Source organism: Meles meles, chromosome 21 (genome assembly GCF_922984935.1).
Source record: "Meles meles chromosome 21, mMelMel3.1 paternal haplotype, whole genome shotgun sequence".
NCBI classification, from domain to species: Eukaryota; Metazoa; Chordata; class Mammalia; order Carnivora; family Mustelidae; genus Meles; species Meles meles.
Window position 1 is genome coordinate 12,397,619 of NC_060086.1, and position 69,215 is coordinate 12,466,833.

Here is a 69,215-nt window from a genome sequence, read left to right on the forward strand (position 1 = left end):
CCTCTTAAATAATCCACAGAAATATGACTGAACACCACAGAATGGATCCTGTTAGGGGCTAAATTTGTCCCTTCGAGTGCATTGGTTGAATTCCTAACCCCCGGAACCTCAAAATGGGACTGTGTCTCCTTTCAAAAGGTGATGGAATCAAAATGAGACCGTTGGGACGAGGAGGGCACTAATCCAACATGGCTGCTTTCCCTATGAGAAGAGGAAATTTGAATACAAAGAGACACCAAGGGATATGCATTCACTCAGGAAAGACTATGTGAGGACACACCGAGAAGGTCGCCAACTACAAGCTTCAGGAGAACCCAACCCAACCCTTGATCCCAGACTTCCCACCTCATTACATTTCTGTTGTTTAAGCTACCCAGTCTGTGGTATTTTATTTTCATACTCCTAGCAAACGAATGCACTGCTATAGTGAAATTTTATCAGAGCATGGCTGAAAGATTCTTTCATTCAGGATGTGTTGAGAGCTGGGTAAGTGGCCTTGGCCAAGGACAGCCAGAGAGGGCAGAAAGGGATTGACTGAGAAAACCCAGACGTAAGGTTAAATCTGATTGGTGTCCTTCCTCTGTGCCAAGTCCTCCTGACACATCCAGCCACTCTGGCCTGAGTAGAGAGAGTCCAAACTGGGCATCAATGTCTTGCAATCATGTCATGTCAAACTACCCAAAGCCTCTGGGTATACCTGCACGGTGTCCTCAGATGACGAAGGCGGGGGACAGGTGACTGCCTTCTGGAGGGTTGGAGATGATTGTCCATACCCATGATGGGAGAACTGAAGTTGACCGATGACATAATGGTATTTTAGGGCATTTTGATGACTGCCATGGGGCCAGGCTCTGGCTTTCATCAGCAACTTGGATAGCCTATTAATGAAAGTGATTAATGCTAGCTCCTGTAACAAACACCCTCCAATCTCGGTGGCTTAACACAATAAAATTTCATTTATCTCCTACATGACAGTCCAACATGGGTGGATGGCTCTCCTGGATTGGGCTGAGGGCTTCCTCTGGGAAAAGAGGCAGGGTTCTCGATCCTTCTGTCCGGCACTAACATTTTAGACACGTGGTCGCTTCTCCAGAGGTCACTGCAAAAGGGAAGGAGATCGCCAGAGGGTTGTGCAAGGATATTTTAAAGGCCTGGCCTAGAAGTGACCTGCATTTCTTCTGCTCACTTTCTTAATGCCTGGAAAGAACTTCGAAGGTGCCTGAGATGTACCGTTTTCCCCCATAGCCCAGGAAAAGGAGGTGCTGTGGCAAACACCTGATGTTGTCTCTACCACAGATAAGGACAGGAACCCTCCTATCCGGCCTGCAAATGTTGGGATGCTGGGGAAGACGGTGGGCAGAGACTCAGCCCCCACAGTCAGGGATGTTCGTTGTGACAGTCATTTCAGTCTAACAGGACAGGAAGACAGTTGGCTTAGCAATAAACAGGGCAAGAGTTGGGGGCTTTCTGGACCATGGGTCTGGTATGAATTAAGGAAGGGGCTTGCTGGGAGTAGTTTGAAGGAGAGGGTGGCAATGACGAGCAGCATTTGGGACAGTAAATCCCACTGTCATGCCATGGGAAGTGTTAGCAATACAACAACGGTGATGAGCGAAACAGCTGCCATGTCCAGATCCAGACAGGCCTGACTCTCTGCTCAGCTCTCCTCACAGGTCTTGGGCCTGAAGTTGCAAAGTCAGGCTGGTCTGTGAGCCCCGTGCTAGCGGGAGCCCCTCCCAGCACCCTGCTTCCACAACAGAAGGGAGATCAGCCTCTGGAGCATCTCATCTTTCTTATGCTCACTTCCCTTTTGTCCTGTTTTCCCTGTTTGGTCCTGTTTTCTACTCATATCAAAGTTATTTTATCTTGTTTTGTGTGTAAACCATCTCCAGTCCTGCGTGGAAGACAACAGGGAGATGTAAATTAATGGGGTGGAGAAAAGTTTGTGATGCTGAGAAGTCGGCTCTTCCCATTCCTTTTATCCACTGCTCTTCCCCCAGTCGTCAAGGTTCTTGGTGGGAGAAGAGAATGATGGAAGGGCAGGTTGGGGGGCGGGGATTGAGCCCTGAAAGAGCCACCTTTCTATATTTCAACCTCCTATGTAGGCTTCAGTCTGTCTTTTGGAAAGACAAATGTCCGAAAGTCAAACTAGTTTTCTGGTGCCAAGTTGGGGATTTGGGAAAGGAAAAAGATACTGTGAAAGCTTATGGTCTGTCCGGTATACCAGAGAGTGGAGCGCTTGCTCTGGGACTAAGAGCCTCTTGGACACCCGAAGAAGAGTCTGAGTGGTGGGCAAGGAGGGGAGACTCATGAGGGAAGCTTGGAGAAGCAGATTCATTGCTCCCCTGGAACCTGGTTCGCTGGAGCCAAGCTAAGTCCAGTTATGGGAAAATAGAAAAGGTTGCATTCAGCACAGTGTGCACACCTCTCAGCTGCACAAGCTCCCCCTAGGGGCCCCACCCCACTCTTGGGAGCACCATCAGAGTCAGGGGGTTAACGCTAGCTGCTGTAACAAACCATCTCCCTGTTTGCATGTGCGACAAACTGGGTATCCCAGACGCCTCTCCCTCGGGTCCCGTTGCTTCGGACTAATGTTCAGAACCGTTTCAGGGGTCCCCCCGCCCCAGCCTGCAGACTTTGTAAGCTGCTAATCCTGGTAATTCTGGAGCTCCTGGACGGTGATGCGCCATCTGTATCCAGAGGAGTTGCCCTGCTGGCTGGTTGACCCAGAGGAACCCCCAGAACCCGGTGGACTGGTTCACTGTTACTACTGATGGTAGGATGAGGGGTTCTCTGGGGGCATTTCACGGAGACTGTACCATGCTCATTCCAGGCCCCTCCTCGTGCCTCCCCTCTTCCAGCCTCCCCGAAGAGATTAATAAATACTTCTTCTATTCGGCTTCCATGGAAGCCCTCTTTCTTCGTTCCTCAAGTCGGGTTGACCACCCGGACTAGGCCGTCCTTGCCAGCTCCTCCTTTGCTTCTGGCCCATGATATTGGAGAGCCTCTGCCTTTCTCTCTTTACACCTTTTTGCTCACCCTAAGGAATTGCATCCGTTCTGGGTGACCTTGCGGCACTAGTGACTGAAGCTTCATGGCTAAAATTTCCTCCCCCTTTCTTTGAATATACATTTCCTTGAAGCTACACCAGGAGAAGGCTGCCAGGAAGGAATTTGATTAATAGATTTGCCTTTGCGTCTGGAAACAAAGGACATCCACCACACACTCTGGCTGGGTACTAAGCCCCTCTCGTTTTCTTGGTGGCACTTCTCGTTCATTCTGGGCTTCATCTAGTTTGGGGGATACTTTTGACAGATTCGTATCATTCCAGATACAATGACTTATTAGATGCCCACTTACTGAGTGCCTACCCAATATCCATGCCCCTTTCTAGTATTACCGGGTCTGCATCTGGAATTTTCCTCTCCCCTGAGCAGCAGCTCCTGATTTGGGAGAAACTGATCTCCCTAGAAGCTGTGGCAGGAGGGCCTCATTTAGCTCCTTAAATGGCGCAGTCCATTCCCTGGCCACATCCCTGGTTCGGGAGGGAGCCCATGACTCAAGTCAGGGAGAGTGAATTTCAGCACTCCACTGGGAATGCCAGGGTAAACTTCCCCCTTCTCCTCTCACTAGAAGTGAATGTAGAAGCATGAAGCCCCAGGGGTGGCTGGCAGCCATCCCACCACCAGGAGGAAAGCTGTTCTGGGGAATGAGGCTGACGCTTGGGTGACAGAGCGAGGAACACAAAGAACTTCTGTCTTTGATGATGCCATTGAGCTGCTGAATCAAACCATTTCTGAAGCCTGCCCCATCTCTGAACAGGACAGTGGCAGAGGCCAGGGAGTCTCCTTTGTCGTTTGATCCAGTCTGAGGTGGGCTTACTCTCACTCGCAACATAAAGAACTTCGATACCTCAAACCTCTGGTGTCAGAAACACTTCCCCTTTTGTTCCGTATGGATCCTATTTGCTAACCATAACACTAGTGGCCAGAATTGATCGAATGCGTTTTACATACCTATGTTATCTCATTTAATCTTCACGACAACCCTTTGAGGTAGATTCTGTTTGTGATGAGGAAATTGAGACTCGGAGAGGTTAAGTAACCGGCCTAAAACCACACAGCCAGAAGAGATGGATCCTGGACTGGAATTCAGGAAGGCTGATTCCTGAGCTCATACTCTTAACCCTTACACGACTTCCTATCCAATGTTCTCATTCTGGAATTTCCTCCTGGATTGACATTCATGTCTGTGCTGCCCAGAGTCCTGTCGGTCCCAATTTACTTGGTGTCCAGAGTGAGCCTAGGAACTAACTGATGCGGGCAGGCTGGATCCGAGGACCCAGAGCAGGGCCCGCAGGACAAACCAAGAGAGTCCTTGATTTCGTGTAGGATAGAAATCAAATGCAAGCCAGGAGGAAGTGAGAGCAGAGTTTATTGAAGATATAGAGAGCAGAAAGAAACAGAGTGTCTGGGACACTTGGAATGGAAAAGGAGTGAGTCTCATTTTTACTTGTGGCCTAGGATGACCTCGCCCGGTCACTCCATAGGGGTTATCTATGGGGCTGGGAGACTCCAGAGAAATAATGGACCCCTTGACCTTCATAAGAAGGACATACATTATCGGTATGATAAGCCGTGTGTGGGGCAGGAGTGCAGGTACTAGCAAGAGTAGAAGCAGGAGGGGCACCTGGGTGGTTCAGTGGGTTAAAGCCTCTGCCTTCCGCTCAGGTCATGATCTCAGGGTCCTGGGATCAAGCCCCACATCGGGTTTTCTGCTCAGTGGGGAGCCCGCTTCCCTTCCTCTCTCTGCCTGCCTCTCTGCCTACCTGTGATCTCTGTCTGTCAAATAAATAAATAAATAAAAATCTAAAAAAAAAAAAGAATAGAAGCAGGAAAAGGAGCAAAAAAGAGGTTTTCTTGTTTTCCTGTCTTATTACCACGAAGTGCCATTCATGTCTTCCTGCCGCTCTGAGACGGCATTCACAACATTGTCCCTGGTCCTTCTCCACCCTCTTTCTGTGTGACTTACAAATAAACCAAGTGGAGTACAAACTGAATACTTTATACGGAAGGCCCCCCCTCCATCAGTCCACCTGTAATTTCCGGCTTGTCTGCCTTTTCTCCAGGTTGACAGGTGGCTTCGCTTTTCTGAAAATGTCTCAGCGGTTGTCCTGAGACCGTTCAGCCCTGACTCAATGTCCAGGGCTGCATGCTCCTTTTGCCCAGCACTGCTAGCCGAGGGATGGCCAGATTCCAGTTGTGAGACTAATTCTTCGTCTCAACCAAGACAGAAAACTAGAACCTCTATTGAGAGGCATTCACATGGTGGCTGGAGATGGGGTCTCCAGATTTAGCACATGAAAATACAAGACACTCTGTTAAATTAGAATTTTAGAGAAACAAGAGATACTTTTTGAGGATAAGTATGCTTACACCCTTGTTTGAGGGAGACCACAGGTGATGGTGGACTGAACTATTGGTGACCAGAGTTACAGAGCATTTGGAGGAGGAGAGCTGAGCAGTGCACCAGGTCAAGACCAGCTCAGGAGTGATCAGGAAATGGAGGTTCTGACCTGACAATCGTGTTTGACCTGGTAGCTTTCAGGGGCAGCAATCAAGGCAGCAGAGGCCAAGTAGAAATTCCAAAGTTATTAACTACACTGTGCTCCCACCTGGCCAATGGTGCAACACATGGCCCCAGGTGCTGGCCAGAGGACTTTGTGTCTTGGCGATGTCCAGGATATTGATGTCTCATGGGTAACTTTCATCTTTTCTCTTGCATTCATGCAACACACTTTTATTGAGCATCTATTATGAGCCAGCCACTCAAAGAGTTGCTACTGAGAGAGCAGTAAGCAAATACAGACCCAACCCTTGGCTTCCAACAAAAATACCTGTGTTGTGTCCCTTTAAAAATTGTTCTTCTTTTTTCCTCCATTGTAAAACTCCTCCTGACCAATACTATGAAGTCCTGTATCCCATTTCCAAAGGATAGCCTCAGTCATTCCCTTGGGGAAGGGAGATCGTGGTATAAAAGGTGGTTGATCCTGTCAACCGATCTTGCAGCAGGTAAAAAACTGATAGCGCAGGTCCAGTTTCAGGGGCCGACAGGAGGGTTTAGGGACAGTCCAGGGAGAAATTCTTCGCCACGAGTTTCCCAGGCGATACCATCCTTCCTATCACATTTGAATTCCATATTTGATCTTAGGCTTAAGCAGTGTTTTCTTCTATGCTATTTATAAAATGGAAGTGTCAAGGTTCACGCTTGGGGGTTTTGAAGAACAGAGGGAAAGAGTAAAATGCCAGAAACACATGAGTTTCACGAACTGACAAACCACCGAGCAATTTATCCTGAGAAAGTAATTCAACTGAAAAAAAAAAAGCTATGAATATGTTAGTTGCAAAAGTATTTATAGTATTAAAAAGTAGGAAATCATACAAATTCCAAACAACAATATTGAGTTCGTTATATTGTATCCCTGGATAATGATTAAAACTGTCTGGATAGGGGGCGCCTGGGTGGCTCAGTGGGTTAAGCCTCTGCCTTCAGCTCAGGTCATGGTCCTGGGGTCCCGAGATTGAGCCCTGCATCAGGCTCTCTGCATGGCGGGGAGCCTGCTTCTCCCTCTCACTCTGCCTGCCTCTCTGCCTACATGTGATCTCTCTGTCAAATAAAAAAATTAAAAAAAAAACTGTCTGGGTAGAGGAAAAGCACTTATGATAAACTGAAAGGAGCAAAACACAAAAATTGTTTAGATGCTCTGATTGTATCTATGTAAATCATTTAAATGAAGATATAAAATTCATGTTTTTACGTTTATAGAAATGCACACAAATTAAGTAGACTTAAGAGAATAAAATTTAGCCTTTTCCTTGGCGGTTATTTATATATTTCTATAAAGTGTAAAAGGAGTTTAGAAAGAAAATATACGGTGGGGGAAGCTGAGTGACTGTATATTTCGGTCAGGATTAAGCCTAACATTTTAAGTTGCCAGTTACAAAAGATGTAACTCCACATGGTTTTAAAAAATAAAGGGGACTGGGATGCCTGAGTGACTCAGTCAGTTAAGCATCTGACTCTTCTGCTCAGGTCATGATCTCAGGGTCCTGGGAATGAGCCCTCAGGCTCTGTGTTAGGGGCAGTCAGCTTGGGATTCTCTCCTGCACCCTCCCTCTGCCCCACCCCTGCATGTGCATGTACACCCTCTCTCTCTCGAATAAATAAATATAATCTTGAAAAAAATAAAGGGGACTTTTGGCTCACCTAACTGTGAAGACCAGAGGTGGTATAAGCTTCAGGTACAGTTTGCTCAGGGATCTGACTTCATTTCTCTTTGCTTCTCTCCGGTGGGTCCTCTCCAGTGCATAGACTTCATCCTTGGACTGGCTTTTCTCCTAGTCCCAAGATAAGAGAAGTGAAGCTACAGGGTTCCTCTTTAATATCTTTATTCAATCTAGAGGAGAGGGGGGCACCATTAAACAGGAATCCTAGCTTCATTCTAACTGGGTCCCTCGCATTCTAGAGGCTGGCTTTATTTTGAAAAATTATTGTGGTGGGGTGCCTGGGTGGCTCAATCGTTAAGTATCTGCCTTTAGCTCAGGTCATAATCCCAGGGTCCTGGGATCAAGCCCCACATTGGGCTTCCTGCTCGGTGGGAAGCCTGCTTCTCCCTCTCCCACTCTCCCTGCTTGTGTTCCCTCTCTCCCCGTGTCTCTCTCTGTCAAATAAATAAATAAAATCTTAATAAAAGAAAAAATTATTGTGATAAAGGAGAGGATTATCCTGATTGGCTGATATCAATTAAGTCCCACCCCCTAGAGCTGGGGGTAGTTCAATCCTACCCTAATAGGGAGGTATGTGGCTTACATGTTGAGTCTTAGTATCCATTGAACCATGTATGTGCATAAGAGCGTCATGAGAAGCTGGGATGTGAGTTAGAAGGCAGTTGAGAATTTGATAAATACACTGTGCCTTGGCTACATACTTTAAGTGTTCCCCTTCCCTTCTGAAATGATCTCAGCCATCACAGGGAGAAATTCCAGGTGAATTAAAGATAAAAGTATAAGGCGACTAGAAGAAAATGCTGGAGAATATACTTGTGAATTGTGTGTGTGTACGTGTAATTTTAGAGTAAAAAATACCTTTTTATTTTTATTTATTTTTTTAAAGATTTTTATTTTATTTATTTGACAGACAGAGATCACAAGTAGGCAGAGAGGCAGGCAGAGAGAGGAGGAGGTAGCAGGCTCTCTGCTGAGCAGAGAGCCCAATGTGGGTCTCGATCCCAGGACCCTGAGATCATGACCTGAGCCGAAGGCAGAGGCTTTAACTCACTGAGCCACCCAGGCGCCCCAAAAATACCTTTTTAAATAAGATTTTTTTTAAAGCCACAAAAGAAAAGGCCGATAAATATATTTCAGAATTTAAAATCTCTGTATGACCAAGTCACCATGAGCCAAGCTAACAGATATGGGACACATAGAAGAAAATATCTGGAATTCCGGTCAGAGACAAAGGATTAATATTCAGAATATCAATCTTATTAATATTTCTTCCTTGTTGTAACAACAACCTACCAAGTGTTAGCTCAACACAGCCAGAGGCTATATTTCCCGGCTCCCCTTTGGCCACGTGACCAAGTTCCTGCAGGTGGAACTTGAGCAGGAAAAGCTAAGGACAGCCTACAAGGTCCCTTTTCAAGGGTCAACAGCCGTTCTTTCCTTTCCGTCTTTCCCCTTTATCAGGGACGCAAAGGTGGTGACCTTAGGGCAAGGACACCAACCTAGTGCTGTGGCTCCGAACTGTGCACGGAGGCCCCTGGGGAGCCACAGCAAAGTGAGGGGTGCCATGGGCTGTCTTAGCAGTTTGAAGAAATGAAGCTGCATCTGTGTGGTACGTGGCATGGCAGCTTGAGCTAGTTCACGTTTTCAACGTGAGAACACTAAATTCCTGATAGCGCATTTTTAAGATTTTATTTGTTTGACAGACAGAGATCACAAGTAGGCAGAGAGGCAGGCAGAGAGAGAGGGGGGAGCAGGTTCCCCGCTGAGCAGAGAGCCCGATGCGGGGCTCCGTCCCAGGACCCTGGGATCATGACCTGAGCCGAAAGCAGAGGCCTAACCCACTGAGCCACCCAGGCGCCCCCTGATAGCACATCTTTGAGAAGAGGGATTTCGGAAGCAATTGCCCCGGGAATATCTAGGTTGAGGAAGAAATGAGAATGGTGGTTTCCCATCTGATTTTAAAGTTTGGTAAATTGTGCGGGGGGGCTACGTTGTTAGGGCATAAATATTTATGACGTTGTTTAGAGCTCATTATGTAGTAGATGGGATTGTTATTCTTTTGGCCGAGGAGCTCTGTGAAAAAATTTCTAAGACACTCAAGGGTGCTGGTACAGAGAAGGTTTGGGAATTTGTGTATCGTGGTGGAGAACAAGACTGGAAGAATCTGGGTCCTCACGTGATCTCATGTGATCTCGTGGATGTCCTCGAACAGAAATGCCTACTGTTGCTGAACTGCCACCTACCTCTGGACTCTAGACGTCTTTCCTATCAAAGCCACTGTGTTTGGGAGTCTGTTTCGACAGCATACAGACAATGTCTCTGGCCTGCCTATATCCCCACAGCCCAACGTAGAGGAAACCTTCAGACGGTTCCTGTACGTGCTGATGATTTCCTGAGTTTCTGCCTGAGAGGGTTCTCTGCTTGGGGCTGGGCTGGCCTCTGTGTGGGCAGACAAGAAAGACTAGGGAGTTCCTGCCCCAGGAGTGGTTGGGTGAAGACCCCTGGTGCTTTGTCCCTCAGTGGAACAATTTTGAGGCATAGTCTATGGAGCCTCTTAGAGGAACCCAGGAGGGACTGTGCCCTAGATGCCCATCTCTACTCATCAACCTCTGCTTTCTTGGCTTTCTACTCTTCTCTCACTTTCCCAATCCCTCGCCATATTTCCTGGGACTATCTCCAAAAACAAGCTACTGATGCCAAATCCTTGTCTTGGAGTTTGCTTATTTTGGGGTGGGGGTTGGTTACCTAACTGAGAGAAGCACTAGCCCATACCCTAGCAAATACATAAAATATGTAAATAAGTACTGCAAAGCAACAAGAGAATGGTAAACAATTCAAATAAAAATGGCAAAGGATTGGGGCGCCTGGTGGCTCAGTGGGTTAAAGCCTCTGCCTTCGGCTCAGGTCATGATCCTAGGATCCTGGGATTGAGCCCCTCGTCAGGCTCTCTGCTTAGCAGGGAGCCTGCGTCTCTCTCTCTCTCTCTCTCTCTCTCTCTCTCTGCCTGCCTCTCTGCCTACTTGTTATCTCTGTCTGCCAAATAAATAAATAAATAAAAATCTTTAAAAAAAAAACCTTTAAAAAATGGCAAAGGATAATTGTAAGCAACTCACAATAGAGGAATGATAATTGGCCAATAAACACATAAGATGTCCACCAGGAACTGGCCAGTGGTAATTGTGATAGCCCAGCCCAGTAATTGAGAACACCAAATGATTCTTAGTCCAATGGTCTGAGTTTGAATCGTGGCTCTAATACTTTCTGGCTCTATGTCCCTAGGAAAAATATTTAACTTCTTTGTGCCTCTGTTTCCTCATCTATAAAAGTGGTATAATAGGTCATCTGGGTGGCTCAGTTGGTTAAGCGTCTGCCTTCAGCTCAGGTCATGATCTCGGGGTTCTGGGATTGACTCCCACAGTGGTCTTCCTGATCAGCCGGAAGCCTGCTTTTCCCTCTCCTACCCGCTTGTGCCCTCTGTCACTATCTCTGTCTCTCTCAAACAAATAAATACTTTTAAAAAGTGGTAATAATAATAATTCTCTCACTGAGTTCCTATAAAGATTAAATGATAAATAATTAAAAATATTTTAAGTGCTTAGAACAGTACCTGCAACACAGGTATCACTATGTAAATGTCTGTTAAGCAAATAAATAAAATGCCATTTCACCCATCAGAATGGTAAATATTAAAGGAACCAATCTATTAAATGTTGGAAAGGATTTGGAGCAACAGACTCTCTCAGACATTTGTGGCTGAAGAGCAATTTAATGGCATTTATTAAAATTAAAATGCCTATATGTTCTTGGGGCACTTGGGCGGCTCAGAGGGTTAAAGCCTCTGCCTTCGGCTCAGGTCATGATCTCAGGGTCCTGGGATTGAGCCCCACATCAGGCTCTCTGCTCAGCAGGGAGCCTGCTTCCTCCTCTCTCTCTGCTTCCCTCTCTGCCTACTTGTGATCTCTCTCTGTCAAACAAATAAATAAAATATTTTTTAAAATGCCTATATGTTCTTTGGCCCGGGAATTTTACTTCACTTGGCTGCCCTAGAAAATACACCTACTTGTGTGTAATGAACCTCTTTCAGGTATTTCCACCACAGCATTGTTTGCAATACAAACTGAAATGAACCTAAGTGCTGAGTAATAGGACAGTTAATCTGCAAACCAGTGGCCCTTGGGTTAAATTTGTCCTGCAGGAATGTTCTGCTTAGCCTGAACAGTGTTTTAAAGTCCTGGATTAGTTGCCAACATTACAAAAATTAGATTTACGTCACAACCCCCCTCCCCCAGATTTTCACATATTCTTAAAACACTGGAATTCAAAGGGTGCCTGGGTTGCTCAGTTGGTTGAGTGCTCCCACTCTTGGTTTCAGCTCAGGTCATGATCTCGGGGTCCTGGGATTGGCCCCACATCAGGCTCTGTCCTCAGCTCGAAGTGTGCTTGAGATTCTCTCTCTCTGCCTCTCTCACTCGCTCGCTCATTCTGTCTCTAAAATAAATAAATAAAATCTTAAAAAAAAAAAACCACTGGAATTCAAGTTAACAATCTTGAGGTCTGTGTAAATAGCTATTTCTGCTCACAAGATACACCTGCTTCACGTTGTCATTTTACTACCTGCTGAGTCCCTGTAGGCAGTGGAACGTGGGACCCTGGCAGATGAGTTAAGGCTCAGCTATATAATGAGAGGTCTATAATGAGGTAAATACAATATAGTAGGATAAATATGTGGAAAGATCACCAAGACTGACAAAAAAAAAAAAAAAAAGATGTAGGGCCATTATGATGCCATTTTTGCAAACAACAACGAATTACGTATTTGTATATATATACTAGAATGTAAAACTATAAAGTTCAGGAATTTTGTTTTATTGCTGTACTCTCTGTGCCGAGAATAATACTTGGCATATACTGGATACTCAATATATATTTGTTGAATAAATATTTCTGAATAAATGTATAAAAGAATTTGGGGAGGACACATACTAAATAAGTGATTAATTTTGTCAAGGGATTGGGATTTGGGGGTGGCGTTTGAGGAACCGCTTTGTATAGTCTGTTTTTGTGTTTGTTTTTTTTTTTAAGATTTTATTTATTTATTTGACAGACAGAGATCACAAGTAGGCAGAGAGGCAGGCAGAGAGAGAGAGAGAGAGGAAGAAACAGGCTCCCCGCCGAGCAGAGAGCCCGATGCGGGGCTAGATCCCAGGACCCTGGGATCATGACCTGAGCTGAAGGCAGAGGCTTTAACCCACTGAGCCACCCAGGTGCCCCTGTTTTTTTTTTTTTAACAAGCACATAGTGTTGTATTACTTGTGTACATTTTAAAAAATTAAAGACGACCCGGCACAAAAAGCCATAAGTGATCAAACCCAGATTCAAAGTTAAGTCTCCACTGAAACCATCCTGAGAAAAATGAATGGGGATAAAAATAAAGCTCTGCATTTATGAGCCAAAAAAAAGTAACCCAAAATACTTAACCACTGGCTCAGAATTAATCAGCAGGGTGATGAGTCAGCTGGAGACACTGATGTGATCCAGCCCACTCTGGGTGTGGGATGAGGTTCCATCCATAACCACAGTCTTCCCTGGTGGCCTCACGACTTCTGATTTGTAGCTTTTGTTTTTTTTCAATTGTGTCCACGAGTTCATGAAGGCTTTGCACACCATGTACCAGAAGGCGCCCAGCTTGTCAGTTTCTTAAAAAGGAAAAAGAAAAGGAATCAAGAAGCTGGGGTAGGTCGCAAAGACAGAAAAAGAGAAGAGCTTGAAAGCCAGTGTTTGGAGATCAGATGGTTCCCCTCAAAGGGAGGACAGGCCTGACAGATTTTCAGAGGCATCAAGAATAGACTGGTCTTCGCGGATGCAGAGGCGTTCGGAGCAAAGGGACACCCTACAGGGCGCCTCTCAGTGCTATGTTTGGAAGCAGCTCTTCTCACCCCAGGTTCAACTATCATTAAACAGCCTTCCTTCTTATCCTCCAGGTTTGGAGTCAAGCAATTGTTCACCGTTCCTGGGGACAGGATGTTCAGAGCTGTTCTGAGACATCAGGAGCAAAGACACTGGGACGGGTCGGACGGGGACGGGTCGGACGGATCCCTACGGTGCGGTTGGCAGAAAGCAAAGCAAGTCCTGCCCATCGCGAAGACTCGGTATAGGAGCCCCTAAGTGTGCCCGCCATGGGCCAGCCGGGGTCCCTTCCTGGCTGGGCTCAACCCAAGCCGCCAGGCGGCTCTGCCCGCTTCATAACACCTGCACTGGCTTAAGACAGCTTTTTTAAGATTTCCTGGCAATAATGCTCCAAAGTTCGATTTTCCAGCCCTCGGACCCGACCACCCCTTCTGAAAGGACCAGGGTGCGAAGCTACCAACACCATTCCCACCGCGATCGCCAGCCACGAGCCCCACCCCCAGGGGCTGCCCGTCCCCCCACATTTCCGCCGGAAGTCGACCTGGCTGCCAGCGTCGCGTGCTAACGTCACAGGCCCGCCGGAAGTTAAAAGAAGCGCCCTGAAGGCGCCGCTTCGGTGCGCCTGGCGGTTGGCTGATCCCGGCGGTAAGGCCGCCTCCGAGGGCTTTTTTTTTTTTTTTTTTGACACCCAGCTGATCCAGGGGCGTCTGTCTCCCTGTCTGATCCACCCTTCCACTTGTGTGTGAGTGTGTGTGTGTAAGTGTGTGTAGGCGTGTGGGTGTGTGGTCGCAGCCCCACACCTCCACCCCGCCGGGTGCTCAGGGCACCCATCATATCCCCCTCTGCACCTTCTGCACCCCGCCCCCCACCCAGGCTCCCGGCCCCCGGGGAAAGCTCCGGCCAGGCCCACCCGCCGGGACCCACGGATAGTGTAGCCTCGGATAAGCCTTTCTGTCCGGTGGCCAGCGTAGGCACCTCAGAGATTAGGAATAGGAACCGGGATCCAAGGCTCCTGGCTTAATCTTCCCAGTTAGCTTTTCCTCCCGAAGTCCTATAACCTCGTTCACCCCCGCGGGATCTCAGCATCCCCTGACGTTAAAATTATTTCCCACACTTTATACCGCCCCTGACTCCCACCCTGTTTTATTGTGTGGGTGTTTTATGGATGTCTCTGCAGCCAGATCCAGCCTTCTAGAAGAACCATGCCTTCTGCAGCTTTGGGTGCCAGGCACACGCCGCTGCACACGAGGAGATGCCGTTTGAATTCTCCGTGAATGTTGGGAGGAGGAATGCCCGAGCTGCCGGTAGAAAAGTATCCAAACGGGAAATATGTAGGTTGGGGACCCTGAATCACAGCGTGAGAATTGCTGCTCATTGTTTCCTCCGTCTTATCTCGGGAATAGTTTGTAATTTGGTTATCTCAGTTGGAAGTCCTGCCCGGAGTCGTATCTGCTAAGGCCAAAAGTAACCGTTTCCAGTCCATACAGGCCTGTGTGTTGACTCTGGTCCCCGTGGGGGACCCACGATTGTTGTGGGAGTGAGTCCCCGACTGTCTCTGGGGGATGCTTATTCCGGTAGCATTGTCAGCAGATTCTTTTGGGTACATTCCATGTCGATATCTACGCGGGTTTATGTTTAAGTAAATACAAAGATGATTCGTTGCTGGTGGGAGGGAAAGTGTAGGCATTTTGCACATTTTCCCCCATTTAATTTTGGAATTTGTAGGCAGAAGATGCCCTAAATAAATCACAGTGGTTTGATTAGGAAACTCTTGAAGGACAGTCTGGGCGGTCTCAGTGCAAAGCAGTGTGTGCATAAGGGCTGCTGAATTCTGTTTGGGGAGCTGTTTACAGAGTTGATTTCTGAGAATATGCACCTCGGAATATATCCCCCAGTAGTAGTCACACTCTTTCTGTTTCTGTGTAGCCCCAGGATGGACTTCTTGGTTCTCTTCTTGTTCTACGTGGCTTTGGTGCTGATCGGTGTTGTTACGATCTGCATCTGCTCAAAAACCCAGTACCTGAAAGGCCTGGCCAGAGGGGGAGCACAGGTAACAAAACGATAATGCTTGGAGACCGCTGGATTTTGACTACCACCAGTCTAAAAGGCTCGTCCGTTCCCTAATGGAACAAAAAGGGAGTTGCCATTTTTATTATTTGTTCACTTCTTTCATTTATGGTATGGGCGGTCTATTCAAAAGTCTTTTTTTGTGGTTGTTGGTGTTATTGTTGAAAGTAATCTTGGGATGTTGCTTTGAGAGGAGATAACATTCTCAAGGTTGGCTATTTTTCTTTGCATTTGATGCCTGTAATTGGGCCTGGATGTGAGCAGTGTCTGCCTAGAGGGGCCTGATGGGCGGAACTGGGGGCTGTATGACCAGGGAATGAGCATCAGGGTGCCAACCATCGTTCAGGGGTCAAAGGGAGCAGAGTTGGGGTCAGCAGCCTTTGGGAATGGGTTGACTTGGGACTGACCTGGGTTAATGCCTAGTGATTGCAAATGGACTCTGGAACTTAGGATTGAACCCAGGGTAGGAAAGGGAGTGGAGTTCACATTAACATTACCTAATCCAGCCCCTCTGCTCTCCTCCCTTTGCCAGAAGACTCTGACATGATGCTTTCTTTGGAGTTAGAGTGAGAAGGGAGGAGAGAAACTGGCATCAAAGGAAGACCAGCTGAGGGGAAACCCTTTATTTTATTCTCTCTCAAATCTCTTCTCTGCCCTTATGCAGAAACACAAATCCCCAGTATCACTAGCTCAAAGTGGAGCATCTGGTATGTTTGGGAGTGGGCATAACGCGAAATGACATTGAATCCTTCTTTTTTGTTTAGATAATTTCCTATATAATTCCAGAATGCCTTCAGAGAGCTATGCTAAAATTGCTTCATTACCTCTTCCATACACGGTATGAGTTTAAATACTATCTTCTTGTCCGGGTGGGTCAGTTGGTTAAGGGTCTGACTCTTGGTTTCAGCTCAGGTCCTGATCTCAGAGTCCTGAGAGTGAGCCCCGAGTTGGGCTTTTTGCTGGGCATGGGGCCTGCTTACGATTCTCTCTCTTCCCTCTCCTTCTGCCCCTCCCCTTGGTTGCTCTCTCTCTCAATAAAATCTTGAAAAAAATAATTAAAAAATAAATACTATCTTCTTTTCTGTTTTGATTATTAATTCTTGCTGTCCCCTAGCTTCAGGATGCTCCTTGTTGATTTCCATCCATAGTTTGGGGAAGGAGGCTGGGAAGGATCAAGAGTCCTGGGTTTAGGACCTCTGCTCCTTTTATTTCTGGAGTTTTCACAGAAATATTTAAGGAGTGGCAATATTACATGTATTTCTGTAAAAAGAGATATATCCTGATACCTCAATCCCCAATAAAGACAAAAGGGGTGCCTGGGTGGCTCAGGCAGTTGAGCCATCCAGCTCTTGATTTCAGTTCAGGTCATGACCTTGGGGTGGTGGGATTGAGCCCCACTTTGAGCTCCCAGCTCAGCATGGAGTCCGCTTGAGATTCTCTCTCTCCCTCGGCCCCTCCCCCTTCTGTCACATGCTCACGCTCTGTCTCTCTCTCTCTCTGAATAATTAAAATCCTAAAAAAAAAGTTAATAATAATAGATGACATCTATTGAGTACTGAGTATTGTGAGGCACTGTGGGAACTGTCTCACGTAATCTCTTGTGTGATTCGTGTTATTATCTCAAGCCCAAAGGAAGTGGTTGGGCCCAGGTTAACTTTAGTATGACATGATTTCTTCGTGGAGAAGGCCTTGTGAATCAGCCATGTGCTGCCTTTTTCCTTTCAGAAACCACACCTTCATTCTCCTGCACCTCATCTTGCAAGGGATGGTTTACAGTGAATACACCTGGGAAGTATTTGGCTACTGTCGAGAGCTAGAGTTCCCCTTGCATTACCTTCTTCTGCCCTACCTGCTGCTGATTGTAAACCTGGTGTTTTTCACGCTCAGCTGTGTGAGCAACCCTGGTAAGTTGAGGCCCTCGGCGTGGAGACTGGCGGCAACTCAGCTGTCCACCTACACGGTTACAGGCTAGTGATCCTTCTGGGGACTTGGTGAAAGATACTATATGCGGTGCCTTCATCATATTCTTGTGATTGTCTTCCAACTTTGTTTCTTCTTTGACCGGGTTATTTAGGATGGCCTAAAATTTTCTACATGCTCTTTTTAGTTTATTTATTTATTTAAAGATTTTATTTATTTATTTGACAGACAGAGATCACAAGTAGGCAGAGAGGGAGAAGGAAGCAGGCTCCCTGCAGAGCAGAGAGCTTGATGTGGGGCTCGATCCCAGGACCCTGAGATCATGACCCGAGCCGAAGGCAGAGGCTTTAAACCACGAAGCCACCCATGCGCCCCTAGTTTATTTTTTGATACTTTGTGTTCTATAGAGAGTTTGTTTCAAAAATTTTATTGGTATTTGCATCATGCCCGGTTATGTGTCATTTTTGTAAGTGATCGGTGTAGTTTTGAAAGAGTGTATATTTTCTAGTTCTTGGGTGTAGACAGCATGTGAGTTCATTAAGTTTGTTCATTATGTTCAAATCTTTTATGTTCATCCTAATTTTTTTGTTTGCAGTCACTGAGAGAGGTATGTTACCTCATTCTGATGAGAGATTTGAGGTTTCTCCTTGTCAGTTTTGGCTTTACTTATTTTGAAGCTATTATATATGTATGTATTTGTAGGTGTGTATAATAGTTATGTATATATTTGTATTATATGCATTCAGGGTTAGAATTGGTATTCCCTTTTCCTTGAATGTTTTTTCAAAATATAATGAGCCTCTTTGTCACTAGTAATGCTCTTTGCTCTCAATTTTCTTTTGTTTGATATTATACTTTTTTTAAGAGGGAGAGAGGGGTGGGGGACAAGTGGCAGAGGGAGAGGGAGAGAGAGAATCTTTTTTTTTTTTTTTAAGATTTTATTTAATTTATTTGACAGACAGAGATCACAAGTAGGCAGAGAGGCAGGCAGAGAGGGGTGGGGAAGCAAGCTCCCTGCTTGAGCAGGGAGCCCGATGTGGGGCTCGATCCCAGGACCCTGGGATCATGACCTGAGCTGAAGGCAGAGGCTTTAACCCACTGAGCCACCCAGGTTCCCCGAGAGACACTCTTAAGCAGGCTCCACGCCCAGTGCAGAGCCCAACACAAGGCTTGATTTCACAATCCTGAGATCATGACCTAAGTTGATATCAGGGGTCAGATGCTTAACCGACTAAGCCACCCAGGTGCCCATTACCCTTTTTTTTTTTTTTTTTTTTTGATATTTGTTGGGTATCTTTTTTACATGCCTTTACTTTTAAGCTTTTCTATCCTTGAAGCCCCACCTATCCATCAGCTGACAAATAGGTAAATGTGATGTGCCTCTTCAGCGGAACAGTGTTTGGCAATAGGAAGGAACGAAGGAGTGGTATGTGCTAGAACGTAGAGGAACCTTGAAAAACTATGCTAAGTGAAAGAAGGCAGATAGGAAAGACTACAAGTTGTATGATTCCATTTATAAGAAGATTCCAAACAAGGCAAATGCATGGAGACAGAAAATAGATTAGTGATTGCCAAGGGCTGGGATTCGAGAGGAGTGGAGGTGACTGCTAAGGGGTTTCTTTCTGAAGTGATAAAAATGTTCTAAAATTGACTGCAGTGATGGTTGTGTAACTCTGTGAATGTACTAGAAACTATTAAATTGTACACTTTAAGTGGGTGCATTGGGCTTATGAATTGTATCTCAGTAAAGGTGTTCATTTAGAATAGTAAATATACAAGTTTTAGTCATTCTTTGTCAAGACAGATTTTGTGAACGTTCAGCCCATCGGATCGCTCGAAACCAACGCTTGTCCTTACGTTTTTCAGGTACCATAACAAAAGCAAACGAGTTATCACTTCTTCAAGTTTATGAATTCGACGAAGTGATGTTCTCAAAGAATATGAAGTGCTCTACTTGCAACTTAAGGAAACCAGCGCGATCCAAGCACTGCAGTAAGTTTGGCTGTGGTTCGTTCCAGCCCTGTCCTTGCACAGCAGACACACAGGCCTTGTAGCAAGAAAATGTTACAGAAATCTAGAAGCAGGGCCCATTGTCTCCCAGACATGGAGCAGCCACTGCCGGTAGAGGCCAGATAGTGGTTTCTTACAGATGACTGGAGGTGAGCTCTTATTTTATTTTATTTTTAAATTTTATTTACTTATTTGAGAGAAAGAGAAAACACGAGTGGTGGGGGGCAGAGGAAGAGAACGAAGCAAACTCTGTGCTGAGCAGGGAGCCTGACACGGGGCTCAATCCCAGGACCCCAAGATCATGACCTGAGCCGAAGGCAGACATTTAGCCCAACCCGGGCTCCTCTGAAGATGAAGCTCGTAATGTTCTTGTGTAGTGGGCAACTCAGCCCTGGGCATAACAACCCTTCCTTTGCCACGTGGTAGGCCGTGTTACCCAACAGGAATTTCTGTGGGCTGTCATGTTTGCAGATGTCATTCGTGGCAGAACCTACTCTCCTGGGGAATAACCGAGATTCTACACAAGGGCTGTCCAACAAAAATACAATGCGAGCCACATGTGATTTAAATTTCCTAGTAGCCACATTACAAAAGTAAAATGAGGGACCATTAAATTTAATGATACATTTTATTTAACCTAACATACCTAAAATATCATTTTAATGTGTAGTCAATATAAAAAATCATTCATGGATAGTTTATATTCTCTTTTTCATACTTAGTCTTTGAAATCTGGTATATATTTTCCATTGACAGAACATGTCCACTGAGACACTAAACTTTCCTTGGAACTACTTGATCTATATTTAGATTTTATAAAATTTGTCGTAGGAAGAACAGATTCACATACCCAAGTTTTATTTCAGAAATTCTTAAACGTTTTTAAATAACTGAGTCAGTACCGAAAAATCATTTTCCTTTAATGCCCACATAATGGTTCATCTTTATGAGAAGAATTGATTTGACTTTAAAGCATCAGTTTTAAAACTATATCTGTTCAGGGGCGCCTGGGTGGCTCAGTAGGTTAAAGCCTCTGCCAGGGTCCTGGGATTGAGCCCCGCGTCGGGCTCTCTGCTCAGCAGGGAGCTTGCTCCCCCCCCCCCCCCGCCTGCCTCTCTGCCTACTTGTGATCTCTGTCTAATAAATAAATAAAATCTAAAAAATAAAAAATAAAAAATTATATCTGTTCAAGTAATTCTCATATTGAGAATTAAAGGAGCATTGCATAAATTGAAAAACTATCTTGAATTTATCAATATCAACAGAGTATGCTTTCAGATTTTTCTTGTAGCCACATTTCAAGTGCTTACTAACCCACCCGTGGCTCGTGGCCACTGTACTGATGCTGTGGTTCTGATAGCTCAATGATAGCAGCCGTCATTTCTTCCAGCTCATACTGCCAGGAGTTCGTAAACGTCTCCGTAGATGTGCTTGGTCTCATTGTTCCATCAAGGACTAACTTGGGCTTGTGGCTTTCCCCGTTCTGTGCAGGTGTGTGTAATAGGTGTGTGCACCGTTTTGACCATCACTGTGTTTGGATAAACAACTGTATCGGGGCCTGGAACGCCAGGTACTTCCTCCTCTACCTCTTGACATTGACGGCTTCAGCTGGCAGCATGGCCGTGGTGAGCACTGTGTTTCTGGTCCAGTTGGTGGTGCTGTCGGACTTGTATCTGGAGACTTACGTTGATGATCTGGGACACTTCCAGGTTGTTGACATTGTCTTTCTCATTCAGGTAATTAATATGCAGGTAATTATGTTGTAGGGTGTATGTTTCTGATTTTAGGTTTCAAAATTGGAAAAAGGACATTTTCCTAGTGAAAAGATGAAACTGTTCCTTTTGTAAAAATTAATATGTAACTTTTAAATTTTTAATTATTTATTTAAGATTTTATTTATTTGAGAGAAAGAGCGTGTGCACGGTCACATGCGTGAAAAAGGAGAGGGGCAGGGAGAGAGAATCTCAAGCAGACTCCCCGCTGAGCATGGAGCCTGACGCAGGGCTCAGTCTCACAACCTTGAGATCATGACCTGAGCTGAAATCAAGAGTCAGATGCTTAACCGACTGAACCAGCCAGGTGCCCCAGTATATAGTTTGTTTAGTTGCTGTATAATACACTTACCATAGAGTTCATTCTTTTTAAGTTTACTTATTTTTTTAGTAATCTCTACACTCCATGTGGGGCTTGAACTTATGACCCCAAGATCGAGAGTCACCTGCTCTTCCTACTGAGCCAACCAGGGGCCCCTAGCATTCATCCTTTTAAAGTGTACAGTCTAGTGGCTCAGAGTTGTGTATCCTCTACCATCATGCAATTTCAGACCATTTCATCACCCCAAAAATAAACTCTTAACCTATCAGCAGTCATTCCCCATGCCCCTCTTTCCTGGCAACTACTAATCTACCTTCTTTTTTTAGTGGATTTGCCTTTTCTGAGTATTTCAGATAAATGGAATTGTACAGGGTGTGGCCTTTTGAACTGGCTTCTTTTTTTTTAGCTTAATATGTTCAAGGTTCATCCGTGTTGTACCATGAATCAGTATTTCACTCCTTTTTGTGACTGAGTGATATTCCATTGTGTCAATGGACCACATTTTATTTGTTCATCACTTACAGACATTTGAGTGTTTTCACTTTTTATTTGTTTGACGAGTTTTTTTGTGGATGTAGGTTTCCACTGCTTTTGAGTCAGACTCAGGAGAATTGCTGGGTCATTTGGTCACGGTATTTGTAATCATTTGAGGAGCTGCCAGATTGTTTTCCAAAGCACCTTCACCATTTTACATTCCCACCATCCATGTATGAAGGTTCCAACTTAATACATCCTTGCCAGATACTTGTTACTATCTGTCTTTTTGATTAAAGTCATCCTAATAGATGTGAAGTGGTACCGTATTGTGGTCTGATTTGCATTTCCCTGGTGATTTAACAATGCCGACCATCTTTTTGTGTGCTGCTTGGCCATTTATATGTCTTCTTTGGAGAAGAAGATTTAGAGGATAAGCTCATTTTTTTGGATTGTCTTTTCTTCTTGTGTTGTAAGAATTTTTCATATAACCTGGACACTTGACCCTTCACAGGTGTAGAATTTGCAAATACTTTCTCCCATTCTGTGGGTTGTCTTTTCATTTTTTGGATAAGTTTCTTTGAAACACAAAATTTTCATATTTTGATTTTTTCTTTTGTTGCTTATGCTTTGGTGTCATTATGTAAGAATCCATTGTCTAATCCAAGGTCATGAAGATTTATACTTACATGTTCTTCTAAGTATTTATTTAGGTCTTTGATCCTTTTTGAGTCAGTTTTAGTATATGCTGTTGGGTTGGGCTCTAACTTGATACTTTTAGTATGTGAATACCCAGATGTCCTGCATCTTTTGTTGAAAAGACCCTTCTTTGCTCATTGAATTGTTTTGGCACCCTTGTCAAAAATTAATTTACAGTAATGTAGAGGTTTTTAAAAAACTCATTTGATGACTAAAAGATTTCTACTGAATTTATGGGAAGTAGCTTATGAGCAGTCACCATTTTAGGGAACTGCTTATTTCTTCTTGGGTGTTTTTTCCTTTGGTTTCAAAGAAAAGGAAATGCCATGAACAAGTGGAATATAGTCCATGAATGCAAGGTTGGTTCAATGTTAGGAAACTGACTAATATGTTATACAGCAAGGTTGGTTCAGTATTAGGAAATTATTTAATATTTTATACAGCATTATTAAATACAAAGAACAATGATAAGATTATTTCTCTAGATGCTGAAAAGTGTTTCACAGAATTCAACACCCATTCTAATTTAAAAGCATTCAGAAAATAGGACTGAAGGATACTGTGTTAATATGGTAAAACATACAGTTGGTTTTTTTTTTTAAGATTTTATTTATTTATTTGATAGAGACAGCGAGAGTGGGAACACAAGCTGAGAGAGTGAAGAGGGAGAAGCAGGCTTTTCCCTGAGCTGGGAGCCGGATGCGGGGCTCCATCCCAGGACCCTGGGATTATGACCTGAACTGAAAGCAGACGCTTAATGACTGAGCCACTCAGGCACCCCGGCAAAATACACAGTCTTAAAGCCAGTATTTTTTTAAAGTTTATTTTGAAATGATTACAGTTTTATAGGAGATTATAAAGAAACACACTGGAAGCCTATGTGCTCGTAAGCTCTTTCCCCCATGCCAGCATCCCTCAGCAACCACAGCTCAAGGCCAAAACCAAGCAATTGACATTGGCATAATCCCCATAGCCAATTCAGATTTTACCAGTTACATATGTGTTTATTTGTGGTTTTGTGTGTGTGTGTGTGCGTGCGTGTGTAACTTTATGCAGTTTGTCCCATGTGCAGCCATGTACAACCACCACTACAGTCAACACACTGTATTATCCGTCACCACACATTCCCTCATGTTAGCGCTCACAGCCACAGTTTCCTCCTCACATCCCTAATGCCTAGTACCACTACTCCCTTCTCCACCTCTGTTATTACGTTATTTTATGATTGTTACATAAATGGATCATACGGTATCTTTTTGAGGTTGGTTTCTTCGCTTAATGCAATTTCTTTGAGATCCACGTGAGTGGTTGCATGGATCTAGGGTTCCTTCCTTTTTACTGCTGTATAGTATTCCAAACTTTGTTTAACCGTTCACCCTCTGAAGGACCCTGCAAAAGGCTGCATTGAACATTCCCATTCACAAGCTCCTGCATAATGATCTGTCTTCAGTGTAATCGTTGGGTTGATGATAAGTCCATTTTTGGTCTATGAAAGGACCGCCATCCTCTTCTCCAGAGTGGTTGTACCATTGTACATCCTCACCAGTGATGGGGGAGGGACTGGTTTCTCTGGATCCTTGCTAGCACTTAATGTTACCACTATTTTTCATTTTAGCCATTCTGATAGGTTGTGTAGTGATAACCTTGTTGTTTCAACCTTGAGTAGTTTTTACTGTTAAAAATTTTTTTCAATTATGGGGCGCCTGGGTGGCTCATTTGGTTAAGTATCCAATTTTTTATTTCTTCTCAGGTTGTGATCTTGGGGTTGTGGGACCGAGCCCCATGTTGGGCTCATAAATTGAAGACATCATGTCGCTTTGTCCCTAAATACTTGAACATGCATTTTAATTTTTATTTATTTATTTACTTACTTCTTAAAAAAGATTTTATTTATTTATTTGACAGAGAGAAAGATGACAAGTAGGCAGAGAGGCAGGCAGAGAGAGAGAGGGAAGCAGACTCCCCACCAAGCAGAGAGCCCGACACGGGGCTCAATCCCAGTACCCTGGGATCATGACCTGAGCCGAAGGCAGAAGCTTTAACCCACTGAGCCACCCAGGCTCCCCTGAACATGCATTTTAAAAGAATGTCAACCTTCTCCTATATAACTATAATTATGTTACCTCACATAAGAAAATTAATAATAAATCTATGTAATAAACATAGGATATATAATAAATAGGTACTAAATCATCTAGTCCATATTGAAATATCCCCACTGTTTCTTTTTTTTTTCATTTTTTTTAAATGAATCTTTTATAGCTTTTTTACCTCCTTGAACCAGATTCCACCTCATCGTTAGGCATCTGAATGTTGTCTTGTTAGTCTGTCTAAAATAATGCCCCTGCTTTTTTTTCATGAAATTGACATTTAGTAGTTTAGTTGGTTATCTTTTAGAATGTCCCTTGTTCTAAATTTGCCTTTTTCCTACTTCTGTCAACAGATTTTCCTCTATTCCTTCATATTAATGTGAACTGGAAGTTAGTTCTAGAGCCCTGATTAGATTCAGGTTAAATATTTTTGGCAAGAATGCTTCCTAGATAGGGATGTGTATTTCATGTTACTTCCCATCAGGTGGGACATGGGACCCATGATACACAGCTCTCTCCATGGGTGAAGTGCATTTTCCCCTTTGCAGTGTATATAGTTTTGTCTTTGTACTTAGGACTTTCTGTAGGATAAATTCCAAAAAATATGTACTGGATCAGAGATTATTGACATTTATAAATCTTTTTTTTTTTTATAAAGATTTTATTTATTTATTAGTCAGAGAGAGAGCGAGCGAGCACAGGCAGACAGAGTGGCAGGCAGAGGCAGAGGGCGAAGCAGTCTCCCTGCCAAGCAAGGAGCCCGATGTGGGACTCGATCCCAGGACGCTGGGATCATGACCTGAGCCGAAAGCAGCCGCTTAACCAACTGAGCCACCCAGGCGTCCCGACATTTATTAAATCTTTTGACTTTAATATATATTTTTATCAGTGTTCATTTCGTTGAGTCAGAGCTGGCATTGAGGGTGCCCGGGGGCAGTAGGTGCTTCTAATTTGGTAGGAAACTACCGTGTATCCTTTTTAAAAATTCTATTTCTTTCATTACTTTTGATTACTTTTCTTTTTTGTCAGTTATTTGTAGATCTTTTATGAATTATGTCCTTTTAACTGTTTATCTATTTGATACTAGAATTACTTTTGATCTGAGATCATGCAATAATGACAGTTCATTTTTATATTTGTTTTCAATTTATGTATCCTTTTCTGTATAAAAAAACTTAGACCTCCTTTCTCATCAAATATATCTCTTTTCTTTATAACTTCAGTTAGAAAGTCTCCCCTGTCAAGAGATGCATCTACTTCTCTCTTACTCCTGACTTTCAAATATACTGAACTCTTAGGGTGCCTGGGTGGCTCAGTTAAGTGTCTGCCTACAGCTCAGGCCATGATCCCAGGGTCCTGGGATCGTGTCCCTCATCTGGCTCCCTGCTCAGCAGGAATTTGGCTTCTCTCTCACCCTCTGCCCACCCCCCAACTTGTTCTCTCTCTCTCTCAAGTAAATGAAATATTTTTTAAAATACTGACCTCTTTCAAAATTCATTTTCCTTATTTTAAAAAATACCATAAAAATTCAAGCAGTTCAGAAGTGTTTAAAAAAAAAAAGATGGAGAAGGTGGGGAATTGGGCATAGGTAGTTAAAGGTACAGAGTCATATTTGAAAGATGAGGAAGTTCTGGGGATACAATGTACAGCCTGGGAACTGTAGTTAACAATACTGTGTTGTATATTTGATGGTTGCTAAGAGAGTGGGTTTTAAAAGTTCTCATCACAAAAAAACATTGTAACCTTGTGTGGTGACAGATGTATTAACTAAGCCTGTTGTGATCATTTGTTGTATATCATGTTATGCACCTTAAACTTTCAGTGTCCTGTCAATTATAGGTCAGTAAAGCTGGGGAGAGAAGCATAAAATTTTAAACATCTTTAGAAAAAAATGAAAAGAAAACTGGGAGATCCGCCCCTCCCCTCCTAACAACTTCACGCCCCAGAGGCAACTACTTCTGTTGTTTTTTGGTTTTTTTTTTTTAAGATTTTATTTATTCATTTATTTGTCAGAGAGAGAGAAAGAGAAAGCACAAGCAGGCAGAGTGGCAGGCAGAGGCAGAGAGAGAAACAGGTTCCCCACTGAGCAAGGAGTCTGACACGGGACTCGATCCCAGGCCCCTGGGATCATGACCTGAGCCGAAAGCAACTGAGCCACCCAGGCATCCCTACTTCTGTAGTTTTGTGTGAACATTTCAGTCTTTTTTCCTGTGTGTGTTTATATAGTCATATGGAGTTTCATGGAGTCCTTTTTGTTTTTACACAAATTTGATCCCATTGTGAGCCTCGCCTCTTGTCTTTCACGTCCAGCAATCTTTTATCAATGTCTTTTCCAAATTGGAATGCAGAAATTGATCTCATTTTTATCAGCTTTTTATTCCAGATGAGGTTTGACTTCCTTGTGGATGGACTTTTAACGTGTTTCTTTTAGGAGGAGGGGCCATTAAAATCAGTGTAGTGAATACTCTTGTATGTGAATTTCCATGGTCGTGCTGTGTTGAGAGAGAAAGTGATCTCCTCTGTCCATCTGGACTTGATTTTGATGCATGAACTCAGGTCTGTAGTTAGGGCTTTGTTTTACAAACCGCTAGCTCGGAAGGCACTCCCTCCTGGGAGTATCCTTTCCCTTTTCCTTCAACGCACGCGTTTCATTTAACTCACCTGGAACTCTCCTACGTACTCAGGTTTCCTCCCGGACTGTTTTTCGGTGCTGCTTATGGTTCAGTTTTGTGTTTAGACGGTCAGATGTGTGTGCAGGTGGGTGAGCTGGGTGGGCAGCTCTCGAGTGTTTGCAGACTGGGCCATGGCTGGAGGGTGCAACCCTTTCTTCCGTCCCAGCCTGGCTGCCTAACGTGCTGTTTCTTCTTTGCCCCCAGTACCTGTTCGTGACCTTCCCGAGGATTGTCTTCATGCTGGGCTTTGTCATCATGCTGAGCCTCCTCCTGGGGGGCTACCTGTGCTTTGCTTTGTACCTGGCTGCCACCAACCAGACCACTAACGAGTGGTACAGAGGTGACCGGGCCTGGTGTCAGCATTGCCCCCACGCAGCCCGGCCCCCTTCAGTAGAGCCCCAGGTCTACCGGAACATTCACTCCCATGGGCTTTGGAGCAACCTCAGAGAGATCTTCCTACCTGCCACTGCACATTACGAGAGAAAGGAAAACTAAGAATGGGAAGTGTTACTGCCACTTAAATATAGTATAAATTTATTTATACATATAGGTACTTTCTAAGCGTTGGTGTGGTGTTTCTTGGTTTTGGGGGGGTATTTTTTTTCTGGTTTCTGCATGTTTATAGATGGGCTCTCGGGTTCAGGAAGGGAAGAGAAAACTGGTGTTTCCTGGATGCTTAATCCTTACAACTGCCGTGCTGATTCCCGTGGTAGAAATCCTCCCTGTTCATCCTCTGTTCCCTCAGCCTGTTGGAATGGAGTTTATCTCAAGTCCTGGTGCCAAGGGCATCAAAGAAGACTTCTCAGAGGTTCTGGCTAACCTTTGTCTCCCACTGTAGATTCGAGGCTTGTGAAGAAGGGGCCTTGACTGTGTCCCCTGATGTGCAGGAGAGTCTCAGTGAGGTGGGGTTGTACCAGCTGCACCCTCTTTGATGCCCTTTCCAGTTCTCCTAGGGGAAGGACTTAGCTTTTCATTTCCTTAGTCATGCCTAACACCCTCACCCAGGCCCTCCTTGTGGCCAGCATGGGCCTTTTACACAGGACCCAATCTTGGGTTTGTGGTCCCCCGGCTGCCCTGCCCTGGCTTCTTGTGGCCATGTTTAAGTTTTTTCTGCCCTATTTTTTAAATTACAAACTAACACCCCATCCCCCACGCTGTCACTGCCCCGTTAATTCAGTGTAGGGATGGATGCAGAAGAGAGAAAGTGTTGAGGATTTGGGGGAGGGGAGAGTTTTCAGGAGCAGGACACCTACGATTACCATGGCCAGATTCCCATGGCGAGCCGCACTGGAGGGGATTGGGGAATAGGGGGACTCGGGACAAGAACTCGGAGGCCCGGGGTCGTTGTCACTGCGGCCCCAAGAGTTCCAGACTAGACACACCCTTTGACAGGGCCCTGCACCACCACGTCTCTGTTACAGGTGGAAAAGCGCGGTGAAATCAATCAATGGACTTAGAGCGCCGCGCAAAGGAAGCCCGCGGAGCTTCGCGTCCGGCTCGCGGGCGGGTGGAGCGCCAAGCCCAGTGAGCGTTCAGTGGTGGGCCGCGGAGCACCGGGCCCCAGGTCCAGGGGCGGTCGCGGGGCCCGGGGGCGGGGCCTGTGGGGCGGAGCGCGCCTTCCTCCGCGCGGGCGGGCCGCGCCGCCAGGTGGCGCCCTCTTGAGAGCCAGCCCTCGCCGCCGCCTGCGCTTGGCCCCTGCGGGCCGCCGTCGCCGCGCTCCGCATTCCGCCGCCGTTCGGCTCCGCGGCGACGGGCTCCAGCCGCCCTCGGTGGCGCCGCACTCGCACAGCCGGGCACCCGCTGGCCGGCGGCGGCGGCGGCAATGGCCCCCTGAGCGGGCCGGAGCGGGAGCGGCGGGCGGACGGGCGCCGGGGTCGGCGGGCGGAGGCCGGGTCGCGGCCTCTTTGTCTCGGCGGCGGCGGCGGGCGCGCCCGCGGGGCCCGGGGCGGAAGTCCAGACGCGCTCCGGGCGCCCCGGGCCGCAGCGGCCGCACCATGAGCGACATCCGCCACTCGCTGCTGCGCCGCGACGCGCTGAGCGCCGCCAAGGAGGTGCTGTACCACCTGGACATCTACTTCAGCAGCCAGCTGCAGAGCGCGCCGCTGCCCATCGTGGACAAGGGCCCCGTGGAGCTGCTCGAGGAGTTCGTGTTCCAGGTGCCCAAGGAGCGCGGCGCGCAGCCCAAGGTGCGGCGGGCGGCCGCGAGAAGGAAACTCCCGCTCCTTTCCTGCCCCTCGCGGTGACAAGCCTTGGCCAACCACAGACCCTCTTCCCACCGGCGGCGCCGTTCTCGCCCCGGGCCGCGCTCCTTCGCAGCAGCCCCAGTCCACCTGCTCTGGCTTCCTGAGCATTGCTCGGCTGTGGGCCTGCTTGCCGGGCGTGCGACAGCCGGGTCTCGGCGGTGCTGCAGGAAGAGACGTTAAAGGCCCGTAACCGAGTCTCAGACCGCTGTAGGTCATCATCCCGAGGGCCCCAGGATGATGTCGAATTCTGTATACTGACATTTCCCGGGATTAACAGAGTTCTTCCCCCTGGGACCCAGGCTTTAGAGGGGAGAACAGTTCCCAGAGGGAAAATAGGATATTTCCTGTTTTCTTACCGTATGGATTAGTGCGCACGTTAAGGCTAAGTTTCTTACCGCTTCTCTTGGATTTGTTTTTGCAGAGGTTGAATTCACTTCAGGAGCTCCAACTTCTTGAAATCATGTGCAATTATTTCCAGGAGCAAACCAAGGACTCTGTCCGGCAGATTATTTTCTCGTCCCTTTTCAGCCCCCAAGGGAACAAGGCTGATGACAGCCGGATGAGCTTGTTGGGAAAACTGGTCTCCATGGCTGTGGCTGTGTGTCGGATCCCAGTGCTGGAGTGTGCAGCCTCCTGGCTCCAGGTACTACCCGAGAAATAGCCTTCTCCGGAGAGGCTGTGAAGAGGAGTTTAGTGCCCCTTAATTGGATTTTGGGAGAGGCCTTTTCTGTGTGTTATCTCCTTGATGTCACTGCTCTGTCTAATACTCCACACCTAAGGTTAGATACAGGTAGTACCCATTCCGAACAAAACTTGTTTGTAATGATAAATGAATTTAAGAGAAAAAAAATTCATCTCCAGAATAAGCAAAATATCATTTTCCTTGGTTGAAAATGATATGGTAGGATTTTGAAAACAGCTATGCGTAATGTGACCTCAAAGATTGGATTTTTTTTTTTTTTTAAGTAAGTTAAATTACACAGGTCAGTAAGCATGTGAATTGTTTCGCTTTGTTGCAGGGTGATGTTACAAAAATCCTGGCTCTAATAATGGGTATGGTGCATGAGGTTTTTAGAATGTTTTTATTTATTTATTTTTAAAAATTTATTTGACAGAGAGAGAGATCACAAGTAGGCAGAGAGGCAGGCAGAGAGAGGGGGGGGAAGCAGGCTCCCTGCTGAGCAGAGAGCCCGGCTCGGGGATCCATCCCAGGACCCTGAGATCATGACCTGAGCTGAAAGCAAAGGCTTTAACCCACTGAGCCAGCCAGGCGCCCCTAGAATGTTTTTAAATATCAAAGAATATCAATAGATTTTGTGTTAGACGGTATTTTGAAAGATTCATTTTGTTTTGCTTTTTTGTTACTCAGAGTCTTTCAAAAATTAATAATCCACGTAGAGTAATTACTCAGAATTGAGATTAACATGATTCTCAGCTAAGCCAACAGAATTTACCATGTTCAGTTTCACAAACCTGCTTCATTCTCAATTACTTGAAGCCTTTGGTGTTGGGTTTGTTTCTTCAATTTATGTAGATGTTTTCCTTGAAATCTGTGTATCCTCAAAATTTGGCTAGAAGAAAATATACTGTTCTCTGTGGTACCCAGGTAAGTCTCAGTGGACTCTGTACCTTAATTGTCACCAGGCTGATTTCTGGGCCATCTGAATTGATCATGTGTGTTGTATTTAATGTCACAGTTACCTCTGACCCTTCATCAATCCCCTAGTGAAGTCAGGCTTTGCTTTTGTCATTCATCATGCAATTTCTGATTTCTCTTTCCTGATGCTGTTGCGCTGGCAGATATCAGCGGCAGGAAAGGGTCCTAGTAGTTTGAGTCCAGATTTGCCACACTGGGGCAAGGGGCTGTAGCTTCCCATTGGGGAAGGCAGGATGGCTGGTTTGAGGTGGTGGGGGCAGAGTTCAGCCCGAGGGAACAATCTGGTTTGCTGTCTCCTTGTGGTCCTCCCCACCCTCCACCTCCCTGTAGGCCACATCAGGGCCCTGGACCTGGAACGTCCTGAGCAGCCGTGGAATGTGGCAGGAGCTATAGATTGGCCTCTGATGAGGGGATGAGGAAAAAAGCAGGGGAGGGTGCTGATAGAGGATTTGAGAAGTATCACAGACACCTGTAAGAGTAGGACTCGCTGCTCCAGAATCACAGGGGCGCTCACAGACTCTCCACAAACTCTTTAAAGTGGTAACAACTGCTCATTTTTGTCTTTGGAGTCTCACCTGGAGGGTCACGAAAGTTGTCATTTCCTCACCTGAAGTCGCAAGTTACCTTTCCTAAGTGAACTTCAGAGCAAGTCAGCAGGCCTTTCTCGTAAAGGGCAGGACGGTAAATGCTTTAAGTTCTGCGGATCATATAGTCCATCACGAGCCGTCCGCTCTGCCCGTGCCGTGTAGGGAGCAGCCTTACACAGTCAGCAAACAGCCAAGCGGTTGCATGTCTCAGTAGAAGTTGCTTTGCAAAAAACAGGTGGCAGGATGGATGGGGCCTGCAGCCTTGGGTTTGCCCAGACCCGGCTTCCAAGTGAGCTCTGAACATCTTTTTCCCCTGTTGGGAGCGGTGCCGCCAGCCCTGGTGGTCTCCTCCACGCGGACGTCGTTGTCGCCCGTGAGCTCACGACGCCTGTAGTTACGTGCACTGTGGCTTCTTTCCAGCGGACGCCTGTGGTCTACTGCGTGAGGTTAGCCAGGGCCCTCGTGGACGACTACTGCTGTCTGGTGCCGGGATCCGTGCAGACGCTGAAGCAGATACTCAGTGCCAGCCCTCGCTTCTGCTGCCAGCTCATTACCTCCGTCACCGCGCTCTATGACCTGTCATCAGGTAAACTCCACACAGGCCGCTGAGGTCGCTCCGGTGACTGCCCCTCTTCTTCCCACCGAACTCCCAGGCGGAAAGCCCAGTGGACGCGCTGGCCTTTTGGTTTTTCTCTGAAACGTGTGTTTTCTTTTAGGCTGAAAGGGAAAGGAAGGGACCTCCTGGACTTCTGGAATTTGCCAGCAGGGAGCTTTCCTTAGGGCCTCCCACTCGGCTGACTCAGGGACGGTCCGAGTGGCAGGCAGCCTGCGAATGCTGGCGTCTGATGTCTGGGGAAGACGTGGCTTTCTCCCCAGATGTGACTTGCTTTTTTCTTTTTTTATCCCTCCCTTTTTATTTTGGAAAGTAGCAACACTTCAGGGAGGTGGTGAGACTATTATAAGTTGTGAGACTCTCACCTAGATTTCAGCATTCAGCCCCTATTAACACTTGCCATGGGCTTTCTTGCCCTTCCTCTCTTCGTCTCCCCCTCTCACACACACTCCAGAGTATTTGGTTTTCCTGAACTTTCGAGAGTTTGTTATCAAAGTCACATACCAAGTACTTCAGCGTGTATCTCTCCCCTGAGAACAAGAGCATTCCCTTAGGTAACCATTATCATGGTACCTGAGCAATTAAATAGCCTGAGAAATTAAATATTGAGGGAATTCTATTATTTCTTATATAGCCTGTCTTCAACTTCCTTAATTGTCTCAATAATGTCTTTTAGAGCCTTTTCCCTCCCTTGCTTCGAAAGGTCAGGAGAGCTCAGGATCCCTTTAGGGATCACCCATTATATAGTTGTCCTGTCCCTTTCATCTTTTTAAGTCTTGAACAGATGAAGCATTAAAAAAAAAAAAAAAATCTCTTAGGACATCGATGGTTTTTGAAGAGCCCGGGCCTTTTGCTTTGCAGAGTATCTCTCAATTTAGATTGATCAGACTGTTTCCTTATGCAGGATTCAAGTTCAACATTTTTGGCAACAAGCCTGCCTAGGTGGTGATGTGTCCCGGGCGTATGGCACCAGGAGGCACGCATGTCGCTTCCATCGTGGTGATGTTTTTGAGGCTTTCTTGGGAAGATGCCAGGCGAAGTCCTCAGGGCAGCCAACAGATGGCATTTGACTTCAGCTGGGAGGAGCCTGTGTCCTCTGCCCCCCGTCCCTGTCCTGAGCATCAGAGCCCTCCGGTCAGATCACTTTATGCGGCTCTGAATAAAGAAAACCAGCACAGGTTGACCAGCTGTCTGAATTAGAGCAGGAGTCACAGGCCCACGCTCACTAGGCTCTGCTGCCTACTTGCCTCCCGCAGGGGTGGGTTCCAGGGAACATGGATTGACAAGGCTTTGCGGAACAGCGCACCCTTTCATTTCCGTGTGCCCATGTGAACCCCCACGGCCCATGCGGCCCCTGGGGACATTTCAGGCCTCACCTTGGTGAGCCCTTTTTCTGCAGAGTTGAACTCAAAGCCCGCCCTTCTGTTTCAGGTTCCTCCTCCTCTGCCCCCGGCTCTTGCCGCTCTGGGGGTTGACAGTGTCTTATCCTGGTCTGATAGCGAAAGCAGCCGCTGGGGAGCCCTCAGCAGCATTTGCATTTGCATTCAGTCCAGAGGCTCCGGGATCATATTTGATTGTCCTTTTATTTGTACCTTTTCCCTCCGTGCTGTTCAGTTTTTTAGTTCTCTTAGGAAGGTTTGCGTGGAGAGAGTGGGAACACTGAAGTGTGTATCACAGTCACAAGTACTTTCAAACCGTTTCTGTCCCAGCAACATGCCGCTGGGCTGGGAGGCAGGTGGTGTGAGCGGTGGGTGCCCTGCTGTTAGAGTGAGCTGTTCCCTGGTGCTCTCCTGCAAAGGCTTCCTCAGAGCTGCTCCTAGCTGTTTTCCTGTAGGAAAGGTTTCCTTAAATCCACTGTACTGCACCACGGTTTCTTTTCCAAGCCGTCGGTTATTCCACACCAGCAGGGAGCAGAATTGCCCTTAACGCTGGAGACAGATTAGACAGCACACAAAAGGCGGTCATGTTCAGAGCATACCGCCAGCGTTCTGGAATGGAGATGAGACGCGGTATTTTTCTCTTAAGCACCTTTGCCCGTCTGATGTGTCCGGGACTTTCATGACCACGTCATGGAGCTATGATTGACATACCAGAAGCTGTACATCTTTAACGTGTCTTGCTTGGTGAGTTAGGAGACGGGAAGGTCACCAGGCCCCTGGTGGTGGCTCTGGGGGCAGAGCCGGAGGCCGCTGTCAGGATGGTGACCGATGCTGCTCTTGGCCTCTGGGGACGGGAGAGCACTCCTGGGGACCCTGGGCCTTCAAAACCATAAGACGGAAGCAGCTCACCTCAGGAGACAGGACCTCCTCTTGCCTGAATGGTGCAGAGACTTAGGTCACCCGCTCCCTGGGCACCCAGACACACGCAGCTTCGGGCTCTTGGAGACGCCTCCGCTTAGATGGGGGGAGCTGGACGTGCGTATGAGACTGGCATTCCTCACGCACAAACCTCTCGGGGGGCTTGAGAGGCCAGACATGGGCTCCCCCACCGTTTATTTTGCCAAGTGAGAGCCCGTTGTCCTCACTTATAGCAGAAGGGCAGGGCGCAGTCCAACTCCCAGTCAGGAGGTCGGCACGATCTCAGGTGGGGAAGGGCCGTGTCTTTGGAGAAAGAGGAGCCTCTGCCCACACGTGTCTCCCTTGCCCTGCACTCCTCTCTCGTGCTTGTCTCCGGCCGCAGCATCCCGGAAGGGGCCCCGTCTCCCTCAGCTCTCCGTGAGCTGGGGGCCGCACAGCCCCAGAGACAGAAGGGCGGGGACCCAGTCCCGCGCTCACAGACACCTTCTGGGCGTTGTGTGCCAGGCCCAGGGTGGGCCGTGCAGCCGAGTGGTCGAGAGCCAGACCCTCTGGGGCCACTTGTGGGCCCACCACACACTTCTCGTGAGTCCTGGGAAAGTGACTCAATATCACTGTGCCTCCTGCCTCTGATAACAGGCGGTTGTTGGAGGATTGAGTTGATCCGTGGAAAAGATTTAGACCAGTGCCTGGCTCATAGTGAGCCCCAAACAAACGGCAACGCTTGCTTTGTAGAAAGGGCCACGTAGAGAAGGTCAGGCTCTGCTTAGACAAAGATTCCAGATCTGCGGCTGGGATGGCTCTTGGCCACCAGCTGAACATCAACCGCACTGTGAGTTGCTCTGTGAAGGCCACTGCAGCCGTCACTGGGCCACAGAGGCGACTCCAGCAGAGGGACAGACACTACTCTGGGAAGGGCTGAGCTGTGGTGGCAGTTTGGGACATAAAGAGTGTGGGAATTTATTTCAATTGTCCCAGGGGATGAACTTCAAAGCTTGGTGGAGTCCTAGAGAATTGTTTGTTTAACAAGTATGTTTTTGAGCCCTACTGTGGCCAGACAGTCGTGGCCGTGGGGAGAATCACCGACTAAGATGGGAGTCCCAGCCCTCACAGAAGGGATGTTTTCGGAAAGGGGACAGAAAATAGTTAAGCAGGGCACATAGTCTGAATGTCGGGGGCTGGGTACCATGCCGGCAGGGGGCCCATCTCCCCGGCCGCCACTTGCATTACCAGGGCTGCAAACCCATCTAACTTAAGGCATCTTTGTTGGCAGATGACCTCATCCCACCGTTGGACTTGCTTGAAATGATTGTCGGCTGGATTTTCGAGGACCCGAGGTTGATTCTCATCACTTTTTTAAATACCCCAATTGCGGCCAATCTCCCGATAGGATTTTTAGAGCTCACCCCGCTCACTGGGTTGATCCGCTGGTGCGTGAAGGCCCCCCTGGCTTACAAAAGGAAGAAGAAGCCCTCCCTGTCTAATGGCCACGTCCCGACCAAGGTTACGAAGGACTCGGGAGGGATGGACAGAGACTCCCACCTGTTGTACTCGAAACTCCACCTCAGCGTCCTGCAGGTCCTCATGATGCTGCCGGTGCACTTAACCGAGAAGAATCTCTACGGCCGCCTGGGGCTCATCCTGTTTGACCACATGGTCCCGCTGGTAGAGGAGATCAACAGGTTGGCAGATGAACTGAACCCCCTCAATGCCTCCCAGGAGATCGAGCTCTCTCTGGACCGACTGGCACAGGCCCTGCAGGTGGCCATGGCCTCCGGGGCGCTGCTGTGCACGAGAGGTGGGTGACTCCCTGGCCCCGGGCCCTCCCGAAGGAAAGCAGGGGTTCTGGGACGAGTAACTCTTCTCTGCTTTTTTTTTACAATCTCTTTCCTCTTAGCACAGGGGACTGGGGTGAAGTCGCAGAGCGGACCCAGGCAGAGCACTGGCCGTGACGTCTGTGCATCTCCCTGCTGCTTTGCCCAGGACTGGGGACTCCTCCAGAGTGAGGATGACCCGTCACCTTCTTTCCTCGTAGAGAAACTTATCTTTTTTTTAAGATTTTATTTATTCATTTGACAGAGACCACAAGTAGACAGAGAGGCAGGCAGACAGAGAGGAAGGGAATTAGGCTCCCTGCTGAGCAGAGAGCCTGACATGGGGCTCGATCCCAGGACCCTGAGATCATGACCTGAGCCAAAGGCAGAGGCTTTAACCCACTGAGTCACCCAGGCGCCCCTAGAGAACCTTATCTTTTCCTGCAGCCCATTTTTATTGAGGCATAAGTTACATACAGCACAGTGCCCAGGTTCAAGGGCAGGAAGCATCCCCAGCACCTGTGTCTGGGTCTGTGATGCTTCTGCACTTCCGTGCTGATAAACACCTGTGCTGGTTTAGTGACCGCGCGCTGGCTGACGTTGCCTCTGGCCCCAGGCAGTGGTCACTGTGGTGCGGTTCCCACTTAGTGCCTGGGGCGTCTGATCCGCTCTGCAAGAGCCCTGCGTCCGGGCCCTTTCCCAGCCACCTGACAAATGATCAATAGACCTGCCCCCCTTCTTGAGTCACGTATTGTGTCTGGGACCTAGTTGTCAAAGCAAGAATCAAAAGAAGAAAGAGCGCAGTTTCTAAGTGATGCTAGGAAGTTGTAGTTAAGACACAACTGCTCTCCAGCCAGCATCCTTAAGAAGAACTCAGTGAATGTTTCCCCTTGTTGTCTCCAGTCTGTTCCTTATTATGTGTCTCCTTGATTTCAGATGACCTGAGAACTTTGTGCTCCAGGCTGCCCCATAATAAGTAAGTGCTCTCGAAGGCGTTGACCTGGGGTGCGGTGGGGCCCTTGTCCTGGCCTCCTTGGGGAGAGTTGGGCTGCAGGGTCTTAAGCTTCTGTATGTCAGGAGCCCCCTCGGGACCTGACGGGGGATAGGAGAGCATGACCCACAGGAGAGAAAGCCCAAGTGGAGAGTACATCGAAGAGGTGTGGCCATCCTGTCCGGGGGTCCAGGGAAGAAACCAGAACCAGCTCAGAGTCATTGACCGCTCACTAAATTAACATATGTGGTTCGTGGTGACTTTGGACATTTGTGCACGCACACGGCGGGTGACAGTGTGGGTGGCGCAGCCCTGTGGAAAACACTCAGAACCACGGCCCTGGGGCACCGCATGTCGTTTTGGCTTTGTCGCTGGGGGGTAGCACTGAGTGGCTTCTGAGTGTGATTCTCACTGGTTTTCCGTGATGCTGGGGCAATTTCTTCACCTGTCTCTGAGCCTCCTTTTCCTCCCTGGTAAAGCTGGGGGGATAATGCGCCTGTGTCCGAGTCGTAGTGAAGACTAAATGAGGCACTGTTTGTCAGCTCCCAGCCTGTCTATAAATGGCACTTATTGTCACCATGTGGGAGAAGCAGTGCAAATAGTGGTGGAGAGCAGGGCTCTGGGGTCACACGGCTCCTGGGGAAAGGCCCAGGCCGGCGGCTTCCTCTCCGTGTGACCCTGGGCCAGCCTGGGCCTTCCACTGCCTTGCTTTGTCTGTAAAATCGAGAAAATAATCGTTCCTGTCTCCTGTCCCCCTGCCACCCCTGCCTGCTGCCCCGTAGGTTTTTGTGAGGATTAGCGTGAAAACACGGAAGGCCCTCCGAACAGCGTTCTTGTGTTCTGGCTGCGTGCTTGGTGTGTGGCTCGTATCTAAGAAGCAGCAGCTGCTGGTCCGCAGTTGTCATGGCGTAGGAATGTCCCTTCCTCTGATTAATTTCACGGACTCTAAGAAGCAAAAGCTGTTTGTGCAAATGCAGTATCATCAGTAGCAAAATACCAGAGGCAGCCCCCCCCCACCCCGGGGGAAGCATGGGGTTACTTAGTAAATTGGGAGTGATACATCTGAGGGACAGAAATTATGTATCCACTCCAGAGAGTAACTGGGGCGACTAAGTGAGGGAGAGTTTGTAGCTGAGCACACAGCTCTCTCCTGGTGCGCACAGGGACAGAAGACAACGGAGTGAAGTTGATAGGATGACTGACCAACATTCTCCTTTCTGCAGACGCTCATGTTGGCCTTATCAGCTGGGGCTCCAGGGCTGGTGGTCTCGGGCAGCGGACAGAGGGCAAGCCAGCCCGCCAGGCTCCTCTGCGGGGTGGTTGCTCACAGCTGCCCAGGGCCAGGAGTCTGGGCACGGATGGCAGGCTGACTGCAGGCATCACCCGGGGCCGGAGGAGTGGCCAGGAGCCGGCTCACGGGCTGACGGCGACAGTAGCCGCGGCCGAGGACTGTGCGCTCCTATGCGGTTGGGGATCTTGGTGCCAGGCCTTGCGGCTTTGGCAGGTGTCTGGGCCGAGGCAGAAACCAAGTGGGTAGAGTGTGTGGGTCCTGGAGGAACAGAACGGGCTGCTTGGCATAGTCTGTCAGCAGAATGGACAGCTTGCCCAGAGCGCCACCTGTCCCTCGGGAGCCCACAATGTTCCTTTCTTTTTCCCCTGGCATCTGAGGACATCGTTACCGAGTTGGCAATTTTCTGCTCCTCCTGCAGTAATCTCTCCGTACTGTTTCCCATCTCTGTGCACAGCTGTTGTCTAATGTGTAGCGTTTCAGGCCATTAGAGTAGTGAGAGGGTCTAAATCCTTTCTCGTCTTAGCATTGTGACCAGGGGTCCCCATTTGGAATCCCAAAAACGTCTTCACAGCCTGTGCTGGGCCCCATCCTGACCCGTGTCGCCCAAAACCCACCCTCCCAGCGGCAGCCTGGCAGTGACGCGGCGAAAGACAGGACACAGAGCCACTCGGAAAACTTCTTTGACTTCTGATGGTAGTCTCTTTTCCATTAATTGTCTTTCTGAATAGACTGGAAACTTCTTTTTTTTTTTTTTTTTTTTTAGATTTTATTTGTTTATTTGACGGAAAGAGAGAGTGAGAGAGGGAACACAGCAGGGGGAGAGGAAGAGGGAGAAGCAGGCTCCCTTCTAAGCAGGGAGCCCGACACGGGACCCCCCCCGCAAGACCTGAGATCATGATCTGAGCCAAAGACAAATGCTTAATGACTGAGCCACCCGGGCACACCTAGACTGGAAACTTCTTGAAACCCCTTTTATCTCTGGCAGGGTATGCAGATTCAGCCGAGCATACGACTTAAATTTTGCTTCTGTAATGCTCTTCTTAGATTTGTTTCTGTGTTTGCTTATTTGGAGTGACTTTCTCACTGTGAGTTAAAAAAAATATATATATGTGCTAACATAAGTGAAAAGGTGCTCCTGGGGCGCCTGGGTGGTTCGTTGGTTAAGCGTCTGCCTTCGGCTCGGGTCATGATCCCAGGGTCCTGGGATCGAGCCCTGCGTCAGGCTCCCTGTTCAGTCGGAAGCCTGCTTCTCCCTTTCCCTCTGCTGCTGCCCCTGCTTCTGTGCGCGCTCGCTCTCTGTCAAATAAATAAATAAAATCTTTTTAAAAAAATGTAGAAGTAAAGGGGCTCCAAAGAGCCTCAGGCCACTAGAAGGCACCAGCTTTCTTCCTGCCTTGGGTTTACTTTTGAGCCCTCCTGTGGGCTCTGAGCACCAGACTTTATCTTCAGGGGTAGGAAGGGTGAGGGTCAGTCTGCCGAAGACTTAACCCCCACTGTCAGAGCTCCAGGTAGGTGGCGGCCGGTGGCCAGGGCAAAGTGGCCTGGGGTTGCTCCTGGACCAAGCAGGGTCGTTGTGGCCTGGTGGGATGAGGAAGTCCTCAGGGTGAATGATGGGTGTGAACAGGACCGGCAGATTTGGTGATGTGGCAAGAGTGACTTAGATGCTGCAGAGACACAGAAGCCAGCCGGCCACGGCCCTGGGTTGTGGCTGGAATGCAAGCGTAGAGTCTGTCCATCTGTCCATCTGCAGGGGAGAAAGGGGAGAGGCGGGGCTGGGAAAGGAGGCCTCCATCCTGAAGAGGAGAGGGCCCAAGAAGTTTCTCCGATTAGGGCATGGTTGGGTGTTTGGGGTTGGCTGCAGGAAGTGGGCCCGCTACGGCCTGCGAAGCTCGTGGTGCTGGGAGACTTAGGAATCTTTGCTGATCTCGCTTGGAGGAAATGTGGGATTGGCGAGGAGGGGGCCAGGCTGAGGGAACTCTTCAGGGAGTTTTAGAAGGGACCAGTTTCGGAAACTGAAAGGGATTCCAGGAGGAGGGCGGAGGCCATGGATGTCCTGAGCCATGGAGAGCAGAGAACAGGCCAGAGGAGGCACGTGGCACCTAGGGCTTGGGGTGGTCATGGGTGGGAGTTGGCAAAGGAGTGACTGGGTCCTCCCGCGGAGACCCTGGGTGTGATGCGTAGGGCTGGAGAGTGACTGCAGAAGGCTCCCCCAGAAGTGAAGGAGCCAGTAAGCAGGAGGGTTGGGAGCTCTGCAGAGAGGGAGGGGAAGGGTGGCCCGTAAAGGTAGGTAAGGGCTGGGTCCAGGCCTGGGCCATCCCAAGGGCAGGGCCTACACCATGTTCATGTCTGAGCTTCGGAAAGGCCTGCGTTCATGTGTTGTGCCTGGAATTCATTTGGAACTCAGTCCTTACGAGTGACGTTGGGAGCCCTGTGGCCTGCCGTCCTGCTTGCTGTCCTGCCTTGGTCATAACCCTCTTAAGTGTAGGTGATTGGGGCTGAACCGGATGTGGGGGTCTCCAGGCCACAGATGCCCAGCCTGTGCCCAGAGCTTCCGTGGACTGCAGCCCTGTCCCTGCCCCACCTTGGGCACCTGCCCTGTGGTTTCCTCAGTTCCCACTTCGCAGGATCCTGGTTTTCCTACTGCCAGCCGTTCCTCTCTCCTCTGTCTCGGGCTGGCCACCTCCAGGTCACCTGCTCCTGCTCCAACCCCACTCCCTACCCCAGCCATAAGCCACCCCCATCTGTCCCGAGTTGACAGGTTCCCCCTCTGGAAACCTCCATGTTCTGTGCCTGTGTCTGGTGCATCTCCTGGTGCGTGTGTGAGGCCACACCATGCCCAGGCCCTCCCTCCCTTCCGGGGGCCGCTGCATCCGTAAGGGGACAGGTCAGCCCAACCGCCGTGTGCCTAACCCTTGTTCTTGTCTTCACAGCCTGCTCCAGCTGGTGATCTCGGGCCCGGTGCAGCAGGCGCCCCACACAGCGCTGCCCCCCGGCTTCTACCCTCACATCCACACGCCCCCGCTGGGCTACGGGGCCGTGCCGGCCCACCCCGCCGCCCACCCTGCCCTGCCCGCACACCCGGGGCACACATTCATGTCGGGCATGACCTTCCCGTTTAGGCCCATCCGCTAGGCCGGCCCCGGTGCCGCCAAGGGGCCGTGTGCCTTCCGCCCAGGCCAGAGCAAGCCTTCCAGAGAAAGGGGGAGCCACCCCCTCGAAGAGGACCCTTTCGGGCAGCCGGTGGGCCCTCGTCCCCAGCAAGACTGTCTTGGTGCGGACGTTACGTGGCATTGCAGTCCAGGGGGCCTTCTGCCGGGTCACATTCAAGTCCGGATGGGATGTGTGGAAGGAAGGACGGACAGCGCGCCCCCAGCCGTGCGGGCGTCCTGCTGAGACGCCGATTCTTGGAGCCGGTGTCCATGGGTCGTTTCAGACGCGCGGGGAGCCCGTGCTGCCCCAAGCACGGCTGTGGTGAGCAGCATTTGCAGGTCCCGCTGGTGTCTCTGCGTGTGAGTGGGACGGGTCCCTGGGAGCTCCGTGAGCTCGAAGCTGGGCCCCGGCGCGGGCTGGGCAGGGAACCGGGCAGGGGGCCCCAGCCCAGGAGCTCCTCTGTTTTATTGAGGTCTAAATTTTCCTTTCATATGTTCAAATAAATTTTTTCTAAACAGTTTTATAGACTTCATGGACTATTTTTACAACATAGTCGGCGTGAGCGGCGGTGGCTTCCTTGTGGGTCTGCAGCGATGGGGTAAGAGGTTTGAATATAATTTGAGGCACCTGTTACCAGAAGCACTGCCAACCTCGTCCCCTCCAACCTCGTCCCTGCCGCCCTGCCGGCCCCCAGGGGCCTGTCTGCTTCCCTCTGTGCAATGGAAGCTTTCTGCTTTGAGTTCTCATGTACTAGTCCTGGGAAGGCACAATGCCTGTCGTGATGACATGGGACCCTCTCGGGCTGGAAGTGAGGCAGGAGAGACACTTACAGCCAACAGTGAGCAATGAAGGGCTGACATGAACTTGGGGGGATGAAAGTGAGGCTTGTGGTTTGTCTACCCTTCTGTTCCTTACCAAACGCCATGACCCAGGAGACCAGACCAAACCAGCCTGCCCAATAAATTCCTGTGTCTGTTTCCTTTTTTTTTAGGTCTGGGGTGCAGGGCATCCCTCGAGACAGGGAGCACGAGCTGATGCAGCTGCCGTGTAGGGGCCGTCCTTGCTTGGAAAGGGTCCCAACCACGCCTGCTTTCTCAGCCACGTAAGACTGGCTTCTTTGGGCGCCTGCAGTGCTCAGCCGGGTTCCCAGAGCTGCAGCAGGTGGGGAGGAACGCGCCGGCAAGCCAGCCGCTCAGGAATCTGGTTTTCAGCTGCTTCTGAGAGCCAGGAACTCGAAAGGAAATTGCCCTTACTTTGACTTTGATTTCATTATTCTTGGTTGATTGTGTTCCCTGTTGGTGTGTTTATCTGCTGAGGTCCGTTCAGGAACTGAAGTAAAAAAGTAAAAGTAAATATCGGCTTCCAGGTCTTGGTGGGACACACCCATTAGGCCGAGGAGATGAGCACATGGCTGGTGTGCGCTGTTCAGCTGCTCCGGTTCCGGGTGTTTCTGGAAACCATGGAAAAGAAGCCCTCGTGTTGCTGGGTCGTTAGGGAAGGCCTGTGAGCATGGCTCCGTCCCAGAAGGAGGCGTCCACCAAATTTCCAGGGCCTAGTTAGGGCTTAGTTCATCTTAGACCCAAGGTGGTTTTTGCCTTGAATGACTGGGGGAACAGGAAAAGGGAGGGGCAGGCTGGGGAGGGGAGGGGAGGAGGAGGAGGAAGGAAAAATGGAGGAAATAGAGCTCCTGGAGCCCTCCACTTTCTCTGGTGGTGTGTCTAGTAGTGCATAAGTAAGTAAGTCAACTTTTTAAAAAGGTGGGTGTATGTGGACCGGTACACCTTTACCAATTTTTGCCTTTCCACCTATTAAAATAAGAAGTATTTCCTATTTACTAATTAAGTGCCAGGCTCTTCCTAATGAGTATTTTATACACATAAAAAATTTGTATAGGGGCGCCTGGGTGGCTCAGTGGGTTAAAGCCTCTGCCTTCGGCTCATGTCATGATCCCAGGGTCCCGGGATCAAGCCCTGAATCGGGGTCTCTGCTTAGCAGGGAGCCTGCTTCCTCCTCTCTCTCTGCCTGCCTCTCTGCCTACTTGTGATCTCTGTCAAATAAATAAGATCTTTAAAAAAAAAAAACCTTAAAAAATTTGTATATGAGGAAAACATGTGCAGAGTATAAAATGAAGTATACCCATATAGAATGTATCAAAAATGCAAATTAATCAAAAGACATCCCAGTAGGGGTGCCTGGGTGGCTCAGTCGTTAAGCATCTGCCTTCGGATTGGGTCATGATCCCAGGGTCCCAGATTCAACCCCCCCGCATCAGGTTCCCAGCTCAGCAGGAGGCCTGCTTCTCCCACTCCCGCTCTCCCTGCTTGTGTTCCCTCTCTTGCTGTGTCTCTGTCAAATAAATAAAATCTTAAAAAAAAAAAAAGGACATCCCAATAAAAAAATGAGTGAAGGACATGAACAGATACTTCACAGAAAACCCAAACTACCAAAAAAAAAAAAAAAATTCTAAAACCGGTAACCAGGGAAATACAAATTTAAAAAATATACAAATTAAAAAAAGATGCCATGATTTCCATTTATCCACCAGATTGGCAAAACAGTAACTAATGGTCTGAAGAAACAATGATCGCACTGTTTACGTACATAACTGGCTAAACCACTCTGGAGAAATGAAGAAATAAAATGGCCTTATGGCCCAGCAAACCCAGATCCCAAAAAGAGTGTTCACGGATGTTGATGGCAGTATTGTTTTTTAAGTAACAGTTCTATGAAGAGAAAACTCCCTTACCCAATTCACTCATTTCAAGAGCACGCTTTGGTGGTTGCAGAATATTTAGAGCCGCGCAAACCAACATCACCACTCTCTGTTCTAGAACATTTCATCATCCCCCCAAAGAAATCCTGTGCCCACTAGCACCCTCCCCCTCGCAGCAGCCCCTGCCAACCCATCTACTTTCCATCTTTCTGGACTTGCCTGTTCTGAATGTCTCGTGTAAATGGAATCCTACAGACGTGGTCTTCTGTGACTTGCTTCTTTCACTTAGCATCGTGCTGGGGGTCATCCTTGTAGTGCGAATCACCACTTCATTATCTTTTATGGCCACTAATACCCCATTGTGTGGATGTATCCCATTTTTTTTGTCCGTATGTTGGTTGATGGACACTTGGATGCTTTGGCTCATATGAATGTTTCTGCTATGAACATTTGTGTATAAGGTTTTGTGTGGGTGTAGGTTATCAGTGTTCTCAGATACACACACTCCTATGGAAATGCTGCCTCTGCCTACCTCTCTGCCTACTTGTGATCTTTCTCTCCCTGTCTCTCTCTCTCTGACAAATAAATAAAAAAAAAAAAAAGAAAAAAAAAAAAGAACCATTCTGAGTCATAATGAAAGATGACAAGACTTGAATTAGCTCCTGACGGCTAGAAGAGAAACCCATCTTTGGCAGTTCTACTGGCCAGCACTGCACACATTCTACTTTTTTTTACAAGGACAATGTATTCTCGTTACTTGTCTAATTAAAAGCTAATTTTTAAAAACGTGCATGGTAGAACATCTGTCTCTGCTTTAACTAAAAATGCTGGAAAAAAATACAGAAATATCTTTTTAAAAAATAATTTATTTGACACAGAGAGAGATCACAAGTAGGCAGAGAGGCAGGCAGAGAGAGAGGGGGAAGCAGGCCCCCCACTGAGCAGAGAGCTTGATGTGGGGCTCAATCCCAGGACCCTGAGATCATGACCCAAGCTGAAGGCAGAGACTTAACCCCCTGAGTCACCCAAGCACCCCCAGAAATATCTTGCAGTATGGAAGAGCCAACAGGTTGTAAAGAACTTCCAGGCCAAATGCTAGGGGGGCCGCAACCAAGAGGCGGCTAAGGTGCACTGAGCCCCTTTGCCCTGAGGGTCTCAGGGGTTAAGGGCTGAAGGTAAGCCTCTCTCTGTTTTGCTATGTCAAGGGCTAACATACACCCTCAGTAAACACAGAAGACTCCAGAGAAGGCGGCTCTTGCCCCAAGCAGAACACGGGAGGGAGGGAGGAGGTGGCAGGGAATGGAAGGAAAGTCCTGTTCTAAGAAGTGAAGGACAGGGACCAGGACTCACTCTTGTTGACAGCATGAGGAAACCTCCCTCTATGACCTCAATTCTTGGGGATCCCTAGACTTGGCGTCCTCTCAGGTACCCAGCAGAGCAAATGCATATCCTCCGGAGGAAAGGTGCTTATCCTAGGCTTCAAGGAGCCTGCAAACCGACTGTTCAAGGACAGTGACCAGCATACAGTGAAAAATGAGCCAGGCGCCACGGGTGGGCACCAACAGCTACAACCCGCAGCGGAAACAGGCTCAGAAAGTCAGGAATGTCAGGGTCAGACTCCACACCAATCATGCTTACTCTGTTTAAAGGAATAGAAGACAAGTGTGGAACTACAGGGAGAAAGAAAGCATGAATGTGACCTAGCAGATTTGGAAAAAAGCCAGATGGAACTTCTAGAAATGAAAAGTGGAATCACCTACTTAATTCAGTTAGCATGGAGTGCGTGGGGATGCAGAGGGGCACAAACCCCTTGAAAAGAAATGTGGCAATATTTAGCAAAATTGCATATGAATTTGCCCTTCCCCTAGGAATCTGCTACTTGCAGGGCTGTGCCCTGAAGATCAATGGCAGAAATACAAAATAATATCCATGCAAAACCTTTCCCTGCAGCATTCTTTTTTTTTTTTTTTTAAGATTTTATTCATTTATTTGACAGATCACAAGCAGGCAGAGAGGCAGGCTACCCACTGAGCAGAGAGCCCGACATGGGGCACATCCTAGGACCCTAGGATCATGACCTGAGCTGAAGGCAGAGGCTTAACCCACTGAGCCACCCAGGCACTCCTCCCTGCAGCATTTTGTGTGATACCAAAGACAACATCTCCCATGAACCTCTCAACAGACGTATTATCCGCATGGTAGAGTGCAAAGCTACCGCTAAGAAAAAAGGTCTATTCTGTGAGGGTGTGACGGCTAGGATTGACTGCTAATTAAAAGGGAAAAAATCAAGGCCCAGAGAAGTGTTAACTGTGTGCTACTTCTGCATAACAAAAGTGGGGAGCCATAAATAAAAATGCAGGAAGGATAAAGGGGAAACTAGTAAAATAGTGTCTTGGGGGAACTGCTGTACCGATTATACCTACAGCATGTACCTGACTTTGGGGCCGTGTCAGTGTTTAACCTAATTAACTCAGAAACATAAAAGCGAACTAAAGCAAAGGAAATTCACTTGGTCTCTGAATTGCTAGCATAGCCATACAGAAAAAATGTCCAGTTGCTTTAAAATACAGCCTTTCGGGGCGCCTGTGTGGCTCAGTTGGTTAAGGGGCTCCCTTTGGCTCAGGTTATGATTCCAGGGTCCTGGGATCGAGCCCCGCATCAGGCTCCCTGCTTAGCAGAGAGCCTGCTTCTCTCTTTCCCTCTGCCTGCCGCTCTGCTTACTTGTGCTCTCTCTCTCTCTCTCTCTGTCAAATAAATAAATAAAATCTTTTTAAAAAATAATAAAATAAAATACAGGCTTTCCATTATACCTGTACCTTCCTCGACTTAGGAAACGATGTTCAACACCAGCCAGAATGTTTTAAAATGGAAATGAAAGCAGTGAAGTCATTTTGTCTATCACATTGGCAGTCGTTTAAAAAAAAAAAAAAATCTGTTGTTGACAAGTGCATGGGGCAGAATTACTGGCCGTCTCTCATCAGCCAGCCACCTCCTTCTTGTGATCAAGACCCTTGTTTGGGTACCATTTTGGATCTATTGAGTTAAAATATACTACCAGAATTAATTTTACCTGTAACTGTTTACTATTTACTGTTCTAAATGTAGCTACTGAGATTTGTTAAATTCTGCTTATGGCTTGGATCATATTTCTGTTAGCCCTGGTAGAGACTGCACCCGAAAACCAACCTATAAATATTTGTTGAATGAGTATGATGTTTAAAATGTTGGCAACAGGCAGCATTTACTTTGTAATCAGACGAACCAAAGCTTGGAAATGTTTAATACAGTTGCAAATAGTTGCCTAGTGATCTCAATCATGCCTCAGTGCCTGGGATTTTGCATTAACGGCAGAGGGCTGGGAATTATTTCCATGGAGGGGTCAAGAGCCTGGGCTTTGAAATTCCACAGATCAGGATCTGACCCCAGCTCTGTTCCTTTGTTACCTTGGCCAAGTTAATTCAACCCTCTGAGCCCTGCTTTCTTCAGGCACAAAATGGGGTTAAACACATTTCTGTCCATACGTGTAGCTTGACTAAGGTGTCGGGAGGAAGAACGTTCTGTCTCTGTGCTCCTCAGTCTTGTACTACCACGAAGATTCAAACACTTCCTGTCTACCTGCGCGGAGAGGAGGTTCCTAGCCATCTACCAGATCCGTTCTCGCTCTACCATAATGAGAGGGTAGCTGAACCCATCACTAGATGCCTTTCCCTAACCTCCCTGGTACCTCATCTCCCAACCTTGGGCAGTGTGGGCTGAACAGCTGCACTACTCAGAATTTCCCTAGGAATTTAGTTACATTGGCCAAGAAAAGGCAGCTCTCCTAATATCTCCTGTGGGGAGCGTAGCTGACTCACAGCCCCAGCAGCTGCCTCTGTCAAGGATACCGGCGTGGGTCCACGCTTGCAGGACAGAGAATGCCTCTAATTTGAGTCTTGGACTCCCCGTGGCACCCCATGGTCTTGGAATCTGTTCTTTTAACAAGTGCCCCAGGTAATGCCTATAACCAAGTCATTTTAAGAAAGACTTGGTTCAGTAATCATCATAACTGCCCAATACACCACAAATAATGGAGGAGAAAAAAATGGTCTGCGACTTGCAAACAAAGAAACTAGCCTCAAGCCTTCCTTTTAGACAGAGGCCCTAGGGGAAAGCCCCAGGCCTCCACACAACAGGCACTTGGTGTCACCAGAGACTTGGTTTTGCAGGTAGGGATAAGACCAGCAGACCTAATCGGACATCATTTTATTGATGTATGTGCTTGGCGGTGGACAGGGTCCCCTTGGTCGGCTGGTTCTGCTCACTGGGGGCACCTGTCCAGTACCTTCGAGATTCACCGAGGCACCCTCATCTCCTAATTGTTGCATTAATTTTTTTTTATTGAGGTCAGATCCACAGAACATAAAATTTGTTGTTTTAAAGTGTACACAGTTCAGTGGTTTTTAGAATACTCACCACGTTATGCTACCATCACAGTTATCCAATTCGAGAACATTTCTATTGCCCCAGAAAGAAACCCTGTACCTCACCTTCTCCCCTTCCGGTCCCTTGACAACCACCAGTCTACTGCCTGTAGACAGACGTGCCTGCCGTATGTTATTTCATATACATGAAATCGCTTAATACGCGGTCTTTTGTGGCTGCTTTCTTTCACTTAGTATTGTGTTTTTCAAGGGTCATCCATCAGAACTTCATTTATGTTTATGGCTGAGTAATATTCCGTTGTGTGGATAGACTGTATTTTGTGTATCTGTTCATCATTTGATGGACATTTAGGTGGTTTCTACTTTTTTGGCTTTTATGACTAGTGCCGCTATGAACGCTTGTGTATGTGTGTTTGTTGGAACACCTCTTTTCAATTCTTTTTTTTTTTTAAGATTTTATTTCTTTATTTGACAGAGAGAGAGTGAGCAAGCACAAGCAGGGAGAGTGGCAGGAAGAGGGAGAGGGAGAAGCAGGCTCTGCAGGGAGCCTGATGCTGGGCTCAATCCCAGGACCCTGGCATCATGACCTGAGCCAAAGGCAGACACCCAGCTGACTGAGCCACCCAGGCTCCCCTTGTTTTCAATTCTTATAGGTAGACACCTAGGAGTGAAATTGCCAGGTCATAAGGTGACTCTATGTTTTCCTTTCTTTCTTTTTTTTTTATTAAAGGATTTTATTTATTTATTTGACAGAGAGAAATCACAAGTAGGCAGAGAGGCAGGCAGAGAGAGAGAGGAGGAAGCAGGCTCCCCGCCGAGCAGAGAGCCCGATGCGGGACTCGATCCCAGGACCCTGAGATCATGACCTGAGCCGAAGGCAGAGGCTTAACCCACTGAGCCACCCAGGCGCCCCATCTATGTTTTTCTAAGGAGCTGCCATCTAGGAATAAATTAGCTAAGAAAGTGGAAGACTGGTACACCGAACACTACAAAGTTGTTGAAAGAAATGAGAGAAGATCTAAATAAGTAGGAAAATGTGCCATGACTTAATATTGTTAAGATAGCAATCCTCTCCAAATTGATTTACAGATTCAATGCAGTACCATCAAATTTCTAACTGCCTTTTTAAAATAGAAGTGAACCAGCTGATCCTAAAATTTACATGGTATTAAAAGGGAGCTGAGATACTCAAAACAGTCTTGAAAATCAACAACAACAACACTAGAATATTTACAGTTCCTAACTTTAAAACTTACTACAAAGCTACAGAAATTTTTAAAAAGCACAGTAGTGGTAAAGAAACAGACATATAGGGGAACCTGTGTGGCTCAGTGGGTTAAAGCCTCTGCCTTCGTCTCAGGTCATGATCCCAGGGTCCTGGGATCGAGCAGGGAGCCTGCTTCTGCCTGTCTCTCTGCCTCCTTGTGATCTCTGTCTGTCAAATAGATAAATAAAATCTTAAAAAAAAAAAGAAAGAAAGAAAGAAACAGACATATAGACCAATGGAACAGAATAGGAATTCAGAAATAAAACCACATATCTGTGGTCAATCATTTTTCAGCAAGGGTATCAAGACCATTCCCCTGGAAAAGAGCAGACTTTTCAACCAATGGTGCTGAGACAACTGGATCTCAACATGCAGAAGAATGAACTTGGACCCCTATCTCACACCATATATAAATATTAAATTATCTCAAAATACAGTGAAGACCTAAATGTGGGTATTGGGGCACACCTTCAACACTCAGGCAGGCAGCTAACTACTCTGCCTTAGCTTTGACTTCGTGCTCGCCTACAGATGGGGCGGGGGTGGGGTGGGGTGAGAGCTTAGAGACTTTTTCAGGTCTTTCCTGAGCATATGCATGGCACCAGGCATGCCCATGGTCTTCTCGATTTCTAGAAATACGTCAGAGCTTCTCAAAGACCTTCTTCTTCCAAAGAATCTCATTCTCCAGCTTCTTTTTTCCCAATCTCTTTCCTCCTCCGCTTTTTAGTTAGTCTGTCATTCGTCCCAACTACTATCCATTGCCTCCAGCAACCACTAAACATTTTTCTAGAAATATTTTTGATAAATGTCCCTCAGTAACAGCTTCAGTAGTGGCAAAGTTGCAAGGGAAGAGAAAACAAACCTTTTGAGTGAGTCTTCTGAGAAGCCATCAGACGGATCAGTAAGAACACTTCTTTGCAAATTAAGACTGTTTTGCTCTCCCTTTGATACTAGTACCAGGAATTCAGCTCTTCTTTTCTTCTTTCTTTTTTTTTAAGTTTTATTTTTATTGAAGTAATTGAGTAATTCTCTTCATTTTCTTTCATCTTAGAATAGCTTTCTATCACCTTCTCCCTGAAAGATATTTTTGCTGAACATAGAATCCTGGTATGATATTTCTTCTATTTGAGCACTTTTAAAAATGTCGTTCTATTGTTGGGGTGCCTGCCTGGCTCAGTCAGTAGAGCATGCAACTCTTGACCTTAGAGTTGTAAATTCAAGCCCCATGTTGGGTGTAGGGATTAGTTAGAAATAAAATCTTTAAACAAAATATTGTACCACTGTCTTCTGGCCTCCATAATTTCTGATGAGAAATTCAGTTATTTGAATTGTTATCCTTCTGTTTATAACATGAAGTTTTTCTCTGGATGCTCTCAAGACTTCTTTCCCTTATCTTTGGTTTTCCTCAGTTTGACTGTGATGTGTTTGGGGGTTTAGTTGTTTTGTTTTGTTTTAATCTTATCCTTTTGGGGGTTTTCTGACATTCTTGAATCTGTAAGCTTAAGACTTTATCCAAATTTAGGATGTCTTTATTTCTTCCAGTCATTCTTTCTTTCTTTTTTTTTTTTTTAAGATTTTTATTTATTTATTTGACAGAGAGAGAGAGAGACACAGCAAGAAAGGGAACACGAGCAGGGGGAGTGGGAGAGGGAGAAGCAGGCTTCCCACTGAGCAGGGAACCCACATGGGGCTTGATCACAGGACCCTGGGATCATGACCTGAGCTGAAGGCAGACTGAGCCACCCAGGTGCCCCTGAAGTCTTTTTTTATTCCGTTTATATTTATCTGCTGAAAACAAGTTCCATTCATTTCAGCATGTTTCCCTTTACGTCATGGAGGATAGTTATGATCCTTGCCTCAGAGTCTGATAATTTCAACATCTAGGTCATCTCTGGGTTGGTATAGGTTGATTGTCTCTTCCCTCCTGAATTTGCCATGTTTTCCTGGTTCTTGGTATGTTGAGTAATTTTGGATTATATGCTATACATTTGCAATACTGCTATGGTTTTTTGTTTTGGAGACTCTGGGTCCTGTTACATTCTCTGGAGAATGTTGGAATGTTGCTTTTTTTGTTTGTCCAAAGCAGGTGATCAGCCTGGTTAAGACCACAGATTCTCCTTCTGTGTTCAGCAGTTCCCATATCAGGCCAGTTTTCAAAGACTTTGCTACATAGCTGATGAGTGTGACCCATGGATGCCCTGTGGCAATGTGTATTAGTCAATACATAGAAGTAGGGAACCCACTCTCAAGCTTCCTTCTCTTTAGAATTTCCTCCACACCCCCTGACTCCCAGGTCCTCTTTTCCAGATTCCTCCGACCAGGAAGACGAGATTCTCCAGGAATGTCCGCCCTCCCACCCCCCAACCCCTGCCATAGGCACAGTTCTGTGTGACTAGGCTTCCTCTGGGGTGAAGTAATGAGTGAAAAGATGGAAACAAATGACGGGATCCATCATTCTTCACACAATAGGGACCCTTTATCCTCATTCCTCCGTCCAGAAGTATGGGTCATCTCTCAAGATGTTAGGTGCCCATGCCCCCTTCCACCCCGACCATGACAATGAGGTTCCACAAACGGCCCTGGGCTCAGGGTAGGACTGGGGAGAAAAAGAAGAAAAATGTGGAAATTCTCCACCCACTCTCCTGCTCACGGGAGGCCACTGTCCTGGTTTTCTGGCCCTAAACTCTAGTTTCTCTTGAAGGTTTTACAATCTCCTGCTGCTAATCAACTCTCTTAATTAGCCCTCAGCCCAAGGCCAGTAGATAAAGGAGATAAACAAACAGGAAACCACCTCTGCCATACTGGTTTCTCTTTGTCTTTTGACTTTCCCAGTCTGCCCGCTAGTATTTACTTTTCATAGCCTTTAGGTCACTGCTTTTTGGTTTTTTCCAGTTTTCAGTTGTAATCAGCAGAGGAAGGAGATGCATCCCCTTTTATCTTCTGAGAAACCTTTCCCACACAGGCCATTTGCTCCTTCCTCAGGCCTGGGGATTACCTGAATCTAATTCCAGATCCTTACACACCAGGCTGAGGGGTTTTCTGGCATGCGATCTCAGAGAGCCGAGGTTGATTGTTGATCAGTTTCATTCCGGGGGACATAACTGCATTGGTGTAGCCAGTGGGTTCCGCAGGCCAAAGCGTTCTTGAGCTCCCAGTAGCCTTGATGACCCAGCTTGGTGGCCATTGATTAACCGCTGAGTCCTGAGTCCCGTCTCTAGTGGCCTTGACCTATGGCCTGTGCGGGGAACCCCAGGCTGGGGATGGTCCGGCAAGAGCCCATAGTGGATGCCAGGATGCACTCTTCAGATCCTCCTTCCTGCTTCAGGGTTGAAGAATGGGTCTCCCTGAGTGGCCAAGTGCGCCGTTGCCCGACAGGCCTTGCCCGACAGGCCGTATCTGCGCCATCTTCAGACTTGCGTTTGCTAAAGAGCAACACCTTGCCCCAGGTCACATCTCCTCCCCAGAGGAGCCTGTGTCTAATGACCGATGCAGGTTTACAAAGTCCTGGCTCTCATGCCCCCAGTATGTGACAACTCTGAAAACTGTCTTGGCTTCAGAGGTCCCCACTGGGTTGTCTGGGGCCTTCGCGGAGACCACACCACAGTCGAGTCTCCTTGGCTTGGTCCTGCCACCTCCTCTCCCCCCATCCAGGTCCCAGCCCTCTGTACTGAGGCTCTAGCAGGCTAATCTCCAACCCAGAGTCAGCCTCCTAGCCAACCAAACCCGCAACACAGCCTTTCTCTGCCACCAGGCCTACCTAGGTTGTGTGCTCTGTCCTTGGTGCCGAAGGCAAGGCTCAGGTCCAGGCTCGGGGTGACAGGCCACACACGGCAGCCCGCACGGAGGCTTGGCTCAAGCTGCTGTTTTCCAGACCCGGAAAGGTCGGCTTCCACATATGAGGTATTTTCTTTTTGGGCTGCCCGCTGATTCGAGCATCAGACCAATGCTTGAGACCTGATTTCCACGCCACCCACACAACACCTAACGGACGAAGCATGGCAACTTTGCTTCTGGAAATTGAGTGCTGCCTTCCGGCCTCGGCCCGTAGAAGGTCCTCCCATCCCTGCTCAGGCTAGGAAGTTCATTTACAGGGCCTGGAGGCATGCCCAGCTGATAAAGAACTTTGCTAATGATCCTGGTGTTTCCATCCCTGGCCCATTTCTCAAATGTCCTCTGAGCCCCTTTGGGAGAGGTAGTAGAGGGGACAACTGGGGTAGGGGCAGAATGTGTTCTGGCCCCAAAGTCTCTATTCCATCCTCAATCCAGGCCAAGGGCAGAGGCCCTAGGCACAGAGCTTGCTTTGGTTCAGGTTGGCATTGGCTCCCCTGGAAACTGCTGCACATTGGCCTTGGGGCAAGCGGGCCCAAAAATACAGACTCCCATCCGCGTTCAATCCTCCCACTCAGCCTGACTCAAGAAGCCGCCACATGGTGCTCCTTGTGGCTGAGTTTCCTCGTGGTTCCTTCCACTCCTACAATCCCCACCCCCCCCCAAGTTACTAAAGTTGTAGCCCCTCAGGACACTGTTTGGAAATAGGGTCATTGAAGATGTCACTGGTTAAAATGAGGTCATTAGGGTGGGCCAGAAGCCAAAGGGACAGTGTCCTTTCAAAGAGGGAGAATTGGGACACAGGCGCACACACACACACACACACACACACACACACACACGGAGAACACCTGCAACGATGAAGGCAGAGAACGGGGTGAAGCTTCTAGACGCCCAGGAATGCCACAGATGGATGGCCACATCGGAAGCTGGGAGGGAGACCAGGAACAGACCCTCCCTCACAGCCTCAGAAGGACTCAACCCGTGCAACACCCTGATCGCAGACTGCTGGGCTCCAGAACTTTCTGATACTCATTTCCACGCTGTCGGCCCAGTGTGTGGCACGTTGTCACGGCAACCCCAGGAAACTCAAATGGAGTCCAAGTGGGGCTCCGTCACATGTAAGAATAAAAACTTTTTATTTTTTTAAGATTTTATTGATTTATTTGAGAGAGAGAGAAAGAGAGTGAGCACAAGCAGGGAGGTTACTGACGGAGAAGGAGAGGGAGAAGCGGATTCCCCTGCTGAGCAGGGAGCCCAATGCGGGGCTCAATCCCAGTACCTTGGGATCATGACCTGAGCCGAAGGCGGACGGATGCTCAAACGACTGAGCCACCCAGGCGCCCCGAAAGAAACCTTTTGAGACATGAGGGCTCCCCAGATTTTCCTTGCCATGTACTCTCTCTCAGGAAGCCTGCTAAAGAATGTGCTCCCCGGAACGAAGGTCAGGATGATCAACGCTGGCGGCACAGCCTTCCCATCCCTCTCTTAGCTCAGAAATGTCTGCATCTCCAACAGTGGGTGGCAGGAGGCTTTGCTTTCGTCACCAAATGTGCCAGCTCTCTGCCCGTTGCCTCTTGACTCAACCCCCATCCTTCCTTATGCTCCACTGCGGGAGGCTGGAAGATGGGAAATGACATTTCCCCGGGCTCCCTTGGCAGCTGGCCTCTGGGTGGATTCTGCTAACGGGAAGCACCACGGAGGGATCGGACGTCAGGACAGCAGCGGAGACCTTTCTTGTTCCTGTCACTGGCTGGAGAGTCTGGGCTGGTCACTTCTTTCTCACATAGCCCAGTTCCCACAGTGCCTACCCCAACCTCGTTGATACGGCAATTGTGTCTGTCTGTAATATCATTTCTCCTTCTTGCCCCTCACCCCTCTTGCCCTAGAGGTCCTAACCTCTAGGTAGTTCCTCCGTCCCCTGTGTCATGTTCCAGCCCTTTTAACACGTTTGTGACCACTGTCCTGTATTAAATGTTCTGCTTAATTACTTACAAGTTCTGGTGTTTTCCTGACTGGACGGATAGCTCAGGCTGAGTGACGTTCCAGTGTCCTGTGGTTACACAATCTGGGCCACATCGCCTCCAAGGCCACAGGGCAGGGGAGATATGAGGCAGAGGTGGCCCACCAGCTCCTGAGTGCTTTGGCTTAGACATAGCCCAGGTCACTTCCTTTCATAGTCCCCTGGCCAAATTATTCATTTAACCGCAGCTGAACTCTATGTAAGACTCGGAAATATAGGAGAAGACTTGGAATATTTGGTGAATGCTAAGTGTCTGTAGGAGGACTTCCGAAGGAGGGAGATGCAGTGTGAGGAAACAGATGAACACAGGAGAGAGAGCAGGAGACACCGAGTCCCAGACTGACAGAGAGCACTCCAGGGGGCAAACTGCCCAATTTGGGTCCAAAGGAAGGAGGCTCCAGGAGGGATGTCTGGAAACAAAATGAAACAAAGAGATTTTCTGACGTGTTTGCCCAGGTGGAAATTTGGGTTTATGGGCATTTAGAGAGTCAAAGGAGAATGCAGGAAGATGTTTCAGGAGATTCTAAGACTGAATCAATGCAAATCTTAAAAAGAAAAAAAGAGAGAGAGTTAGAGAATGAGGAGAGATTAATTCTAGGAAGAACTAAGTGTTGTACAAGAAAGGAACTAATACAAATCCTTATACTGGGCTCAGCAGGGAAGAATATTTACAGAGATGTATTCATGAGAATGGTACAGGTGGACATCCCCCCCGACTGTGCTAGAACTGTGGAGAGGGCGGTCCCGTCGGAGACTTCTGCAGCTGACCACCAAAGTTGGTTCAGATGCCACAAGGTAAGGGCATCACGCCCAGCAAGACTGCCCCAGCGGCAAGTCTGGGAGTCCCCAGGCTGACTGGCTACAAAATCAGGGGTTCCTTTGACCTACTCAGGTCGGGTCATTAACTAGATCAACTCACAGAATTTAAGTTGAGTACCGTCTTACTGCAAAGGATACACAGCAGGACCAGCCATGTTCCCTGAAGAGATCCAAGGTCTAGGAAGAGTCTTGAATGTAGAATTTCCATGCGTTCTTTCTGGAAAATGAGTGTCTGTTGCCAACCAGGACGCTCAGCTGAATCTTGGTGCCCATAGTTTTCACTGGACAGCTGTCCATTTTTTCATTGCATAGGAATGATGGGTTGACTCATTGGCCATGTGACTGACCTCAATCTCTAGCCCCAGAAGTTGGGTTGATATCGCCTGGCTCAGAGCCCCAACCCTGTAATCATGTGGCTGGTCTTTCTAGTACCACTAGCCCCCCATCCTGAAGCTAATCCAGCCAGCTCGCCCCCTGAGTAACAAAGATGTTCCTATCCCTGGAGAAAGTCCAAGGGTGTAGAAGCTCCATCCCAGAAAACTGGATAAAGATCAGACAGATTATTGTAGGCGGGAAGAAGATATGCATATGTGTGGCTTAAAGGGTTGAATCTGCAACTCCCAGGCTGGGATGTCCATAGATACTACGTAAGATGGAAAGAACAAATAATAGCATTATAAGCATATTATTTAAAAATGGCAAAAAAAAAAGAAAAGAAAAAATGGGAGAGGACTCGGAAGCAAGGAGAGATTTTTGTTGTTGCTAAAGCCTCCTGAAACAATTAGACTTATTCAATTCAGTATGTGTATTGCCTGGACAAAAAAATTAAAGGGAAAGTGTTGCCTGGGTGGCTCAGTCAGTTGAGCGTCTGACTCTTGATTTCAGCTCGGGTGACCATCTTAAGGTTGTGAGATTGAGTCCCAAGTCGGGCTCAACACTGGGCGTGGAGCCTGCTTGGAATTCTCTCTCTCCCTCTGCCCCTCCCCACCCCCTCTGCTCACTCTCATTCTCTCTTTCTTTTTTTAAAGATTTTATTTGACAGAGAGAGAGAGAGAGAGAGAGATTACAAGCAAGCAGAGAGGCAGGCAGAGAGAGAGGAGGAAGCAGGCTCCCCGCCAAGCAGGGAGCCCGATGTGGGGCTCGATTCCAGGACCCTGGGATCATGACCTGAGCCGAAGGCAGAGGCTTTAACCCACTGAGCCACCCAGGTGTCCCAACTCTTTCTTTAAAAAAAAAAAAAAAGATTAAAGGAAGAAAGAGTTAGAAAAGGGGTAGCTGTTGTTTGTGGGGTGCTCAGTCTGGGTCACGGACGGGAGAAATACTCTTCAGGATAAAACAGTTGATTTGGGAAGACACCTTATATAAGTTTTGATGATGTAGAGATGAGCAGCGAGCCCGGAGTCAGAGAGGAGGGAGAAGGCGAGGAAGGGGGAACCAAGGGTGGTCCCTGTCATCGACCACCAGACAGCTGTCCAAAGCTGCCTAGAGGTAGAATAGCATGAGCGAGTCAATGATGCAGAGGTCCCTGGTGACATTAGGGGGAGCGGTCTGGGTGGAGTGAAGGGGCCAAGGCCAAGTTGGGGAAGAGGAAGGAGGGACAGGTAGATGGAGATACGGACAGAACTGAGATGGGGCATCTTGCCAGGCAGTCTGGCCAGCAAGGGCAGGAGAGAGACGGGGTTGCTTGGTTTTAAAATGGGAAAGCTGGAAGAATGAGCTAAAGTTCTTGGAAAGAAGCCAGCAGAGAGGTTAAAGATCTAAGGAATGAGTGGATTCTCTGGATCTCTCGGCAGGAGGTCTCCGTGGAGGAAGGAAGGCAGAGACAGCTCTGCTCCCAGCTGTCCCAGGGGAGGGAAGGTGCACAGCCGGCTGGCCAGAGGGGAGATGCTTGCTTATCCCTAAACCCTGGCTAGCAGAGTGCTGTCCCCATTCCACAGATGCAAGGGAATAATCTGCCTCATTACCCAACCAGAAGAGGCCATTGCGAATGCAGAATTTTCTGCCTCCAAAGCTAAGCTCTTGGTGCACTGGTTCCCCCGATGAGGCAGAGCTGGTCCTCGGGCATCTGGAGCATCCAGTCTGGGGGTGAGGAAGGGCTGGAGGAGAAGTCCTAAACTCCACAGCCTGTGGGGACAGGGAGTGTCCAAAAACGGAACAAGGGAGCGGCCCTGTGAGCATGGAGACCCTAAGGAGGGAGGAGGACTATGACCACACCGCCTCCCATGAGGGATTCCCATACTCTAGCTCAGGACCACCCCTCCGAGGCCAGATCTTGGGCTTTTTCAAGAGAATTGGAGTATCCCGATTTTCCCGTGAACTCTTCAGGTTCGGGTAGTGCAGCAAAGTGATGGGATATCAAGATGGTCAGGTAAGGCCTCCCTGAGGAGGAGACCCCTGACTCAGGCAGGGGCAGCTTGGCCCGTCAGCTGGAGGCCTCAGCATAGCGCTACTGGGCTGGGGACCTGGGGGGTGGGCTGAGGTTGCGGTGGTGGAGGGAGGCCTGACCCGAGGGGCTTGTGCACAGAGACAGTGAGCCGGGCTACCAGCCCCATCTGGTCCTTTGGGGTCCCAGCCCACTGTCCAAGCACGCACAAACTCTGCCCCGGCCCGCCTCTGCCCACCAGCCCTGTCTTCACCATCCCAGGCTCCAGGAGGAGGGGTTCAAGGGGCCGAGGGGGCTGCCTCTTTTGGGTCCAGTGGGGGGGGGACAGATTGGGGCGTCCCCATTAGGTGAGTGTCCTCTAATGGAGTGCTAATGAACCCCAACCTGGCCCCGGGCCAGGGGCACCCCGAGGCTGCACCGGGCCCCCCGAGGGGTGGGGGTGGCAGGGCCGGGCCCGGAGCCCTGTGGGTGAGCGGCCGGGCCGGGAAGGGTTAAGCCCACCGAGCTCGCGGCGGCCTAGAGCGGCGGCGGCGGCGGCGGCGGCGCGGGGGCCGGGGCGCGGGGCGCGCGGGTGGCGGGCGGGGGACAGGATGCGGATGCCGGGGGGACTTCCTGTGCCGGCCCCGCCGCCCCCGCCCCCGGCCCGGCCCGCTGCCCGCTGCCCGCCGCCGGCCGGACGCAAGCTCGGGCGGGCGGGCGAGCCAACGGGACCCGGGCGCGGGCCGCCCCCCGCCCGCCGGCTCCGGGCACCTGTGGCCGCCGGCGGACCCCGGCCGGACCCGGGCTGACCCCCGGCTGGGCCGAGACCCGTGTCGCCCGGCACCCCCCGCGGCCCTCGCTCTGGACCCGCGCCCGGCGGCCCCCGGCCCCCTCCCCGCCCCTTCCCCCGGGAGCCGACACCAACTTCAGCTCGCCAACTCCGCTCGGCCCCTTTCGGGGCCCAGGGCGACCTCCACCGCGCTGACCGCGACAGGCCCGCCGCAGTGCCCAGAAAGGCCCCCGGTGGCCCAGCGCCTCCCCGGCTCTTTCTGGATGGAGGCGCCTCCGGAGGGAGCCGGCTGACGCTCCGGCCCGCACTCTCCAGCCGCTGCTGACCACACCTCCCCTGGAGCGGGGCCGCTGCGAGGAGCCGGAGATGCTGCACCAGGTGGGCCCGGCGGAGGGGGGTGGGGAGGTCGGGGGGCGGGGGGGACTGCTCTCTGGAGGGCTTCTAGACTGGATTGTGAAAAGGGGAGCTGGCGTTAGGAGGGGAGGCAGGACTGGATGTGGGGACATATCCTTGGGGCCAGGGTGGAGGCAGGAGGGAGCTGGGGAACATTCCAGACTTCAGTAGCCGGTGGGCCAGGGCAGCTTCCATGGGCTGTCGTCCTCTGAAAACCTGCCCTCCCAGGGAGCTGCGGTGGCACCTGGAACCTGTGGCCCGCTGGTGGCCTTGGAAGGCCGGGGTGAACCCCAACAGTGGTTTGGGAGGCAAGAAACCCGGGAGGGGAACACACTTGTCAGTGCTTTGAAGGGGGCGGTGGAACGGGAGATGTTTCTCTTTTTCTGCAAACTTCCTCAGATGTCCCTGGTGGGACTCCGACTCCCCAGCGAAGGCTGGTTCCCACAGTCGGATCTCAGCGAGGAGCTGGTCAGCCAGCAGCCCCTCAGCCTGGGGCTGAGCATGGGCCCTGCAGAGTTGGGAGAGGAAGGAACTGCCTCTGCCCTGGGAAATGAATGGGCCCTGGGAGCTGCGCCTCCAGACCGCTCTGCTCCTCCCTTCCCCAGCTTGGATTGCAAGGTCCTCCTTTCCGGGCTGGGTGGAGATGCCGCCTTTGGGGTTCAAGGAGGAGATGGAGGGCTCTGTGGGAGTCAGTGTCCCTGGGGTGGGGACTCACCTGACCAGCTTCCTTCCTTCCTCTCAGCACAGCTGGCTCCCCGGGATCTTGGTCTGAACGCTAGGATGGAGCTGGGGGCAGCGACTGAGACCTTCGTGCTGGAGCTTCGGTGTCTTGAAGATGGGGGCCCGGGGCCTGGCACCCTCGCTGGTAAGGGGCTGGAGAGGGGCGTGGCTCGGACCTAAGCCAGGAGATAGCCCCCAGGCCCCCTTGAAGATCTTTTGCCAGAGCCCCAGGGGCTGCAGGGTGGGGGACAGCCTGCTGCCTGCAAGGGCGCTCAGCTGGTGGTTTCCAGGTGGGGAGGGCTGGCTGCAGCCGCTCACGCCCTGCCCGCTACCTGGAAAGACACTGGCAGGTTCGCCTCAGGATTTTCAGAGGCGGTTCTGTCAGGCTGTGGTTTTGTTGACAGGCTCCTGACAGTGCAGACATTTCACAGTCCATGCCCTGGACCCCGGATGTGTGCTGGCTGGGAGCTGCTGCTGTGTCCCCAGTGGTCAGGTAGTCTCCACTGTCCTCCCACCTATCCCGGGCTCCAGACTCATGTTCTCAGATTGAATTCAGGGGCTCTCTCCCACTGCCCCCCTCATACCCCAAGCATTGGCCTCCCTGGCTTCTCTTTTTCCTGGGGCCTTCTCTGACCTTGTCCGCTTTTCCTGACCTTTGCTTCCATCCATCTTTCTCCCCTTTTGCCCAGAGGCAAATGTAGCCCTGTAGAACCTTCCAAGATGCCTTCTCCCCCTGAGACCCACTCTGGTCCAATTTCCCTCTCTGTCCTTTGAGGGCACTGAGTGAGGTCCAGGCCAGGGTTGAACAGCATGGAAAGAACCAAAGCAATTGGAGGGGTTGGGTGGGGATGTGTGGATGAAATGAGGGGCCTTCCAGCTCAGATATTTAACCAACAACAATCTTGCAAGGGTCTAGTATGCACCTCAGATGACAATAATATGTTTACTAAAACATCATTGTTAAAAATGCTGATGTGACTGCAAGAAGCCAGGACCAGCCACGTGGCCAAGTGCTGTGCTAGAAATATGAGGACTCACACGGAGGCACAACGTGTCCCTGCTGCTCCCAGAGGTGGTGGGAGTGGCTCAGACCTGCTGGGGAGTGGGGGGCAGGTGGACAGGTTTGCGTGGCTGTCTTTGTCACCACGCGCCTACTCCCGGCTGGCGTGCGTGTGTGAAAACTACTTGTCCGTTAGCCTAAGCAAACGTTATGAGGAGTAGTTTCCTAAAAGGAAATGATTTACATGGAGATATCCCTTGGTGTTATTCTGTCAGTATACTCCTGGGAGAGCGGCCATAAAGCAAAATGTCGTAAATCGCACCCCTGCTTTCCGTTACAAAATTGAACACAGGGGCGGTAGGAAGAACGATTGTTGAAGGCAGACCTGGGAATGGAGAAGGCCTCTTTAGATTTTCTGGTAACACAGTATGAATGCTCAAAACGGGAAACGACACGTGGCTATTGGGCAGTGACACGTGACAGCAGAGTGACACGTAGGTGACAGGAGTTACTGTATACCTGCCCAGCGCTGGGCCACGCCTGTCCCCCCTCGAGTCCTCACTGTGTCTCTCAGAAGGGTCATTGTCCTTTTGCAGACAGGGACACTTGGGTTCCCAGAGGCTACGTGACTGTGCTGAGATAGGACTGTGGGGTTAGTCCTTTCTATTCCAGACTGACAGTCTCAAACATGTCCCGTCTCTAGGCTCCTTCAAACGGGGCTAGCTGTGTCCTTGGCATTTCCCAACTGTTTGTCAGTTTGAGAACGAATTTCCTAACCCACAGGGAGAGGGATTTGTCAGGCATATGCCAGGTTCTAGAGGCTAGGCCCTTCCTGCCTTACGCATGGAGCTGGAAGCGTGGGTATCCTAAGGCTGTTACCGACGGGGGGCTCTGGGGCTGTAGGAGGCTGACAGCCGCTAACTGGTAGAGTTAGGGCCTGACCTGAGGACTTCGCACTGGAAACCTAGTGCTTTCTCTGACACTTTGGGGACTTTTAGAAACCACCTGTGGTAATACTTCCAAGTAGCTTTACAGAGATTCTTTATTATTGGGGCGCCTGGGTAGCTCAGTTGTTAAGCATCTGCCTTTGGCTCAAGTCATGATTCCAGCGTCCTGGGATCGAGTCCCACATCAGGCTCTCTGCTTAGTGGGGAGCCTGCTTCTCCCTCTGCCTGCTGCTCCCCTGATCGCGCTTGCCCTCCCCCTCTCTCTCTCTGTCAAATAAATAAATAAAGCCTTTTTTAAGAAGAGAGAGATTCTTTATTACTTACAGAGAAGGCAAGTTTGCTTATTTAAGGCGTGATCCTAAGTGAGGTCAGAGCTCAGCATGGGCTTGTGGCTTAGCTGTCAGGGTGACTTGTTTGCTGATTCCCACTGGATGGTAATTAAGCCCAAGAGACTTCTCGGGGAATGGTGTTGGGGAGCCCCAGATGCCCAGGCTCTTGTCACTGCCAAGATCTAAGCATGGAGGCTGTGTGGAGGAAGGCCCAGAGGAGAGGTTGCAGAGCCAGGGTCCAGAATGACGCGACCTACAGATCTTCGGGCACATTTCTAAGCCAGCCCCACGCCTCTGAGCATTTCAGTTTCTGCCCCGGTACCATGGCCAATTGACCTGGTCCCTTTGGGCCCCTGCTGACAGCTCAACAGTGTGTCCTAGAGTGGCAGTGTGTGGGGCAGGGTTAGCGGGGAGGCCGTGGGGGTCTGACCCCAAGAGCTGCCTGTGGATCCTTCTCTCCTGGCTTTCTGCCATTTCCATGCAGGTGGCAGCGGTGGGGTTGAGAGTCAAGAGGAGGAAGAGGCTCAGGAGAAGAACGGCAGCCCCCCACGGCCAACAGGCTCAGCCCCGATGGGGGCCAGGGGACTTGCCAAGGAAGCACAGCCCGGACAGCAGGACCTGCAGCAACAACAGCCAGAGCGGCTGCAAGAGCAGCTACCGCAAAGCACGCCATCAGGACTGCAGCTGGAATTGCAACAGCAACAGCAGCAGCAAGCTGGGCAAGGCCGGCTGCCCCAACAAAACAAGGACCTGCCCGGAACACCCCAACCTGTGCCCCCTGGGCAGCTGAGACCACAGCTGGGGCTGATGCAACAGCAGGAACGAGCACAGGAGCAGCAAGAGCAGGAGCAACAAGAGAAACAGTTACAGCAGCAGGAACCGTTACAGCAGCAGCACCTGCAGCAGGAACAGTTACAGCAGCAGCAGCAGCAGGAACAGTTACAGCAGCAGCAGCAGCGGCACCTGCAGCAGGAACCGTTACAGCAGCAGCAGCAGCGGCACTTGCAGCAGGAACCGTTACAACAGCAGCAGCAGCGGCACCTGCAGCAGGAACCGTTACAGCAGCAGCAGCAGCGGCACCTGCAGCAGGAACCGTTACAGCAGCAGCAGCAGCACCTGCAGCAGGAACAGTTACAGCAGCAGCAGCACCTGCAGCAGGAACAGTTACAGCAGCAGCAGCACTTGCAGCAGGAACAATTACAGCAGCAGCACCTGCAGCAGGAACAGTTACAGCAGCAGCAGCACCTGCAGCAGGAACAATTACAGCAGCAGAAGCACCTGCAGCAGGAACAGTTACAGCAGCAGCAGCAGCAGCAGCAGCAGCAGGAACAGTTACAGCAGCAGCAGCAGCAGCACCTGCAGCAGAAACAATTACAGCAGCAGCAGCACCTGCCGCAGGAACAGTTACAGCAGCAGCAGCACCTGCAGCAGGAACGGTTACAGCAGCAGCAGCGGCACCTGCAGCAGGAACAGTTACAGCAGCAGCAGCACCTGCAGCAGGAACCGTTACAGCAGCAGCAGCGGCACCTGCAGCAGGAACAGTTACAGCAGCAGCAGCAGCAGCAGCAGCAGCAGCAGCAGGAACAGTTACAGCAGCAGCAGCAGCAGCAGCAGCAGCAATACCAGTTGCAGCAGCTGCAGCAAGAGCAGGAACGGCAGAAGCAGGAGAAACAGTTACAGCAGCAGGAGGAGCAGTTACAGATGCAGCACCTGCAGCAACAGCAGCACTTCCAGCAGCAACAGTTACAGCAGCAGCAGCAGCCCCAGGAACTATTACAGCGACAGCAGCGGGAGCAGTTACAGATGCAGCACCTGCAGCAGCAGCAACAGTTAGAGCAGCAGCAGCTACAAGAGCAGCCGCCACCCCGTCCCCTGGAGCCAGAGGAGGAGGAAGAGGTGGAGCTGGAGCTCATGCCAGTGGACCTGGGGACAGAGCAGGAACTGGAGCAGCAGCGGCAGGAGCTAGAACGGCAGCAGGAGCTGGAGAGACAACAGGAACAGCGGCAGCTGCAGCTCAAACTGCAGGAGCAGCTGCAGCAGCTGGAGCAGCAGCTGGAGCAGCAGCAGCAGCAGCTGGAGCAGCAGCAACTGGAGGGGCAGCAGGAGGTGCAGCTGGAGCTGACCCCGGTGGAGCTGGGAGCCCCACCACAGGAGGTGCAGCTGGAGCTGACCCCCGTGCAGCCGGAGCTGCAGCTGGAGTTGGTGCCCGCTGCAGGGGGAGGCGGGCCCGCAGCCCCGGGGGCTCCAGCCGCGGTGGTGGTGGCCCCGCCGGGCTACGTGGTGCTGCAGGAGCTCATGGTGCTGCCGGCCGTGGCGGCGCCTGCCGTGGTGGCGCCTGCCGTGGTGGCCATTCCCGGCCCCGCGGGCAGCGCGGCGCTGACTCCGGCCAGGCAGCGGCGGCGGCGGCGTGCGCGGGACCGGCCGACCATCTGCGGGGAGTGCGGCAAGGGCTTCAGCCGCAGCACGGACCTGGTGCGCCACCAGGCCACGCACACAGGCGAGCGGCCGCACCGCTGCGGCGAGTGCGGCAAGGGCTTCTCGCAGCACTCCAACCTGGTGACGCACCAGCGCATCCACACCGGCGAGAAGCCCTACGCGTGCTCCTACTGCGCCAAGCGCTTCAGTGAGAGCTCGGCACTCGTGCAGCACCAGCGCACGCACACGGGCGAGCGGCCCTACGCCTGCGGCGACTGTGGCAAGCGCTTCAGTGTCTCATCCAACCTCCTGCGCCACCGGCGCACACACTCGGGCGAGCGGCCCTACGTGTGCGAGGACTGCGGCGAGCGCTTCCGCCACAAGGTGCAGATCCGGCGTCACGAGCGCCAGCTGCACGGCGCCGGCCGCTCGCGAGGCCTGGGCCTGCTCCGCAGTACGCGCGCAGCCACTGGCGGACCCCCGCGCTCTGAGCAGGCAGCGGGGGCCGCTGACAAGGCGTGACCGTGACCGGCGGGGACGGACGGCCAGGGGCACGGGCTTGGGCCTGAAAGGGCGTCGGCTCCTCCCGCCTGCCCTGATCGGTGGCCATGGCTGGGCTCCCGGCTCTCTCCCTGCTCAGCGGAGGGGAGGCCACGGGCACGCGCGCACACACACACACACACACGGCCCCTCGGAAACGCTCCACGCGGGGGAGAGCTGCTGGGGCCGAGTGGCACGGGTGTTGCACATCGGGATGAACGCACGCTGCACAAATTTGTGACTGGGTACCGATCCTCAATCCTCGAAGAGTCGGCCAGAGCCCTTCCCCCGGAAAACCGGACTTCGTGGAGGGGAGAGCCACGGGAGAAAACTGCCAGTGACACGTGTGACCGCTGGCGACCTTAGACATGCCTCGGACACTAACCAGGGAATCAAATGTATGTGGTAAAACGCACATGGATAGGATTTGATCCTGGTGAAAATTTCTTCAAGGAAAAAAAAATGGGGAGAAAAGGAAATTTATCTGCACTTTGTAGAAAACCAATCAAGGCATTAAATTGTCCTCAAAGGCATTTGCCTTGAAAGTACTTTCTAGAATGAGAATGCATCAGGGTGGATATCATCCTGATTGAAATGTTGGTGTTCATAAGCACAGGGTCAGAGTGTCCACTGGCTTAATGCACAAATGCTAGGAAGCCCTTCCCAGGTGGAAGCTAACCCTTCCCTCCTGGGGAATCCAGGGTTTCATCGAGTGTGGGAGGCAGGCTCTCACCCTCTTTGCTGCCAAGGTCCCACGCCCACGGTGGCATGTCCAGTGTCCTCTTGAGCAGGAGCCTGCGGTTGAAACAGAGGGCATTCCAAGAATGCTCTCCAAGGTCCAGCTTGGGGAAAGAGCTCTAAGATCCCCTCCCCCCCCCCCCCCCCCCACCTCTCTGCGACCCTCCAGCTCTCGGCTTCTCTGTTGCTTATCCCGGGCTAAGCCTGTGGGGTTGGGGCCTGGAGACCCAGGAGCGGGGTTCTTCTGAGCCAGGCTATGCAGGGCGCTGGCCTGAGCCGATCCTGCCTGGTCACTGGTGGGGTCAGAGGGGAAAATGGGAAAATGGGGGGACAAAGGTTGGAGGCAACAGAAATGCTCTTTATAACGTTTACAAAATTGTCCGGGGGTCTGTATGAGCATGGGCAAGGTTAATGCCTGTGGGAAGGCAGGACGGTGGAGGAGGCTGCCCGCCCCTTCTGCCCCAAGGGTTTCCTGCTCTTGACTTCCCATGTGTGGCTGCTTCCATCCTGCCCCTCTCTTTGCTCCCTGCTTCTCCTTTACTAACACAGCCTGCTACATTTTACAAATGTGTTGGTTAAGTGAGAAACAAAAATTGAAAAATAAATTTAAATGAGGAAATGCGTTGTCTTGTCTCTGTGTTTTCACAGCCGGGTTTTGTGTCCCGCCACCGGTTTCATTTCTACAGAAGAGTTTCCCGGTTGCCCTAGAGCAAAGCGACTTCATATTCAGTCCCACGCGCAGTGCTCCTCACCCCAGACTCCACTGGCCTAGGATGCTGATTCTCTGCCCACATCTTGGGTGGATCCTTCTGCACCCCTGCTCCTACCAGTCTCCCCTGGCCCTTTCCTTGAGTAACATTCTGAAGTCTGCGTCCGGGGAACCCAGGACAGGGGCCCACATCCAGGTGGGTAGGCCAAGCCTGTAGGAGGGTGAAGGCCCTGTGTTGGGCGGGGTTTGTCCCAGGTGCAAAGCAGGCAGCCCCCCGGTGTTGACAGGCATTGCTGAAGGGCTCACAGCCCAGTAGGAGAGAGACACACACGTAAATTGTCATACAGTGGGATGGCGGGGGGGGGGGGGGTGTGCACAGAGCACCTGACTCCAACACAGGGGAGCCCCGAGGGCCTCAAAGGAGAAGTCTTAGCTGGACCATAAGGTGTTTGCAAGGTTAGGACAGGTGGGACTAGAGGGGAAGACGATTCAGACAGAAGTCCCAGGGTACAACGGAGGAGAGCCAGAAAGGGGCCTGATGTGATTCGGAACGGTGAGAGTGTCCTGACGGCTGGGCCGTGGGTATAACAGGAGACAGGTGGTGAAAGGAAGGGGAGAGATAGGGGCTAGACTTCGTGGAACCCGTTGGCCCCAGACTCCCAGATTCCTCCTGTTTACTGCCCTGACTTTGCCCCAGACCTTCTCAGCATCCGTGTCACCTTTATTAGGCTTTTCCATTCCAACAGGCATCTAAGACTAGGCAGGCCTGTCCTCTGTGCCCACCCCCCCCATCCCCAATAACTCCTGAGTCTGGAAGCCCAGCCAAGTGTGGTCCCATGAGTCAGGCTCTGTCCCCCACCCACCTGCCCCTGATCCCTGCCCTCATCACCCAACTCCCCCAACCTTGTTTTTGCCACCTAACCACAAACCAGCTCCGTCCGCAGTCCTGGCTACTCTCCACCTCCATTCCTATCAGCAGTCTGGACAGCAGAGACAGGAATAGGCGCCTTCCTCCATGCCCAAGGGGGGGTGGAAGCCACAGCACCTGAGCTGTCCCTCACTCCTGTACTTTTGCCTTGAACAAATGTCCTGGCAGAACCTTGGCGCAGTCCATGGGGTGGCTTGGTCCAGAAGCTGCGCCTCCCACCCACCTGCCCCCAGCCGGAGTGCCTAGGGCCCATGTCCACACTCACCACCCCAGCATCCCTGCATCCCAAGCCCCTGTCTGTGCAGCTCATCCCCATTTACAGCTCCCATGGCCAGTGCATCCCAGACTTGGATTCCCATGTCAGGAGTGGGGGATCCTGGTTGCAGAGACACCTGACAGGCCGGGCCCCAGGGC

The 69,215-nt window shown here is 49.8% G+C and overlaps 3 protein-coding genes across 8 annotated transcripts; all 3 read left to right on the top strand.

Moving 5' to 3' along the window:
- Positions 1-13,778: 13,778 nt before the first annotated feature.
- On the top strand, positions 13,779-27,780 carry ZDHHC4 (zinc finger DHHC-type palmitoyltransferase 4). Of its 4 annotated transcripts, none has more exons than XM_045994193.1 (8): positions 13,779-13,838; positions 14,371-14,524; positions 15,120-15,243; positions 16,025-16,098; positions 16,986-17,164; positions 19,047-19,172; positions 20,682-20,926; positions 27,424-27,780. In XM_045994193.1, the coding sequence occupies exons 3-8, from the start codon at positions 15,127-15,129 to the stop codon at positions 27,712-27,714; spliced, it is 1,032 nt and encodes a 343-aa protein (XP_045850149.1). In that variant the 5' UTR covers positions 13,779-13,838; positions 14,371-14,524; positions 15,120-15,126; the 3' UTR covers positions 27,715-27,780. The 4 variants fall into 4 exon arrangements, with proteins under 4 accessions (XP_045850149.1, XP_045850147.1, XP_045850150.1 ...); XM_045994191.1 differs by having other exon boundaries at positions 16,047-16,098; XM_045994194.1 differs by having other exon boundaries at positions 16,047-16,098; positions 27,386-27,514.
- A 1,149-nt stretch (positions 27,781-28,929) lies between these two features.
- Positions 28,930-42,379, top strand: INTS15 (integrator complex subunit 15). Of its 3 annotated transcripts, none has more exons than XM_045993751.1 (6): positions 28,930-29,405; positions 29,884-30,105; positions 32,127-32,292; positions 35,887-36,411; positions 37,364-37,403; positions 41,640-42,379. In XM_045993751.1, exons 1-6 carry the CDS (start codon positions 29,214-29,216, stop codon positions 41,839-41,841), a joined length of 1,347 nt encoding a protein of 448 aa, XP_045849707.1. In that variant the 5' UTR covers positions 28,930-29,213; the 3' UTR covers positions 41,842-42,379. The 3 variants fall into 3 exon arrangements, with proteins under 3 accessions (XP_045849707.1, XP_045849708.1, XP_045849709.1); XM_045993752.1 differs by having other exon boundaries at positions 28,930-29,375; XM_045993753.1 differs by having other exon boundaries at positions 29,263-29,669.
- Positions 42,380-60,316: 17,937 nt separating this feature from the next.
- On the top strand, positions 60,317-67,783 carry ZNF853 (zinc finger protein 853). Its single transcript, XM_045994219.1, has 4 exons — positions 60,317-60,460; positions 61,223-61,340; positions 63,956-65,102; positions 65,334-67,783. Exons 1-4 carry the CDS (start codon positions 60,449-60,451, stop codon positions 66,406-66,408), a joined length of 2,352 nt encoding a protein of 783 aa, XP_045850175.1. The 5' UTR covers positions 60,317-60,448; the 3' UTR covers positions 66,409-67,783.
- Positions 67,784-69,215: the final 1,432 nt, after the last annotated feature.

Coding starts and splice junctions, on each gene's coding strand:
- ZDHHC4 (XM_045994191.1), top strand. CDS start 14,468: ATGTTGGGAGGAGGAATGCCCGAGCTGCCGGTAGAAAAGTATCCAAAC. Junction 14,525..15,119: donor AGTATCCAAACGGGAAATAT/GTAGGTTGGGGA, acceptor GTTTCTGTGTAG/CCCCAGGATGGACTTCTTGG. Junction 19,173..20,681: donor AGCGCGATCCAAGCACTGCA/GTAAGTTTGGCT, acceptor CGTTCTGTGCAG/GTGTGTGTAATAGGTGTGTG.
- INTS15 (XM_045993751.1), top strand. CDS start 29,214: ATGAGCGACATCCGCCACTCGCTGCTGCGCCGCGACGCGCTGAGCGCC. Junction 30,106..32,126: donor GTGCAGCCTCCTGGCTCCAG/GTACTACCCGAG, acceptor GCTTCTTTCCAG/CGGACGCCTGTGGTCTACTG. Junction 36,412..37,363: donor GGCGCTGCTGTGCACGAGAG/GTGGGTGACTCC, acceptor CCTTGATTTCAG/ATGACCTGAGAACTTTGTGC.
- ZNF853 (XM_045994219.1), top strand. Junction 61,341..63,955: donor GGGGCCTGGCACCCTCGCTG/GTAAGGGGCTGG, acceptor ATTTCCATGCAG/GTGGCAGCGGTGGGGTTGAG. Junction 65,103..65,333: donor CAGCAGCAATACCAGTTGCA/GCAGCTGCAGCA, acceptor AGAGCAGCCGCC/ACCCCGTCCCCTGGAGCCAG.